The sequence below is a fragment of the Akebia trifoliata genome, chromosome 15, assembly GCF_017979445.1.
Source record: "Akebia trifoliata isolate Shusen 1 chromosome 15, ASM1797944v1, whole genome shotgun sequence".
Classification (NCBI taxonomy): domain Eukaryota; kingdom Viridiplantae; phylum Streptophyta; class Magnoliopsida; order Ranunculales; family Lardizabalaceae; genus Akebia; species Akebia trifoliata.
The window spans coordinates 25626963-25699051 of NC_141389.1; the positions used below are offsets into that span (position 1 = coordinate 25626963).

A 72089-nucleotide genomic window follows, 5' to 3' on the forward strand; every position below is an offset into this window, starting at 1 on the left:
GTGAAACTGATCTCCCTCATTAACAGAGATCATCCTCATAAAAAAAATAAAAAAATCAATCTGTTCAAAAGCTTTTTAATCATATAAGATAAAACTTTATCTAGAAAAATGTCTACGAATGCTATTCATATATAAATAATTGATTTAGTTATTGATCACTTAAAAGTCATTATGTTAGACGTCTTGAATACAGATAAGCTCGATTCACTTCCACCTTAACGGAGCCACGCCGCTCTTCCTTCGTACTTAAGTTTCAAAATACCCTTATTGGTCATATACTAGTCTACTATAAACATAGGGGCAATTTGGCCAAATAAAATGTCAACTTTGTCCAACTTAGTATGGACGGAGTTTGTCGGGTGGATCTGGGATCACTCGCTCTGATTTTCTCTTTGAATTATTTTTGTGTCAATTATTCATTATTTTATTTTGTTTTCTCGATTTATAATTAATTTTCTAATCCTATCTTCTTCTCTTTAATTCAACGATCCTTAATTGTTCTCACACAGAGCTTCTTCGTCTGCGTTTTCATGGCGATTCTTCAATTTCGTGTTTTCTAGGGTTTAATTGACTCGATTTCTGATAATTAAGCTTTTTTCTTCTTGGGTTCTAGGGTTTTTCTTTTATTTCGAATTTGTTTTGGTGGATTTGTTCCTAAAGTTGTACTAATGGAGGAATCGAAGGAGTTGGTAGTTCAACTATTAGAGATAGTCAGGGTTGGATTTAATTGACTCAATTTCTGATAATTAAGATTTTTTCTTGTTTGGAATTCTAGGGGTTTTCTTTTATTTCGATTTTTTTTTTTTTTTTTTGCTGGATTTGTTCCTAAAGTGGTACTAATGGAGGATTCAAAGGAGGTGATAGTTCAACTATTTGAGATTGTGAGGGAGATTTCTGGATTTCCCGAGTGTCGAAACACGTTGAAGAAACAGTACTGTAATCTTTCTAGAAGAGTGAAACTTTTGAGCCCTCTTTTTGAGGAATTAAAGGATGGTGAAGGGGTTCTCGAAGATGAAGAGATTCGGGCTTTGGTTTCATTGAAGGTTGCTCTAGAGTTGGCTAAAGAGCTTCTTTTATCGGTGAATCGAGGGAGCAAACTTTATCAGGTACTCTTTCTTCTTCTTGTTTTCTAAGAAAGTTCCAATTTTTATTTTAGTTTTTAAGATTCTATGTGAAATTGGATTGAATTATAATCTCTTGGTGGTGAAATTGTCATTTATATATGAATTAAATGGAAATACAAGATGGGTGGTTCTTGTTGTTTATTAAACTACCATATTAGAATTTGCAGCTCAATTTCTTACTTAGATGATCCAATTAGTTGATGTTCATCATCATCAAAGCCTTGTCCCAAAAATTTGTGGTCGGCTGAACGAATTTTGTTCCTCCATTCGATTCTATCTAATATCTTTGTCTTTTGTTAATTCAAGTGTGTTCATCGGAACTGATTACAAGAAGGAATTTTATAGAAATTTTTTGATCTTGGAGCAGCTTGGATACTTATATTGTAACTTTTAGGGTGTAGCACGGCACCTTGGTGAGGTGGTAAAGTCCGTGTGTGGTAATACCGCGGACCTTGGATCACAATCTCTCATTCACTTACCTATCATCTTTACTACTATAATGAGAGAAGGCGGAAAACAAGTGGTTACCAAAATTGGATCTCACAAATGCCCCCACCTTTACATTCAAAATTAAGATAATCAGGTCAATTTGGTCGAAATTCAAGAAAATTGCAATCTCACGACCCAATAACCACGTTGGTTAGTTTCACAATAAGCTAAAGTGACTTCCTACGACATTGGGTTCAACATAGTGCTGATGTGGAGGCATGCATGAACCATAAATGTGGTGTAAAGAATCTATGGTTCTGTGTATACCACACGACATCAGCTCAATGTCGAATGCAGTGTCACGCGCAGTCACTCTAGCAATGTTCGTTTTGCAAATACAAAAATATCTTTTTTCACTATGTAATCTTAAAAAAATACTTTAATTAATATTTTAAATTACAAATAAGTCCCTTTAATGCTCTTTTGATTGATAAAAACGGTTCAAGAATAATAAGCTCATTCTTTTGGATTGGGAAAGTTGACCTGGATATGAGCACTGCGTAAAACGATATTGAAGAATTATAGATGAGTATAGGAATGGGCTGAAGCAGCATAGTCACATTAAATGAATGCCTACAAATCAACTTCACCATGAATGGGAAGGAATGGATGGATTCCCTATTGTTCTAAAATGTTTATGAAAGTTTTAGGAATTTTTTTCTTTGATGGACTTTCCAATGTGTTCCATTTCAGATGCTTCAAATAAGTGACAATGAAGGTCCATTCCCGATCTTGCATCCCTGTTTCTCCTCATGTTTGTCTTACGCATCGCTTTCAATACAGCCAGCAATTTAGGTTTTGGAAAATTTTCTGGTGAGAGGTGAATATCGGTGATTCAAAGTTGAAGGTTTTGACCTTATAGTTTTGCATATAGGATTTGGATCTGCATTTTCAAAGAAGAGAGTACAGGCATCAAATGGCATTAGATTTAATTGAATGGAGGAACAAGATTCATTCAGCCACCCCACCCCAAAATTTTGATGTAGGGCTTTTGATGATGATGATAAGAAAAATAGGTTTTTTTTGGTCAGTATATGAGACAGAATACTGCTGCAGTGACCTCAAGATTGTACCTCATATCGCACATCCTGCCGTGAAAGTGTGTAGTAACCATAGATTCTTTCATCAAGATACGAGTCAAAAAGCATCTATGGTTCCTACACACTTTCACGTCAGGATGTGCGATATGAGGTACAATCTTGAGGTTACTCCAGCACAACTCAATGAGAAATATTTTCTTTCTTAGTTATCCTAATTAAGGGTGCAGATTTTGCATGAGCTTCAAATCTCAATTAAAACCCGTATTAAAAACTTGAAAAAGTACCAACTTTTAATGTTTTAAATTTTAAACTGTTTCATTGCATCTTTTCCCTTCACTGAGAAATGCCTGCATTGATTTTGAACCTGATTTAATAAATACTCTTTTCATGAAATATTCCTAGAATTTTAGTTTCATTTATTTTATCTAAACACAATTTCTCTTCAAATCCAAGTCAACATTTACATTTCCTCTTCAGTGTTGGTGTATGCATCTGCGAGGTTAACTTGAGTCCTGAAAAAAAAATCCTGTACAAGACTTTTAATTGGTGGTTTATTTTGCAGGCTTTACAGAAGGAGAGTGTCACACAAAAATTCCATGAGGTGACAGAACAAATTGAGAATGCATTGAGCAAGATTTCCTACGATAAGCTCGATATATCAGAAGAAGTTCAAGAACAGGTAGCCTTAACAACCAATTGATTACTTAAAAAATTATTTTAAGCAAAAAAGTGCAACAATCACTTTTGATGAAATATCTAGGACTCCTGCACATAGCTTTGTTAAAATCTGCTTTTTGTCCAACTGATTTTTCTTTTTTATCAACAATACATGAACTATGGAGTAATCGAAGGTTGAAACTTCAAAGTGCTGACCACCAGTTGACATTGTTTTGCCGATTCCCAGATTGAACTTGTGCATGCTCAGTTCAGGAGGGCAAAAGAAAGAATGGACTCACCCGATTTACAACTTTATGTAGATTTGTCCACGGCACAAAAAGAAAAAGATCCCGACGCTGCTACTCTAAGAAGACTTTCAGAAAATCTACAACTCACGACCATCAATGATCTTGTGAAAGAGTCGGTTGCACTGCACGAAATGGTAATATCCAGCAGTGGAGATCCTGGAGACTACTTCGAAGAAATGGCAGCCTTGCTTAAGAAGCTAAAAGATTCTGTACTCACTGAAAACCCAAACACAGAAACCTCTGAAAGTGAAAAGAGCTTCGTGAAACACAGATCACCTCTCATTCCAGATGATTTCCGGTGCCCAATATCTCTCGAACTGATGAAAGATCCCGTCATTGTCTCTACTGGGCAGGTTATTCTTTTTTTATTTTTTCTGATTGGTAAACACAATTGTATTAATAGTGTTTGAGATGACCAGCAAAGCACAATATGACTTTAAACAGATAAAACCCAACTTGACTCACGAGAATCTACAAACCCAATCCCATCTCCTCAAAAAATCATCAAAGAAACATCTTTGAACTCGTCAAAGGCTTTACCCCAATAAAATTATCTAGATAAAGGCTTTGTCGTGGGTCAAAGGCACTGTCACAAGTGATGGATAAGGTGTTCAACACATGTGATAGCTCCAATTTCCATTTAAATCACGATAATGGTCGTTTGATTGCCATCTAAAGAGAAAAGGAAACAAAATTAAACTCTTTGTCCGAGAGTGATATTTATAGAGACCCTGCCTGTCCTGTGAACATGGGGTGGGTATTCATAGAGCCCTTGAGTTCTTCACAACACAAGCAACCCATAAAATCATCAAAGAAAACACCTTTGAACTCATCAAAGGAGTTACACCGATAAAATAGAAAACCTTTTATAGACACTACAATTTCCCCTGCCACCAACTCTTTTCCTTGAGATATGTTTTAACGATGGGTTTCATTCTCCAATTACTACTTTTCTTCCTTTTGCAGACTTACGAACGGTCCTGCATTCAGAAATGGCTTGATGCTGGGCACAAAACCTGTCCCAAGACACAGCAGACTCTAGTCCACACAGCCCTCACACCGAACTATGTATTAAAGAGTCTAATTGCCCAATGGTGTGAAAGCAACGGTGTTGAGCTGCCAAGAAAGCAAGGGAGTTGTAGAAACAAGAAGTCGGGAACCTCTGTTTCAGATTGTGATCGCACAGTTATTATTTCCTTGTTACATAAATTAATTCACGGAAATTCAGAAGAGCAAAGAGCGGCTGCTGGTGAGCTCCGATTGCTAGCAAAGAGGAATGCTGATAACAGAGTATGCATTGCAGAGGCCGGAGCCATTCCTCTACTTGCAGATCTATTATCCTCCCCTGATCCTAGGACCCAAGAACACGCAGTTACGGCACTTCTCAACCTTTCAATACACGAAAGTAACAAAGGAAGTATAGTTAATGCAGGAGCAATACCCGATATAGTCGACGTACTTAAAAATGGAAGCATGGAAGCTAGGGAAAATGCAGCCGCCACCCTTTTCAGTCTCTCAGTTGTAGATGAAAACAAGGTGGCAATAGGGGCGGCAGGTGCGATTCCAGCTCTTATCAACCTTCTCTGCCATGGGAGTCCGAGAGGAAAAAAGGATGCGGCGACCGCAATTTTTAACCTTTCAATCTATCAGGGAAACAAAGTAAGGGCCGTGAGGGCCGGGATTGTGGCCCCATTGATGAGGCTACTGATGGATGCCGGGGGTGGTATGGTGGACGAAGCACTTGCGATACTCGCCATCCTTGCAAGCCATCCGGAAGGGAGGATGGCGATTGGTCAGGCTGAGCCCATACCTGTTTTGGTTGAGGTGATTAGAACGGGTTCGCCACGCAACCGAGAGAATGCTGCAGCCGTGATGTGGTCATTGTGCACGGGTGATGTGCAGCAATTGAAAACAGCAAAGGAGCTCGGAGCAGAAGAGGCATTGAAGGATTTGTCGGAGCATGGCACTGATCGGGCCAAGAGGAAAGCTGGAAATATTCTAGAGCTCTTGCGTCTTGCAGACGATGGGGTTGATGACCCATGAAATTATGAACTATGCCTTAGGTTTAGGACTCTGAAACATAGGAATGCCATCTGTGTTCAAAGAGAAAAAATTGAAGTAATGGGTTAAGCTGAAGTGTTGCCTTTAGGCAGGTAATCACTCCATGGAGAGAGGAGAGTCTTGGGGTTTCATATACTTATAATTGAGTGTATGTTTGGGTAGAGAGAGGAGGGTAATTATAAATCAGCATTCTCTCTGCAACCTGTCACACCCATTACAAGCAATCAGGTATGTGTGTTTGTTCAAGTTGATGCATATCTAATTCATGGTGTACAAGTTATAGCTTTGTATTTGGCAGCAGCCCACATTTGATTTCAACCTTAAAAGAACTTAAAAAGTCAGGAAACTATATGAAATTGGTGATTGGCGTGCTTGAGAAACAACTTAAAAAAAAAAAAAAAAAACCTTATTTGAGAAGAAAGAAGCAACAGTACAAAGTGCAACAATGGGGATGGGTGGTTGGCCCTACAATTTCTTCTTAGTTGAACCATCTCAGAGAGTATGAGTGCTGAATTCTAATATATGTCAGGAGAGAGAGTGCTAAATTCTATTAAATGTTAGGTGTAGAGTACCTTCCAAGCGTTATACACTGAACTGACATGTATTAGGGGTGCACATGATTTGGTTTGGTTCGGGTTGGGGGGCAATATTAGAATAGAATCGAACCGAACCGAACTTGAGTGGTTCTACAAATTCTGAACCAAAACCGAGTCACATGCACCTCAGAACCGAGTTAACTCAAATTAACCCTAGTTCGGTTCTCAGGGCACAAAAACATAGCCCTAGATGCTTTTAGATTTGTGGCAGCCCAACTCCTTTTGTAAACTTAATTGCTGCAAGTTTGCAGCGGTTGGTGATAGGAATTTTGTCGAATGGGTGGTAGTAATAAATAATAAAAAAATTTCTACCACAAATATATTAAGTTTGAGTTGGAAAATCTGAGACCATCGAGAAAGCATTCATATAAAATCTGCAACCATTGTCATATGTGGTAGTAATAATAATAATAAAATTCTAACACAAAAACATGAAATTTGAGTTGGAAAATCTGAAGTCATTGAGAAAGCATTTATATAATAAATTCTGAAATCATTGTCAAATAGGTGATAGTAATAAATAAATAAATAACAATTTTCTAACACATAGGTGAAATACCATTGAGAAAGCATTCATATAAAGATCCATTCTACTATTTTTTATAATTTTAAGAATTTGAAGATTCAAATTGATAAAAGAGGAAATTTCTCAACCTTATTCTTGAAGAGAGAGAGAGAGAGAACCTTTTTTCAACGACAACGATGGATGGGTTCTTTGGTGAGGGATGACGACATCGTTTCTTAAAAACTAAAGGGTTCTTGCGGTGGGAAAGAAGGGAACGAACCGAGAACCAAATCGAATCACTCAATTTTTCAAAATTTCAATTCGGGACTGGACCGATTCCCCTTAAAATCGAACCAAATCAACCTTAACTGCACAGGTTCATTTCAGATCTCGTTTAGCCCGATCTAATGTGCACACCTTTATCATGAGATTTCCGTACCTAGTAAAAATCGACTGGCTGTCTTTTCTATCTACATTTGCTTTAGTTAACTTTTATCACCACTTTCTTGTATTAAAACAATAAAACTCTTACATAATTTGAAATTTGGCAATATATCTAAGAAATTAAACTAATTTAACTAAATTAAGGGTATGTTTGAAAACCGAGTGTTCATGCTAGAGTTTGCAAGAATTGACGTCACATAAATATTGTAATTATGCTGAATCTCTTATTATAATGTTTATGTTGTTATATTGTAATTATTTAGATAATAAAAAACGAAGCTTTAGAACCATGGAGAAACATGAATCTTATATTGCCATCCAAATCTATTATATTCTACAAGAAAGTTTGGATCTTTGTAAAATGATATTGGAAGAGAGAGAGAGAGAGAGAGTTCAGGAAGTGGGCTTGCGATCGAAACCTTGACCAGGGTCATCGTTGGAAGGGAAAACCTGGAAAGAAGTAACAAGGGCATCAGGAGGACCTCGTCTACACCTCTGTTCCATCTCACTGACTGAGTCAGGATCTCCAGAGAAGAGAGCTTCCACCGAACCATCCCTCTTGTTACGTACCCAACCCTTTAGACCCAATCCTCTTGCGTTTTCAACCGTCCAATTTCTGTAGAACACTCCTTGAACTCTCCCCTTTATCAAAACCCTAACCTGCACCACCCACCCATCAACCAATCAATCAAACAATCAATAAATTCACAAAATCTCAAAAAGGGAATTGAATCTCTCACGGTTTTGGTGGGTTTGGGTGTTGATGGATTTGTTCCAGCAGCAGCAGCAGCAGCAGCGCTGCTGAATCCAGATTCTCCATTTGTTCTAGTTTTATTATTGCTCATGAGGAAGGAAGAAGAAGAAGAAGAAGAAGGGGAACGATGGAGATTTGGAAGAGTGAGAATGCGAGAGAAACTCTTATGTTGTCTCTCGAGAATTATTCCACCGATCAAATGCCTGAGTGGTGGGATGTTCGTTGCCATTCGTTTCCTTCTTCTTTTTTGTTCTAGAAAGTCCATCGTCAATTAAAAAGGAAGGCTACTATTGCCACACCAACTTTTACCAACTCCACTCCAACTGTGTGCAATTCTAACAAATTTTGATGTGCCAATAGCAACTCTCATTAAAAACTCCACTTCTCAATATATCCATATCTAAATCCAAATTTTTTATTCAGACCCTATTAGCTAAAATCATGTCTGAACCATTTGCTTTCCCTACATTCAGATCCAACCTAATCGAATTACTTGTTTAACATTTTTTTTTACTATATTTCTTTTTCAATTGCTATATCATTCTATTTTACTATTATAATTCATTCGTTCTATAAGAATTCATGTTATATTACAGTAATAGAAAAAAAACTTTTAAGAAAAAAATATAATTTTCAAAGTAATATAATTAGGATGTTAGTAGATATAGAGATGAATTTGTATCTTAATCGAATCCAACCCAGGTCAAGAGACTTAATTCAAGACTTCCCTCTTTTTAAGAAGGGCTTTGACTATTATGCTCAACACTTATAATTGATGAAGAGTAATTTAAAAAATATAACTTATAAAATATATTATTCATATAATCAGCTCATATCCAACTCATTTTAAGCCCTAGATCTGTGTCTTACCACTACAAGATCGCAACCAGCAGTTGATACCTCTGACGGGCCTTGGTCTCAACTATTGTTTGCTTGATGAGGTGTACTCGAGTCAGCATACAATCAAATGTTTGTAGCGTGTCATATCCTAAACACAAAACTTTCAGATCTGTGTATTACAGCTTCTTTCCTGAACTCACTCACTAAAGCAAATTACTGAATTTCACATTGTTGGCATAAATTCATATTTCAAACCAAAAGAACTTTCAGATTCCAACATCAGATAAAGACTAGAATGGATAATCTGGAATCAACTTCTGATTTCAAGTCAAATGGTCTCCACTCAGCTAGCTGTTAAGAAAGACAATACTATAATGCATTTTCTTCTCAACTTCAAAATCAAATAGAACGTATGTTGGTTGTACCAGGAATCAGAATTACACTTGTTCCTAACAATAATAATAAAAGTTGCATCAAATATATCTTCCTAGAGCCACATATATGATTATATCAAAATAGAAAGGGATTATATCAGTAACCGAACCCAACTCACCGCTCATCCACACTCACATTCACCAGAAAACAGCGAGTGAAGATCAGATCCAGATCCTATGTTTCTTCAAATAATATAACCGTAAACTTGAATATAATGTATGAAATTAAATTAAATACCCAAATGGTTCCCATATTCTCCTACCTACCTGTTGTCTCATCAATCTGATAAACCGGCCTTGTTTTTGAGATGCTTCTTGAAATCCATAATGTCGCCTTCCCATCGTGTTACAGCCTGATTCTCACACACCCATATCTCTTGGGCCACCTGGTTGATAAGCCTGAAGTCGTGGCTAACTAGAACCAAACCACCATCCCACTCCTTGAGTGCCTCCGCCAAGGAGTCGATTGTCTCAATGTCCAAATGGTTTGTAGGCTCATCAAGTAGCAACATCTGTGGCTGCCTCCAAGCCAACCATGCAAAAATCACCCGACTCTTTTGACCGTCCGATAGATTCTTCATCGGCATCACCTGCGCTTTACCTGTAAGCCCGAACTTCCCAATCGCTGCCCTCATCTTTTCTTCCTCGTGTCCAGGATACTCCCGCATCATGTACTGGAGAGCAGGCATGTCCAGGTCCAGCTTCTCGGTCAAGTGCTGATGAAATTGAGCGATCCTAAGATGGTTGTGCCGCCGAACCATGCCATCCTGAGGAACCAACTCCCCTGTCATCAGCTTAAGTAGTGTGCTCTTCCCGGCTCCATTAGGCCCCACAAGTGCTACCCTCGAGTCCAAGTCTACCCCAAAGTCAAGATTCTTGTAAATGAGATTGTCGGGCGTGTAGCCAAATTTGACCTCCACAAACTGGAGTACAGGTGGTGGAAGCTTCCCAACATCCGTGAAACGGAAGACAAGAACCTTGTCGCGCACCACTTTCTCCGTGAGCCCACCTCGCTCCATCTTCGCCAGTGTCTTCTCTTTGCTCTGGGCTTGACGGGCCAGCTTTGCAGAACCATGACCAAACCGAGCAATGTACTCCTTCATATTTGAGATCTGCTCTTGCTCCCACTTGTACTGTTTCATCTGATTTTCTTCAAGTTCAGAGCGGGTCTGCACGTATTGATCGTAATTACCTGTGTAGAACTTCAGCATTTTGTTCTGCATGTGTATGATGTTGGTACATACACCATTCAAGAAGTCCTGGGAGTGTGACACCACAACCAGGATGCGGTCAAATTTCTTCAGCATCTCCTCCAACCAGACACAAGCTTCCAAATCTGTTACAAGAGCAGATGGTCATACCACAAAATGATTCAGCAATTAATAAAGATATATAAATCAATACTCAATTAGACAGGACAAAAAAAGGTAGGCATGCGGCAACAATGACATCTAAATTAGGTCCAAAATTTCTATCTAATAAGATGGGGAACTATCTTAGACACTCCGACAATGATACATCTTGAATAGATGAGATACCGCAGTGACAGTTCAGAATATTTAAGTCATAACGACCTTAAACACCATGTTTTATCGCACAAAGGTAAGTCTTAGGTCCATGCAAAGCTCACTTTCCTTGTGTTACTTAATAACCATTAAAATGGTTAGTTTTGTTCAATTTTGAGTTTGCACATAATTAGGCGAATACCAGGATTTGCTTAAAAAGAATTGACGGAACAAAAGAACTCGATTCTAAAGACTGGTAAATTTCTTGAAACACAATGTTTCAAATCAGATAGTAAAATTGTGATGAATAGGACCCAATTTGAATCGTTGGTTTGTCAAATTCATGGAGAGATCTAGTTATGAGTTCAAAATATGAAATAAAAAAATAATAATAAGAAAAAATATATTCTATGCCTAATTACTCAAGAACTCATCATAATGGCAACCTCAATATATATATATATATATATTATATATATATATATATATATATATATAGTATGCTTACATTGTACTGAACTCATAGCTGTACAAAATTACAAACCAGAGATATTTTTTCAGAAAAAAAAATCATATATCATCACTTGAGCAAACTAGTAAGAGAAAGGAAAAAAATCAATTATGATGATCATCGTCCTCAGATGCATACTTCATCATCAGATAAAACATGCTTCCATATCTCATCAATAGTCTTAATTCTCATTTTCTTCGAGTGATGTATATATACATGCATTTCCATTTCTTGTCATAATAATATGTGATATCAAGTAATTAGTACAAACATACGACAATTTTTTTCTTCGAAGATTTATAGTTTAAAAAAAATGAGTCAGCTGTTTTCACCTAGAAAATGTGCCTCAGTTTTTAATCAAAACATATGATTCAAATAAAGATTCATACATGCATAGAAAGATAACAGAGAAATCATACGATTTTTATCATGGAATAATTGTCACCGCTACTATCCCTAATTAAAAAAATGTCATCAAGAGATGAAACTCCAAATGTCCCCACCATCTAAAGAAATTCAAACATAAAACTTTTTTGGTTAAATTTAACTTGAATCAAAATATTCAACTCGTAAATCTTGCAACAATAATAGATATCATTAAACTTCACCATTACTATCCCTAACTAAAAAAGTGTCATCAGAGAAGAAATTCCAAATGGCCCCACCACCTAAAGGAATTCTCACATACAAATGTTTTGGTTAAGATTTGATTTTAATCACAATATTCAACTTGTAAATCTTACAACACTAATTGTGATCATTAAACCTTACCGAGATGGTTTGTGGGCTCATCAAGCAAAAGGATAGTTGGGTTCATGAACAAGGCTCGTGCCAATGCAATCCTCATTCGCCAGCCACCAGAGAAATCCCGAGTTTTCTTTGCTTGCATATGCTTCTCAAAACCAAGACCAAACAAGATCTCAGCTGCACGCTTCTCAGCAGTTGCTGCATCCAAGGCATCCAAGCGCTCGTAAATCCGCTCCAAGGCCTCTCCACCACCACCATCCTGAAACAACATGAACAATATAAAGCCCATTGAGAATTCCTGAATTTACTAATTCTTGAGGTATTAAAAACGTGGGGTTACTTAAAACAGACCTCTGCTGCTAACGCTTCTGCTTCTTTCTCCAATTTAAGCCTTTCTTCATCACAGTTTATAACAGCTTCCAGTGCAGACATGTCAGAAGCTTCAATCTCTCTGGTGAGGTGATAGATGTCCATGTGGTCTGGGATGGGGAGCTCTCGACAACCTATTGAAGTAAGGAGCGTAGATTTCCCACAACCATTCAAACCAAGTAAACCATAACGCCTGGGGGAGAAGAAAAAAATAAATAGAGAGCAAACAAACACATCGCACTATCTAAAGAACAACAAATTAATTTATTAAACACATTTAACAAGAACGAACCTGCCATAGTTAAGCTCCAGTTCAGAATCCACTATGAGATCATGCCCATGGAAGGTAACAGATAAAGACTCTATCTGCGATATCCACATTAAAAATTTGGCATCAATAACAGATGATGTTGAAAAAGCTTGAGGGAGCAAATCAACTCAGAACAAACATGTAAATTGATTCTTAAAACAGAATGAGAAGCTAGCTTTTGACAACATCGGAATGCCAAAACATGTAAACATGGAGATTGCTTCACAATTAACATGAGACGAGTAAAATAATTAAGATCATACCTAATCATTGTAGAAAACTTCAAAAAGTGAGTTTAGATTATATTCCAAGGAAAAGTTGAACAAAAAAAGGTAGGAAAAAAAAGCCATTAAGGATACACTCCAAAGAACAAACCATGAACGAGTGACCCGCATTTTAGAATTCCAAGTTAGCAAGAAAATCTAATGTTGTAACAAAGGCCTACAAGAAACTGATTACATGAAATAAATGACCGTTCAATTTATTTTCTATTTTCTTTTTCTTTTGTAGGATTGCCAAGTATCGATAGCGGGTGAAGGGAGATGAAGTGGTAGAAACACCTCCGCCTCCCCCCCCCCCTCCCTCGGGCACACACGCACGCACACACACAAAAAGAATGGCAGCTTAATGTCGTTCAATCCAATGTAAGGAGGTGGGCCGACATAAAATACCCAACTTTCCACAAAACTCGAGTGGTAGGATGGTTAATTCCCCTTAAACCACAAAAGAAGTCCAAATGAACATGTAAGAGAATAGAACTCAATGTTGAACACATGGCTTACAATCAAGATATGAAATGACCCATTTACAATACTCCCACACAGAAACTAGGATCTAAAGAATGCAGAGTTTATCTCTGATTTTCAGTGGCTATTATCAAAATCTTTCATATAAAATCCATTTAACCCCTAAGAGCATCAAACAAATATAAAACATGAACAAGTTCACAACTATTAACTTACATGTCTATTTAAACCCTAATTATCTTTCACTGCAAACTTTTTTCTGAGAATTAAACCATAATAAGTATCGATCCAAGACTTCTATAGATACCTCATGAGAGCAGAGGAGTTACATAATGCCGAACGCAAATCAAGTCAACGGCCAAGGATTCCGATGCAAAATTTGTAATTATTTAGATATTTACTTAATCGAATCTAGATTTATCGTTTTATCATTCAAGATTATTTCAAATTAATTATTTTTTAGTTTTGAGTTGTTTTAGGACTTATTTTTATGTTTTTGTCTTATTTTCATGTTTTATTAGCCCGTGGTCGAAGTATAATATTTAAGGGCAATTTCGTAACTTTAGTTTGTCTTTTATTTAAGTTTAATAGGGTTGAAAAATTAAGAGTGAAAAAGTTCCAAAAATTGGATTATTTTATTTGGAATTTTAGTTTTTATTAGGACTCTTGTTGATTTTCCTTCTTTATAGATTGTATTAGGGTTTATTGATAGAAAATGATGGAATAAACAAAATGTTTTCTTTTGAATGTTGGCTGTTGGCGCATTCAATGTGATTGATGCCATGGAAATCATTTGGGTGATTCCAAGGTAAATATAATCTTTTTTCTTTTTCTTTAATCGTCTTCTTATCCTCTATCTTCTTCTTCAATCTAACTTTTCTACATTTTTTTCTTTACTTTTTGAGAGATCAAGAGACCATCAAGAACCCTTAAATCCTTTCAAGAACTCAACCCATAAACTTTGTTTTATTGATTTTTTAAGAAATATTGATTCTTGGATTCTTGAAATCCCTTTCTTGATTATTTTACCCTTAATCCTTCTACACTTTCTTTAATCCCTTACTTCATTATTCTCTTTTCTAAATCTAATCCAAATACCCAAAATGTGAAAAATCCAAATACCCTGAACCTTCTCATAATTGTAATTTCAAAATGTTGTAATTGAAAAATTTTGTGCTTCACATCTCAACATATAGCCATTTTGTATTTTGGAAACCATTTTCCTATTGTCGCCCATGTCCTTACACAAATCCTAATCTAGATTTCCCTAAATTACATATTTTCTTTTCTCCCCTCATCGTGCTTCAGTACAAGTTCACCAATAATAACTTACAGATCTAATCAGCCCTAATGAGTATGGATCTGGAACTTACATGGATATCTCTTGAGAGAGGATGAGAGCAGAGAACACCAGTACATGTCCGATCCGATATATGAAGAGAATCGACTCCATTAGCCAACTTATCAACACCGCTTCCGTTCTGCAAATCGGTAGATGCAGACTTTGACGATGCTGCGGCAGATGACTTCCCTCCCCTCTTCGCGGCTGCTGCAGCCTTCTTCTGTGCCGCCTTCTTCTTGCTTGCGTCGGAAACCATGTTTCTGCTTTAAAAAAGTAAAAAAATAAAAAATAAATTACAAATCGATCCGTTCAAAACCCTAACAAAATAACAAATTAAAGATCTTACGTCCAACAAAGATGCAGTAATTCCAAAAAAAATCAAACTTAGGCATTAAATCTAAAAAATAAACTCAAATTTCGATCAGAACAGTAAAACATATTAAGATCTTAAGTCCAACATAGATGCTGTAATCCAACAAAAATGAAAACTTAGGCATCAAATCTTTAAAACATAAAAAATAAAATATTCGAGAAGAAATCAAATAGAGATTCAGATTTCAGAATCGGATCTTCAATGTTAACTTACCAAAAGATTTACTACTTTGAAAGATCTGGGGTTGGAGATGAACGAATTTTCTCTGATCGAAGAACTAGAGTCTGGTTCCGCAAATCTCCCTCTCTCTCTCTCTCTCTCTCTCTCTCTCTCTCTCTGCGCTTTCGTCTGTAAGCTTTCCCTTTTTATCAGAGGAGAAACAGGACCCGATATCAAGGGTTCGAGGGTTTGGGAAAGAGTTTGGGCTTCGATATTTGTAGGTGAGGGATGTTCAACTGTACACGTGTCGAAAAAAATTGTATATGGTCGGTCTACTTTTCGAGCTTTTCTATGTCTACATACTCGATACACGTGTAAGCACACAATAGGTCAGTCGTTTATTTTCTCAATTACTGAGATAAGATTCTCTCCATCCACGTGTAATTGTTGGGAAAATAACTTCACTCATTAGTCATCCCCTACCAAACAAACCAGCGAACTTTTCTAAATGGGCCCTTTGACAAGCATCCAACCCTCCTTTCGGCCTACCTATTTTGATTGTTGGGCCCATAATAAAAATAATTGTTAAATCCAAGGGCTAGAAATTACCAATCAAGCTATTTTTGTCATCTTTAGAGTGAATTTTGATGATCGATTTGTAAATATGTAGATTGATCCAAGCTTGAATAAAGGAGGAGGGGTACATCATGTCGTCGACGAGGTTAAAACGTGGCCTTTGCGAAGTTTTTCCCATATAGTTGGAGGCCAAATTTATACTTTTTTTATAAAAAAAATTTACTAAAAAAGAATTAAAGGGTTGGACAGTCCAACGCTTTATATTGTATTTTGCACTAAAACATCGTAAATGTCCTTCTACCATTAAGGTCTTTAATGGGCATTTTCATCATCAATAAGCCATCGTAGGGTGAGATTGGCCAAACGGCTGCTTTAGTGTTCATCTCACACGTTTTTAAATGTTAATTAAAAGAAAAATACTGAAATGACACGAACGGAGACGCAAAGGTAACAAAAATGATGTGGTGGCACGTACATAATCGTAGAAGCTTTTTACTCATATCTCACAGAAAAGCATCTACGATAATGTGTGCAACAACACATCATTTTTGTCACCTTTATGTCTCCATTTGTGTCACCCCAGCACTATTCTAATTAAAATTGTGTATCCCACATGAGGTTTGTGTAATAATAAATTTGAGTTAAGTGAAATTCCACGAAACACACGGATTCCACTTTCTAACATAGCATCTCTTTTTACCAAACTAGTTTCATTTAAGAAATAATTTCCTCACTAACTTACGAAGATTTCAAATCTTACTAAAGATAGTTGGGTTGACATGGATTACCTCATTGACAATCCAACACCATAGCCTTCTAGATTTAATAAAAAAAACTTATATTTAAAAAAAAATCAACAAGAAAAACTTGTTTTGAGCTTCATCAAGGTGTTGAAATTGTATGGTTAACGAGCTCCCAAATTTAAATTTAAATTCAACGATGAAAATAACTTTTTTTTTTCAAACTTCTTAAAATGTTGTCCTCTACATCCCTATGACATCGTATCGTATGTTTTGGATGCTACAATGTGAAACTAAAAAAAAATAAAAATCTTCTTTCACCTTAGATCAAGCCATTTTTTTTAATTGTTTTTTTAAATTTGAAAGATGCCATGAACTCTAAAGGGATGACATAATATTTTTCCAACATGGTAGACCATTTGGACCCCCACAAACCTTAGTAATATTTGAAATCTTATCAAGACCTACGTGCCCCCCCCCCCCCCCCTCTCGATATTTAATTTATGAAGTTTAAAATTATAATTCAATGGTGAGAAATAACTCTATATATTTTTTTTAATTCTTAAAATTTTGTCTTCTAAGTCCTTGTAGCAACGAATCATGTTTTTTGGACACCATAATATGAACTCACGACGCCTATTAAGATTTGAAATCTTTCTAAGTTAATCAGAGTAACCTGACTCATCTCAATTTTCTCACACTAATCTATCCAAATTAAATCATTATTTTTAACATTAATGCTGATCCAATGAGATCCATCACTATTAGACAAAGAATATGCAAACAAAACCCACATCAAGATTAGTGTTAGACAAATGGCATGGAAGTTAATATAGCTAATTAAGGGTTTCCATCGCAAGATGAAGGAAAATTTTATTCAGGATATGTACAATAATTTTTATTGCAACCAAACAGGCCCAGAACGTTAGCCTATCGAACAAATTACTAAAACGTAGCCAATCCAGCAATTTAAATTGTTTTTAATAATTTTAAAAATAAATATTATTTATTTGATAATTAATTAAGACTGCCCCTTTTATCTTTATTTATTTGGCTGGCCAGTCCAAACATGATAGGCAAGTGGGACCGAGCTCTAGCCTCAACATGATCCTTCAGTCCATGCAATCCCATTTTAATGCTTTAAAGACTTATTTGTTTGCATTCAACTGATAGATAAACTATCCTAAAACGAGTAAGCTTAGCTTATCCACCAAAACGTGACATCTCGTTTGAATTAGCTGTTACGCTAAGAGTTTTGCGCGCTTTCGTATTTCTCGCTCACAGTCGATTGTAACAGGTAAGTCTTTCTCTCTCTCTCTGAAATCCAGAGATTCCAATTCGAGTATTAGGGATGCCAAGATTCTTGTAACAGTTTACTTGATCATGGTCTGCCTCACTCTTGCCAATCCATGTTATTTTTCTTACTTCATGAGAAAACGCACACTAACTGCTTGACAAAATACCTCAACCAACATCACATATTATAATCCACTTTAATTTTTTTACTTTCTTTCGTACTTCATGAGAAAATGCACACCAACTGTTTGATAACATACGTCAACCAACATCACCTCTTCTAAGTTCTAACCTAAACTTTTAAAATCTAATATTTCTCCTCTTTGCATTTTATTTTTCTAATATGCAACAAATATAACCAAATACTAATGGGTACCACTACATGTATGCAAGGGAGCCAAAGAGAGGAAGAAAGGAAGGAAGGATGACAGTAACGAAGAGATACGTGTTACGTCTCTTTATATCATTGAAGTACATAACAGCGAACGTGGTTGACAGGAACAACGGGCGCATCGTAGCAACAGCATCAACAGTGGAGCACGCACTGAAGGACGCACTTGAGTGCGGGCGCTCCTGCAATGCCAAGGCAGCGGGTGCAGTGGGTGAGGTGTTGGCAATGAGGCTGAAAGTTGAAGGTTTGGATCAAGGTCAAGGTCGAGGAATCCATGCTAATGTGAATAAGGAAATAGAGAAGAAAGGGTTTAAGAACCGTACTAAGGTGTGGGCCATTGTTAATTCTCTCAAGAACCAAGGTGTTAAACTCATACTTGATGATGATGACCCTTATGACTCACTGTGATTTCTCGTATTGAGGGTTATGTCCTCAATTCCCTCACCAAATGTGATTTCGTTTGTGGTTCATGTAATGTAATTAGATTGGATTTTATTGTGAATCAAGGCAGGATTATATCTTAAAGTTCTCAAATTGGGTAATTTAAAGACATTAAACTATGGTTTTTGGTGAATGTTGGCCCCAATTATTAATTAGGGCACCCCAACAAATTGTTTTGACGATCAGGATACCCCTGCTGATCAAAGCATCCCATTTCTTTTTTGTTGGCATATTCATGTCGTCATTTACTATGCAATGTCGACATAGGCCAAAAAATCTTTTGGAGGCATGTCGACATGCCGAAGTGTGGACATGGTGGGGTGCTCTCTAATCATGGTAAAACTTAAGTAAGAAAGTTGAGTTTTTAATTGTTTGTGGTGCCCTTGTTAATACCACGGATGCCTGTAACCGCAATCATTTGATATATTTGTAACATTATCACAAAAAAATTGAAAAAATTCCGGGGAATTTAGAAATGGTATATTCATAAACAAATTTCTCTAGAGATTGAAGACCGACAAATTTTAAGGAAAAACAACAAGGGTTCTTCTAAAAGAGATGGAAAATGAGGGCATTTAAGTCATTTCATGTTAATCTATTATAGAAGACTGCTGGCAAGAGTATGTCATCAATTTTAAAACTAACAGCGTATGTCAAATATTCATCAAAAACTTAAGAGGTTTATATCTAAATCACCTTTTTGAATTTTATAATCCAAATAATGCTAATTTCATTTTGAAAACAATTTTATAATATTTGATCAAAATAGGATACACAAATTTTAGAAGATGTAATTGATATTGATATTTATTTATTATTGTGATATTATTATTATTATTTAAAATAAATAATAAATAATAAAAAAACTCAAGGCTTCTCTAAGATTTTTCATAATGTGCCCTCAACAATTTAAGGGATCAGTATACTCCCTTTGCTAAGAAAACCAATTCTTGGAACATTAAAAAAATGAAAAAAAAAAAAAAAAAAAAAAAGTAGTAGAGGAAATAAACAAGTATAGCTAAGCAAGATATATTCAAAATCAAGGACATTTGACTTGTATCTACAATCACAACAAACCACCACCTTGATTTGCCCTCAAACACCGATTGCTTTGAGCCTAAAAGCATTGCCAATCAAAATCACTGGCAAGTTTGGAGCACGTAATGGGAATAAGCTTGACATGTTTGTCTTCACACCCTTAACCAAGGCTGTTGTCCATGAACGTTTCAATCAATGTGTGACCGCTCACCATTTTCGTCGTCCCAACAATCAAGTCATATGCCATTCCTTCCTGCAAAAGAAAGTAAGAATGTATTACAGGTTTAGTAGTCTTGCAAGCAAAAGATTTCAGGCTAATTTAGCAATACTATGTAGCAATATAAGCATTCCTTATAAGGGTAGCATTTGAGGAGTCGAGCTAGAGACCCACAAAGGGAAATAGTGAGATTTGAAGATTTAAGAATAAAACCATATCATGCGGCACTGTTCTAGAGTTATTGTCAACAATAATGGGGAAAGAGAGAATTCCCCATTTGTGTATTTATAGATAGCTCTCTGGGCAACATGGTTTTAAAACTCATTTTGACATTTCGTCTCATCTTGACCATGAACAAGATCGAGTCGTCTCGGACGAGTTTTCCGATACTTTGAGTTGTCTCGTTCAACAATGAGAAAAATGAACTATGATTTTAAATCTCATCCGATACGTTTGACTTGTCTGTACATCTCGTTGGTGGACAATACTGAGACGTATCGGACGAGTCATCTTGGTTTCGGATAAGATTTAAAACCATGCTGGGATTTAAGAATATTGTAGTGAAAGTCTCTTGGCATTCTGTATTGATAATTCTTTCGGTCCACTTTCTCACACATGGAAGAAGGCATAAGGTCCTCGTAGATTGCGAACATTTTAGACCATATCTTCAACAGTTCAAAGAGTTTTTTTTTTTTTTAATTTCAACATCTTGGCCAGCTACCATACGACTTGAACTTCTCTGTAGGAAATTTTTTAATGGTGCATGTCGATGTAAACATTGGGTCCAAGAGCTTACTCTACTGTCACAAATAATAGTTTATCTCGGCTGACACTGCAGGTGTTTCTCCAAAAATGGAACGTAGAGAGTATACCTGGGCACTGAGAAAACGAAGGGCAGAAATCTCCGCAAATGTTACTCCTCCAATAAAGACAACAAGTACAAGAGAGCGGCGCCCATCTGCTGCTACCCTGTGAAATATTAATAAGAAATATCATTAAACTCCAAGACTGGACAAGGAAACAACAGCTAAAAGAACTGAAAACTCTAAATCACATGGAAGCTAATGATTTAAGTTGATTCCTACACTCAATCGAGTCTTCATTGAGGGCCAAGTTTCATAATTAAGTAAATTGATGGGGAAACAAAGAACTAGAATAAAAGATAAACAATGAAAGCAAGGGGTGATGTCACGCCCGAAATTTGACCCTAAGTCGACTCAGCAACATGACGGGGGGGTGCTCAACCCCACCCCAAATCTTGAGACTTGAGCATAAACCTTGAGACATGTGGAGCATCACTCAACCTATCGACCTAGACTCCAGATACCACACCCTGGTACTTCATGATTCCCAACTCACGTGGTAGGAATCGAGAGTCAATGCGACTCAAAGACATTTTTTCTATATTACTCTATGTTAAGTAAATAGAATTCTTTGGGTAGAAAGACTACTTCGAGTCACATGGCCTCTCGATTCATACCTAGAGAATCAAGGGAATCCCAAGGCGTGGTATCCAGACTGATAGGTTTTGGGCGTTGGTGGATCTCTCGCCTGCATATCTTGAGGTTTATGCTCAAGTCTAGAGATTTAGGGCGGGGTCAATCAACCCCCGTCATGTTGCCGAGTCGACGCAGTGTCGGATTTCGGGGCATGACAGGTGAGCAATGGAATCATCAAAAATTGCTGTAATATGAATTAAACACATCTGTAAACTGTTGTTCATCTGATCAAGAGATTTCCCAATCTGATGATTTGACAGTTTAATTGATCCAATGGGATTAGAAACAGAGCACTTGGCTCAATTATGCGTGCAATATTACTTACGCCATTGACCATCATTCATGAAAAATTCAAAATTATGAACAACATGAAAGTGAACAATTCGTTTAACAATATAAGGCCTGAAGTAGTAATAATTTAAGACTACATGCTTAGGAATAGTTATTCAGGCATACCTATCAAGATTGGCTGGAGTGCCGGGAAGAGCATCATATGATGGACTGCTTGAATATCCACCCTATGTAAGAATATAATATTTTTTTAAAAGGTTATAAGTAACAAAAAAAAAAATGACAGTCCATCAGAACTAGGATTCACAGAATGGCAAATGTGAAATGAAAAATAGGTACTCACTCTCTTTGATTCCAAATGCGGTCCAGGCAACAGCTTCAAGATCTCTTCAATAGGACGCCTAAAGGAGTCAATTTTATTACATTAAAAGGAAATCAAATCAAATATAAAGGTCTTTGTTCCCCATAAATAAACAAAATGATTTTCTAATTTATGAAAATCAACAATATGCCAATAAATTCTCTAAACTTGTTGAACTTGAGAAGTACAATATCTAATACTCTTCTAATTATCTAAAGGTTAAATAAAACCTTTCTATGTTTATCTATTTTCTCTCACTTTTATTCAAGTCAAGTTTGCATATACAAATACTAATATGCTTCTCACAAATTTAACAGATTTTTGCAAGAAAATGCTAGTAAATAAACAAGCTGGTGAGAGGCACGTGCATTTTCATAGCTGAACTACACCAGCCCCTATAATATCAGTAATGCATAACTTGTTCTAGAAACATAAAATCACATATTTGTCACAAAGAATATAATACTATAACAATTTTAACAAAATTCACTCTAGAAAATAAAAATCTAGGGCCTCAGCTCTAGTAGATGATTGTGTATTCTCAACATAAGAAGATAGCATATAATAAAGATCTCTATGAGAAGATTATAATGGGATAAATTTCTCTGTACCTATTAGACATACAAGATTGTGGTTGGAAAAGAAGAACAAGAGCTAAATAAAATAGGTATGCAGCTTTGCTAAATACAACAATGAATATGGAGGTTAACATGGTAAAAAATAGACTAACACTTTCCTGACTTAGTAAGGCTAGTCGGACTCTAAAAAAATATTCTTACCATCCAGATCTAATTGCATGTTGAACAAGGCGAATGCTGAGAGGTGCATATCCCGAGAAGACATATGCAATATCGTTAGGGCTGTATTAGGTACAATCAATTCAAAAGTTAGTAATAAATTGATAGGTCCACCAACAAATGAACAAAAATAAATATACAGCATAATTTCAGGAAGTTAAGAATTGAATTTTATGGCCCAGATATAAAATTTAAACCTGGAAACATTATAAGGACAGTGGCTCTGAATTACATTGGTCCAAATGTGGCTTCAAATATTTCAAAACAAGTAACAATGTCATCAAAGAGATTTGTATGATTCATTTTGTTTGAGTACTGTCTTGAGTCCTGACAAACATTTTAAAAACAGGTTACGAGCGGCATTATTGTACATGTGTATATGTAGGGAGTTACATCTAACATTCATTGGTTATATTAGGAGAAAAGGAATGACCAAATTTGATGATCTTAACCGTATCTGCTATAGATGTTCAAATCATTTGTCATCTTTTTGGCATCAAGAGAATTCTATAGATAAGATGGTCTGGTCATCCGCTCTAGTCAGTGTCTTGCATAGATCTCTGCTCTAGTCATTGTGTTGCATAGATCTCCTATGTTGAATTTAACAAAGTTGATGAAATATGGTACAGTTTGCCTAGATCAGTTTTATGCAAGGTATAATATCTCATTTTGATGCAATGTTCCGGTCAAAAGAGAAAAACCGAAACAGTCTGGACCAAAACATTCCAAGACAAACCAAACATTCCCAAAACATTGGTCAAGGTATAGTTTTGGTCTCGGTAGAAACTAGAATATTCTACTAAAAAAAATCCCAAATGGAATGAAACTTCGAATCATGGTTTTATGTATATGTACTACCGTTTCCATAACGATGATCTAGTATTAACAGAAAAACTTTGAACCATTAGTTAATGAGATTAGAGAGGGAATCAACATAAAGTTAGAATTATGGAGAGAGGTGTGAGTAAATTTAGCATTAACATCCTGGAAGAGGAATGCCTTAGTTAAAATCAATGGTCTAGAAATACCTCAAAATGACCAATTTCATTATTTGGGTATATTATACATAAGGATAGAGATGTTGAGGAAGTTGTTGTCATGGAATCAGAGTTAGATGGATAAAGTGGAGGTGCGGCTTGTAGAGTATGATGAGATAGATGCAATCAAACAAAAAGGAAATTTTTTTTATAAAAAGGTAATTAGACCAGCTATTCTTTATGGAGCTGAATGTCCGCTAGTCAAGAAGTATCATGTTAATAAATTGAGCATTGCAGAGATGAGGACGTTGAGATGGATGAGTAGAAAGACTGGAAAAAATAAAATTAGAAACAGACGCATTGGAAAAATGTAGGAGTAGCTCCGATAGAACTAAGAGGAAGTTGGTCGAGATGGTTTGAGCATATATTCAAGCAAGGCCTATTAAAGCCCCAATTAGAAGAAGTGTCCAACTTGAAGATCCAAAGAGAGAGACAGAGAGACTAGAAAAAATAAAATCAGAAACAGATGCATCGGAAAAATGTAGGTGTAGCTCCAATGAAACTAAGAGGACGTAGGCCGAGATGGTTTGAGCATATACTCAGGCAAGGCCTATTAAAGCCCCAATTAGAAGAAATGTCCAAGTTGAAGGTCCAGAGAGAGAGAGAGAGACCCAACAAAAATAGGTGGACGGAGATGGTGAAAGCAAATACAAACTCACTCTCAACAACAAAAGACTTGGCTTTGGACAAAGTGGAAAGGAGAACAAGATTCATTTAGCCGAACCCAAATCTTTGGGATAAGACTTTGTTGATGTTATTTATGTCACAATGGGGTTTATATTGAAGAAATTTAAAGATAAGTAGAAAATGGTTAAAGGGCCCTTCAAAGAGCTAAGCAATTTTAAAACACAATCTCATGCAGTAACACATGCATGCACCACAGTATAACTATGCCATTGGTAATTTGTCCTTATGGTCTATCCAACCAATACCTTATATTTCCTCCCCATAATGAAAGTAGCACGCTACAATGATTAAAACAAAGAAGAAGATTAATGAATGAATGCATACTTGGCAGTGTCAGTATCTTCAACTACAAGTTGCAGTGCACGTTTGACTGTCTGCCAGTTGCCTTTCGACTCCTGCAAGAGTTACAGTTGATTGTATGTATCATAAAGAAATAACCATAAGACTGTTACACACTTACACTACACAAGTAAAACAAGAGAAACATGTACAGATGAAAGCCAAATGGACAACCATACTAAACTACATTGAAAGTAATGTTGGTGCACCTGTTTCTTAAACAATCCAGCCTTTTCTAAATTATTCAGAGTAGCCATGTGCTCAAACCCATAGCTGTGAAGTAGCTCTCTCCTGAAATGGAGATTCTATGAAAATCATTAGCCAACAATACCAAATGAAGAAAATAGGATCTATAAATTTTGAGAAAATCTTACCTAAAATAGTCAAAGTGTTTCTTAGACAACCCTGAATTTGTAATAGAAAATAACACAAGAAGACGTAGGACATTGACAATAGGGTCCTGCTTATGGATCATTTCTTCAATGTACTCAAAGCATCTGCATCCATGAACCATCTTATTTCACAAAGTTAAAAAATATATTTCACTAGAAATATGAATTAGAAGAAGTTAATTAGTGATTGAGAATTAGCTTCAGACATTTACAAAATAAGGGATATGCAACAATGGGTGACTCAAACCAAAAATGTTGAAATTTTCTTTTTTTAAATAGATTAAATGCCATAGATGCCAATATGAGGACCCCATCATTTAGCTCCCCCCATCCCCACCACGGTGGAGGTCTCATTTTTCTAAAGTTGACCTAATTAGAGATCATGGTCATGATATATGTATCATTCCTTCAGACAGTCGAATGGATTTGCAGGATCAAACTTCCTATCTGCTGCAATATGTTTAATTGCAGATTTTAAAATTTACCAATAAAGTTATATAAAAATCCCCATCCTCTCAATACATTTAAAAGAAGGTTAAGATATTCTGATGTGAGAAACATGAAATCCATATTACAAGCTAAAAAGTTCTCAAAACTGAAAGTTAAAAGTATAGATTCAGCTCACATGTCGTAACTCTGACCATCCACAATTGTCTGCTCTATGTCAAGTCGTCCAAGGAATGATGGCTTTGATGTAAATGTAGACAAATGCTGAGCAAGATTTATGTGCCTCTGAAACAACAATTAGCAGAACCATAGAACCTAAGACTCATGAGGGCACTACTTGAAAGAAAAGCACTGACCAAAAAACTGAAGAAGAGGAAGAGAAAGCACAGAAAATATCAAAGCACACACTTACAGTTATTTCTGGTAGTGAATTAAGTCTTTTGACAAAGTCTTTTAATTCAGAGACTGTTTGCGTCTGTATTCATGAAATAGAACTCTATTAAAGTTCTTCCCATAACTATTCTATCCCAAATTCAAAGCACCCAAAATACTGCAGGTCAGAAGAATACAAAGCAAAATGCTTACATTTACAATTTAATATGAGAACATTTGAAATTTTACAAATGGCTCTCCTTTGACATTACAAGCAGCACGTAATAAATTTGAATGCAACAAAGCTCCAATTTATGGTTAGAAACGATACATGTTAAATCAATTGGGTACAGCAAAACTGAAGGAACTTGAGTTTCATCAGAGGAAAAGCTCATGGTGATAGCAGCTCCATTAACTGGTAATTGTAGCTCCACATGTATAGCATCTCACAGAAGTTTGAAAGGGGTTTTGTTTACATGTGCCCTGAGGGCACACGTTAAAGGTGCATTAAATACACCTTGGGTATTGATTTGTGTACCAAAACTGCCCTCAATTTTTTTTACCAAAAATACCCCCAAATGCTTATTTTCAAGGTGTATTTAATGCACCTTAACATTAACAAAACCTGTTTGAAAGATAATGCTAGCAAAAATGGGGTTTCAAGTGCTGTCCTACTGACTTACAGCATTTGAAATTTCAGTATAATCCTGCTTCATGGATGTTGCTTTTTGACGCAGAACCTGCAATCATACGGAAGATAACAGTTAAAAATATTATATTCCATGGGAGAGAATGAAATCTATTCCAATCAAATATGAATAAACAGAATCATTCATTTAGTTTAGAAGGAATAATGAACATTAGAGAATAAGTGAACTGGTAAAAATAGATCAACCTGAACAACAACTTCGAAGTTGAGATCCCTAATCTCCTTGAATAGCTTATCGCTGAAATAAGGTTAGCAAGAAAGGCATTGCAAAGTAAATACATACTTCAACTAAATAAGAAAATGATTCCCATATATGTATGGGGAATGCTAGCATCCAAGACTTCATGGGGATGTTAGCATTCTCCAACACTTTTTTTTTCAATAATACCCCTTCCCATTTTGTCATTTAGTGAAAAAGACAATGATATATTAGTCTTTTTACATAATAAATGCTTCTTTATTTAATTAATACTTGTCTCTCTCATAATAAATGCAAAGGGCATTTAATCTTTAGAATTAAATGTCTTGTTGCATTAAATGATTTGGTTATCAATACAAATAAGCATTTATTGTGTAAAAGACCACCATACCCCTATTTGTGTTCACTAAAAGACAAAATGAATAGGGGTACTATTGGAAAAATAAAGTGTTGGAGAATGCTAACGTCCCCATAAGGTCTTGGACGTTAGCATTCCCCATATATATATATAGATAAAGTTTTCCAACTAAGTGCCATGCTAAAATGCCACGGTTCTTCCATCACATTCATTCTCAAAAGTGATAGAGAAAAAACAAAGATCTGACATCGCAGTTACAGAATAAACTTGATAACAGTTATCCATACTAATATATAAAGCCAAGCAACCTTTCAAATGGTTTTGAAACTAGAAGTTTTTCTCCAAATAATTCATTCCTCTAAATCTAACTTGCCTTCAGATCTCAGGGGCATAAAAGTACACATAGCAAAAATCTAGAGAAAAACTTGGAGAATTTGAAAACCATTCAAACCCTTTAAATTATATGTGAAACTATAAAGCCTTAAACAAAGATATTAGTTTACCTAGAATTAAGTGGAAGCCTGTGTTTTTTTCCCTCTTTTGGGAGACCCATGATAGATGGATCGAGCTCCACAGAACCATTACTAATACGCAAAAACTGCACCAGAACCATCAGAGAAACCCATGAGTCCATGTCAAAAGCACGACCTATATAATTAAGTTTCCCTTGTCCACTGAATAAGAGATAATCAGTGAGTTAATCTTGTTGAGAACATAGGGAAATTAAATTACACTTTGTCAAGGAAACTTCCATTAACAGACAATGTAAACTATAAGAGGTACATTTCCCCTTTCCCCAACTTTATCGTGCTAATCAAACTAGTACAAGAACATGGATGAAACAGCTAGGACTCAAACATTTTTTACACTTACAAAATGCGCAACAGAGTTGAATCTCATTTTTAGTCTTACTGTTAGAACCTATTGTGATGCAAACAAAATGACAGTCCTCTATTTGACAATCATACCTCATCCAGTAGTCCTTCATATGTTAATTGAGAACACATAGGTGTAACCATGTCCACCTGCACTCAATGATTAGAAAGTCACAAAAATCTTCTATGAGAACAATACCTATGATGATCAACAGTAAGTAAAGACATGTTTACATTATAAAATATAAATGCATAGATCATTAGACATGGTTTTCAGGAAACAGGAGCTCTCTCTTCAAAATAAGAAGAATTGTATACATTCTGGTACGTAGATTCATTCACAAGAGTTTCTCCTCGATGTAAGATGCCCTTAGATGTACTCCAAACTATTTACAATTTCTGTTTTTTAAGCTGGGCCTACTCTGAACCATTAACTCCGAGTTTTAGTTGTTTGACAATAATGAAGCACATGGCTTTCAGACAATTTTCTACCCACAATTGCCTTGATTTTCCCAATAGAAATTAAAGTGTAAATACCTTTGTTTAAGTCCACTTCTTTAGAGCATCAAAGGACAAGGACTCTCCTGAATCCAATTTAGCTTTTCAGAAATGGTAATTAGATACAAGTTAAGATTCTTGATGCATTCCACTAAGAAAAAGTATTTATGAAGTTACACTTCAAAACTCTTCTCTGTAGTTATAGGATTTTCTTTACACTTGGATGACAATCATGCCAATCAAAACTGCCCATCTGACAGCCAATCCTCCGGACTGGACAATTGGATAGCGCTCTGGTCCACTTCATTGTCTAAAACCTACTTTTTATTTGTACTTTCCCCCTACTACTGGTATTCATTGAGTTTTAAAAATGTTTTCAAATATAGTAGGATTTTTTTTTTGTTTTGTTGAAAAGACGCTTCCTTTCTTTCTTTCCATTTTTTCTTCGCCACATGGCAGGTACCTATAAGGTGAAAATTTTCCACATGGGTGATGCTACAGTGATGAAGTAAATGGACCCCTTTGGGCCCACCATCTCAGATGCACATTCAAAGATAAACCAGCAATCCTTAGTAGAATTATGAAGTGTAAGTCCAGAATCTTTAATCCAAAATGATCAATTCAGTTCCATCGGCTATAGCTAGAAAATAGTTACCTCTCTATCTAGCAAGATGAGGGTATTTATCTCCGGGGTGCCCATCTGAAGCAACATAAAGCAGTAATTAATGAGTGTAAAATTCATGCCAATAAATTAAAGCATGTAATCTGCCAAGACACATTCTATGGAAGACAGTGTTAAAGATAATGCATTATTACATCTACCGAGTTAACTGGCTCTTCCCCTTGCATCCGGTTTAAAATCTCAGTAACCCGTGCCGCTGCTTTGCCTTTGGCCCTCACATTTGGTATAACTCCAAACGAAAACTAAAATAAATACATAAACAAATAAATATAAGAAAAAAACATTTATGAGTCAAATAACTTCAAGTAGGTGGACTAAACCACCAACCCACGTTTGGTAACTCAATATAATGACACGAATGACAGAGTAAAAACCTCAAGTTTATGAATGGCTTTTGCAACGTGCCAAAGAGAGCTTGTGTCACCATCAACCTGACATTCCTATCAAGTATAATGGAAACAAGGTTGGACAGTAGAAGTTCAAAGAAAAAATATTCATGGTGGGCCAAGAAGCACAATATTTTGCCTACTCTATAAGCTTGGTCACGTTCAAATGATATCACATCCTCGTCCAATGGAATTAAGAATAAAGGGTACTCCCCAATAGTAAGCAAGTGATGAACCTTTTCCTCCTCAAAGATCTGCAAAACAATGAAGCGCTTTGTGTTAAAAGCTAACCACTCTCTAGAGAGTTAATCCATTAACTCATTAACATGTAAATTTGTTTTTCATTGTCAATTAATTGATTTTTTTTTCCTAGTGGCACTCAACCCCAAACATATGTATCATGTGCAACGCTACTAAAGAGACAGTGGAGCACTTACTTATTCACGTACACTCATATTAGGCATTTATGGGCATGGTTTTTCACTTTGGGATTTGTTGGGAGACTCATTTCCCGGCCTACAAATTCTTTGGAAGGATGGCATAACATTGTATGAACTTGTATCCTCTTTTGAGTTTACTTGTCTACTTGGAAGGAAAGAAACATATGAATGTTTGATAATAAGAGAAATTATAAGCAATCATCTTAAAGACAAAAGCCCTTTTATTTGGACGTTCATAATGATGGAATTCAGTGGTTTCCAATTTGATGATTCCATTATCAAATGGGCTGTAGCTTGAACAGGACGCCTTAGCCCCTAGTATTTTTTTTTTTTGGTTTATAATAGGCAAGCGGATTAGTGATCGGTAATTAGTGTGCAAAGGCGGGTTCTAAACTCAAATCAGTAATTGTGGGGAAAAGATTGAAAGTGAAACTATAGAGTTAAAAGAACAATAGGATTGCGTTAGAATCGTATCTAAGAAAATTATCATAACCATTCAACATTGCAATAATATATTTTTTTCCCAGTTATTAAAAATTCATCAAATTCGTGGTTTAAAATATCGGAATTTATTGGCTTATATGTATCGGTATACAGATTGAAAACATTGACCCTGAAACATTGAATATTTCGGTAATTTAACGGAATGTTTCTATTTGTATCGAATGTATCAGCCGATACCATATTGGTCTTTTCATTAACAAAAACATTCAATAGATAAGACATTTTAAACCTTGTTCCAATTTAAGAATTTGGATTCAGTTAACATGTACAACCATTTAAAAGTAACTAATTGATCAAAAAAGCATTTCTTCAAGAAATTGGTTCCACTTCCAACATATCAAAACGTCAATGAAGCTCACCTTCTCGCAAACAACTGTGCGACGAGGAACAAAATAAACAGAGTACTCCCTCTGAATTCCTTTGGATAGATCTTGCTGAATATGTGAAGAAATAATTTTCATCAAATCAAGCTGTGAGCGAACAAGGTACACTACTTTGGTGCAGTCGGTTTGAATTGGTTCTGTAGATAAGTGTCGTAATTCCACACCATATTCCTATTCAACAAGCAAAAAAAAATCAATTTTTCAGAAAAAAAACAAACCTAATTTAAAAAAAAAAAACAGGAGGGATTCGAAACACATACCTTGAGTAATGATGTTTGGAGGATCAATCCGAGTGGGCCACTGAGTTTCTGATCGAGAACTAGACATTTTTTTCCACGAATCTGAAAAGGAGAACAAAAAATTGAAAATAGGGCGAAATCAGATCAAGAGATGAGAGCTATTTGGGAAAATTTGAGTTTAAGTTAGATTGAAACTTACGTTTTTAAGAATGTTTAGAAGATCTTTCTGAGATTGATCTCTGGTTTCAGAGGAAGAAATTTGTTGTTAAAGAATCAAATTCATGGATGTAAGTGGGAAGAAATGGATGGACTTTACGTACCTGAGAGATGTGAGATTGATTGGGGAATTATCCAAGTTGGGAATCTGCGCCATTAAAGACAGAAATCTAAGAATTTCTCCTCCCTCAGCTCTGTTTTCTTGTCTGTGCGAAGAACACTTCTCTATGAAAAGAGATCTTCTATTGGCACCTCAACTTTTATTTATTACAACCCAAATTCTTAAATTACTCATCACAGCCCCCATTAAAGATTAAAAGACACCATTCCCACAATACAAAAGTTTTGTCCAAGTTATTACCTCAACATTACAAATCATTATCACATTCGAACAATATCAATAGTTGTTTACAATTAGGATTATGCTCATATAAACCCTTAGTCCAAAAAAGGGATTTTTCCCAAAAACATGAGCTACTTATGTCCAAACACCGATTTTAATGCACTGTTCATTTTAATTTCCAAAACATGCATTTCAAGAGAATTTGTTATTTTTTTAATCAATAAATTCATCGGTATATCTACAAATTTGTAGATATTAAAAGTAACAAACTCACAAGCTTGTAAGTTATAAAAATGATGAATAAATGTTTTGGGAATTAAAATGAACAGTGTACCAAACTCGAAATTTCATCATATTTAACGTGCGAAATGGAGATTCACTCTCCAGAAAATATAATTCTATCAAAAGAAAAGGAGAAAAAGAGTTTTTATTGGCACCCAACTTTTACTTATTCTCAATCATTGATCTATTTTATTTGAGTGAATCCTCATTTTGCGTTGGTGCGTTGTTCATTTTAATTCTCAAAACATGTTTTTCCAGTGAATTCGTCATAATCAAACGAAATTGCTAATAAAATACCAGCAATCTCACTGATATAACATGTGAAAAAACATGTTTTGGGAATTAAAATGAACAATGTACTGAAATCGGAATTTTGACATTAGTTGTACATGTTTTGGGAAATATCTCTATTTGTTTTATATTTCAATTGGGGTGTAACAAGTAATAGTTGGGATGCCAATAGCACTTTTTATAAACATTTAAGAAAAATTACTAAAATAGGGTTGACTAAATAGTTTAACATTTACAAAAAAAAAAATGATTCCATTTTTACAAAAATAACCAAAAAATGAATTAAGTCGCTAGAACACCGGATTATCCAACATTTTAATGTGTTAAAGTACAATGTTCCAAAAATTTCCTCTAAATTGCCCATATTTTAACAGCTTGCTTTAACACCTTAACAATTTAGCCTCCATTTAAAATGATAGATAGTCCAACGAATTATTAAAAACGTTGGACTGTCCAATGATTTATTTCGTTTATGGTAATTTTTGAAAAAATAGATTTTTTTTTTTTATAAATATTAGAATAATTAATTCTCTTTTAGTAATTTTCCTAAAAAATTAAAAAACAAATATTTAAAAAAAAAAAAAAATTCTACATTCTACAAAAATGAAAAAGTAGAAGTGATACATGAAAAAAATCAAACAAATATGAGAAAGAAACCTAATTAGAATGGTACCATAAGTTTTAGCCTCATCTTATATACTAGCTATTTAAGTATTTATTATTTTTTATCTCTGATTGGTAACTATTTATTTTATTATTATAAAATGGTTACTTTCTTGATTACTCTCATTGTAACAAAAATAGGCGATTTTTTGAAAAAGTCACTCTTAAAACACGACTTGCATCCTTGATGATTAAAATGATTAAAAAAAAAAACACTACTTTTTCATTTATAACAAAAGTCGTCGTTTTTCCGACTTTTTCCAATTTTCCCGACTTTTTTCCGTATTTTTTTCCATAGGGACACAAATTTTAAAAAAAATTTCTATTTTTTAAAATATAGGATTTTATGATAATAACTTGATTTTAAGAATTTTAATTATATATATTAAAAAAAAAATTAAAATTTTGATCAGGTAAGGGGATCAGGTTTGGTCCTTATTTCGATTTGGTTCCTGCTTTGCATACTCAAGACTGAAACCGAACCAACCAATTCGGTTTGGGTATGAATTGGGTTCAGTTCGATTTTAATCCATAATTTCAGTTCAATTTTTGGGTTTCGGTTTTTGTACACCCCCTAACTTAGTGTTGTCAATGGATCGGACATGACCCAAAATCCAATCTAATAACTTCAAATACTGATTGAGAATTTTGGTTGCAATTGGGATCCGTTTGGATCAACTATATTCTCATCCAATAAGACCCCAATCCGATTAAATGTGAGAAGGCATGTTTGTAATATTATGTTTTCATATTGCATATATGAAGTTATTTTGTTTTATATATCAAATTGGATTTAATCCAATTTGAATCGGATCTAATTGTTATTAGATCAAATTTGGATCATAAGTCTTGATATTGGGATCCGTTAAAAATTGATACAATAAGGTGTTGTTTGATAAACTGAAAAAAATAAGTGATGAATAGCATTAAGCGCTGAATTTAAGTGCTGAAAAAGTTGTTTGTTTAGATGTTGAATCATATATGTTATACATTGCTGAAGCTGGTAAATTGTCTTTGTTACCCTTACAATTATATTATACATTGTTTGCATATTTCAAATGCCTATTTCTTATCAAACATAATAAAATATATTATTTCTTATAAAATTAAAATATAATTCATTTTCAAATAATAAATAATACTCAAATCTTAAATTTATAAATAATAATTTCTATTTATAAAAGCCCACAAATTTCAAATTAAAAATAATAATGTCATACAAGTCACCAAAATTTGAAATCAACATTAAAATAACATAATTTTGGATGAATAATTTTCGATAGAAATAAAGGATGTGTAATTATAAAAGCACTTTATGAATTAATAAGGGCAACCCACACCATAGCCAATTTTTTATTTTTTGTTTTATATGGGTTAAAGTTTTTGGAATGAGCACATTTTTAATGAGGATGGTCTAGAGATCATCCTGACAAAAAATCAGTCCATTTTAAAACTTCTAACTCGTCAAAAATAAAAAAAATTTAAATGACGATTTACGGTTCTTGAACTTGTTTTGATAGGGTTAGAAGTTTCAGGATGTGCTAATTTTTGGTGAGGATGATCTCCTCATTGTAGAGATCATCCTCATCAAAAATGAACTTATTCCAAAAATTTTAACTCATATAAGACAAAATAATTTAGCCATGGTGTGGGTTTATTCATTTGTGGGGTGCTTATATACTAATGAGGAGATCATCCTCACCAAAAATCAACTCATTCCAAAACTTTTAAGTCATATAAGACAAAATAATTCAGCCATGATGTGGGTTTATTAATTTGTGGGGTGCTTATATACTTATCCATGGGATATAAGAGGTAATATCCTTTTAAGAATAAGGGCATACTTGTCCATGCTCAAAAAACGAAGGGCATACTTGTCCGTGTCGAAAAAAGCAAAGTGCTCATCGCTTCAGCACTTTTTTTCAGCATCAAAATAGTGCTAAATTTTTTTCACTTATTTTCAACAATAAGCGCTGAAAATATAGAGTAAACAAACGCACTATTTTGACAAAAAGTGTTGAATTTAATTTTTTTCAACAATAAGCACTGAAAAATAGCAAACAAACACTGCCTAAGAGTCTTATCCGATCATTGTTGGATTGGTGCTAGATTGACTTTGATCTCATCCAAGCTCGATCCATTTACTCTAGATTAATCGAAATTGAAAAATCTGATTTCGATTTCCTTTTTATTGAAACCGATTAGAGTTGGGTCTAAAATGGAACCGAACCGATAGGAATCGGAACCGTTAGATTTTATCCTATGGGTACTTGGAAATAATTTATTTTATCATTTTTTTAATATTATAGATAATTTAATATTTTCTTTCATTTTAAAACTAATACATGTTATATAAAACACTTCAAATTTTCATATAAATTGTGCATTAGAGTTTAATATGGGCCATTTCTTCTAAAAATTTATTTCTTAGATAACTTTTAATTTTTGGAAAAAAAAATTAATTTATGTATTTAGTATAGAAAAAATTATAATTAAGTTAATATTTGATAGATAATACGTTAATTTTTTGAAAGAAAAAAAAGATTATTTAGTGTTTTGAAATAATTTTTTTCATTATATTCTTTCAAAGTGAAACCGATCGGTACACATGTTTTTCGGTGGTTCTAGTTCATCTATGTTAGAATCGGAACTAGAAAAAAATAAGGCGGTTATGGTTCTAAGTACCCTAGGAACCAATACATTGACACCCCTACTCTAGATTTGGGCTAGCAATGATCCGAATTATACCCGATGTCCAAATCGGTATGAACTGATTAGATCCAAAAAACATGAAAAATCAGATTCAGATCTACCCCAAGTTGTTATGAAAAAATCAGATTGGAATATATTTTAACATTTTTTATTTATTCTTAATTTCATATAAATAAATATAGATAAAATATATGTCTTTTGGGTTTTCCTCTATATTTGTATTTTGTAGTTGGAAAATAGATTTTTTAAATTTTCATATGATTTTATATTTTTTAATTTTTTGAAAATAAGGCATGTGTTCAGATCGGTTTCGGATTAAGGACAAAATGAAACGGATCGGATTCGGTTCATATATTCATTGATCTGTTCTGTCCGGATTGGGTACATGTTTTAAAAAATTCAGATTGGTATTGGAGTGTTACAGATCCGATACCGAACCAATCCGATCCGTTGCCAGCCCTACTCTCTAGGTAGTATAGAATTGTCTCATGGGTTAGATTGTTAATGGGTTTTCTTAAAGCCCATTATGTTTGGCAGACGAAGAAAAACATTGGCTTAATAATGCCATGGACTGAGCCCATAAAGATTGAATTATACTTCATAGAAAGGCCCATAATGTCCTTGAGCTATGAATGTCAATTTCTTTCTAAAGGTTCATTGGATGGCCAAGATGATTTGATTTAATATTGTATTAGTGATTGGTGAGGTTATTGTGGCTGACGTGGGGTTGCACTAATGCAACCTAAGTCGTGAAAGCTTGAAGTGGTTAGCCTTGGCGATGAAGTTTGGTTGTAAGATTAAGAGTCCGTTTGGGTAGAAAGTAGAAGGTAGTTATGAAGAAAGTAATTTTTAAAAAGTTGAAAGTAATTTTTTTTTAAGTTAAAGGTTGTTTACTTTTGAAAGTAATTTTTCAAAGCTTTTTAACTTTCAAAAGTTAAAATGTTACTTTTTTATGTGAATCCAAATGGGCTTCAAGAGTGGCCTCCAACTCAAAAGTTACTATACTTTTTCCTTTCCTCGACAAGTTAAACTTCTAACAACAATTAAGATCTTTATTCATTTTTCTTCATCTATGAAAAATTACAAACTTCTTTTGAACAAAGATAAAAAAACGGAGTAACAAATCAAATTCTTGATCTCTTAATTTCTTTGTCCTCTTGGTAGGAAGTTGATTTACTTCGGCCCTAGTGAGCTTATTTGCATGGTTAGGGGGGATGCAAGTGGTTGGTCCTATCTTAGATTATGATCTTCTCCTTTGTGTTTTATATAATTGGTACTGGTCTCTTGAAAACCCTCCCTCCTCAGGAGGGTAGGTCCAAGTGTTTAAAACCCCACGAAGCAATGAATTCCTTGGAATCACCCTCTAGGGTTCGATTGACTCTGGCTTCCACCAACTGCATGATAGGACTTTCTGAGGGGGCGGTGTGTGTGATCGCGGGATTTGTCTTGCCTGAAGGTTGGGGATACTTTAGATAGCCCTAAAAAATATATATACTCAAAATATTCAAACCTCGCATTACTAAAAAATATTTAAAAAAGAAAAGTGATAAATCACGTAATATTCAGAATCCAAGAAAGTTGAATCAATGAGATGATGATATGTTTAGCTTGATCGATCTTTTTAAAAAATGATTTCTATTGCCACTTAAACTCATGGGTCTAGTTCCTTTGACTCATAAAGAATGACCCATGGGAAAAAAACAAACAAACGAGAAAAACATGATCCCAATCTTATTCTCACGAGAAGTATCTCCGAGATATGTGTTATGAAGATAAGCATAAATCTCAATTGTTGGATTTTGCATCTAAATGTGTTTTTACATGAGCCTTTCTTCCCGATTCACCGGAACCCAATCCTAAGTTTATTAATGACTCAAATTAGGATGTAAGGAGTGAGGATTGTGATCACTTGATGCCTTACACCTTGCTTACATTTTTCATAGTTATTTATTAATTAGAAAAACCTTTTAAGTAAATATTGCAAAAGAATGTTTCATGGTGGGTGTTTTAAATGTACCCCATGTTTTGGTGAATATTTGAGATACCTCATGTTTTCACACAAATGACATACCCCTTGACCTAGGTCTACTCTGTAAAACTTACAAAATGTCACCTAAAAATGACCTGTTCCTCTACCTCTATCCAAAGAAAACCTTAATTTGTCTCATTACATCCCTCATCTTCAAGCTTTTGAACCTCTTAAGGTAAATTATTTTTAATCAATTTTCTTGTTGGAAATTCTTTATATATTTATCAAAATATCATTCTATTTTTTCAAAATTTGTATTCTTGAGTTTTTTTTTTTTGAAAAATCATTAAAAGAGGGTTAAATATTTTAATATTTACAAAATAGAGAATCTATTCTTTTTCTAAAAAAAGTACCGAAAAGGAATTAAGTCATTGGAAAATAGGGTTGTAACTTGGGCAGGTTGGAGAGTGAACCCAGGCTTAACTTAAGTGGCAGGATCCTTAACCCGAGCTCAACTCAATTTGACCATCGGGCCCGAGCTCACTAACCCAAGTGGGTTGTCCAACGACTTAATCCATTTTTGATAATTTTTTGAAAAAGTAGAATTTTTTTCTGTAAATATTAAAACGAGTGCTAATAATATGACAAACTTTTAGTGAACAGACTTGACGCTCGTTGACATGGAAGTACATAACTTATTTTTTTTTTTAAACAGAGAGTTTTTCTCTATTGCCCGTTTTCTACCCACATATTTATTTTTTTAGATTTCAAATCTTAAAAAGATCGTTGAGTCCACATTAATTGTCACATTAACAATCCAAGAACACAGACATCTAGATTTCATGAAAATATTCATATTAAAAAAAATTAATTATTTTTTGTGCTTTATTCATAATATATAAAACGGACAGCTCCCAAGCATCCACATTTAAAAATAAAATTCAACGATGAAAAATAACTATTTTTTTTTTTAAACTTCATATAATTTTATCCTCTATAACCTCATGTCATTAGATCATAATTTTGAATAAGACAAGGTGTAATCAGATCTGATTTTTTATTTATTTATTATGGGCAGAAGAGAAAAACTATCTTTTTATTTTATTTTATTTTTTAAAATAAATTATGTACTTTCACGTCATCATGCGTAAATCCGTCGTTTCTAACTTGGATATTGAGATGAGGGCATTTAGGTCATTTTACGTCAATATGTTAGCGGAAGAGCACTGGAGGTTACCCAGATCAGGTGAGTTATTGCAATTCAACATGGGTTGTCCCTCAAGGACATTTTGGTCATTCCGCAACATCTTGAAATATGACATACACACGTACTCGTTACGACAAAGCCGTACCAAGAGAAAATTTTCGCTCTCTAATTTATTTACTGTACATTTTTCCTGTCAAATAAAAAAGTGACACGTGTGAAAGAAGAAAAAGTTGTTTTTTCTCTGATTTTTTGTAAACGTGTCATTTTTTTGTTGGTCACAAAACAGTAACAGCAAATAGAATGTTGAGCAGAAATTTTCCTCAATGGGCTGACGTGACACTAGGCCCATTAGTTCTCATCAGGCCTGGTGGGTAACGGCCTCCAAGTCAGTCAAATATTCCATCCACTCTAAATACGACAAATCGTTTATCAGACTCATGTCCCACATGTCACATATATGTATGGTCATGAAAAAGACCATCCATGCATGGCATGTATGATACATCCCGGCCATCTCATTTACAAGCTATTGCTGATGTGTCCTGTTGTTAATTAAGTTTATTATAATCATTTGTACTAAAAAAATGGGTGATTAGGACAAACCCCTTGAAGTTTAATTGAAATATCAGAGACACCCCTAATGTTTTGAACTGTCTCCATTGATCTCGGTCTTCTCTAATCAACTAATAAATGACCAAAATACCCTCACCTTCAAATTTTCTTCCTTAAAACAATTATGTTCATTCACTTGGGGTAATTTTGGTTGATCATATTCCCAAACTAAGATATAATGGTCACACATCATATTAATTTTAGATCACACAATAATTTAAATTATTCTTTTTAAATACTTCATAACTACACCATTAATCTAAGGTTGGATAATTTTGAAGAACTCCTCAGATTCCGATGGAAATTAGAGATAACTCATGTGTTTTCAAGCAAATGACATACCAGACTTTGGTCTTCCATGAAATATTACTATAGAATGACTGGAATACTTATCTCAACCTTTTTAAAAAATTCTTAGTTTTTCTTCAATAGCCATGATCTTTGATTTGTACTGTAAAAATATTTTACTCACACCTCCATCTACCTAAATAATCTCTCTCCCCAGATATCAAAGAAGATAAAATTTTGGGCAAAATATTTCTAGAAAGGAAAATCGTGGATTTTTGCAAAGAAGTTGAAGTTCGTGGATTTAACACAATTGTGAAGTAGTTCAATTGGCCAAAACAAAATTATCTTAAAACTTGAAGACAATGGTATTTTGGGAAAAATAAAAGATTTTATCACTAGATCTAATATAGGCATTTTGGTCATTATATGTGCTAGTCATTCATTCAAAACTAAAGTCAAGGGATATGTCATCAGTTTAAAAACCTAGGAAAGTTTCTCCAATTTTCACCAAAGTCTGGAGAGGTACTTCAAATTACCCTATTCTAGAGGTTAGTGGTTTTGGACACGTGGGCTAGCAATGGATTGGGTGTGGGTCAGATGAAGCTATTTCCATATCCTTATCCAACTCTATATCGGATTGTCTATATCCGACTATTAATCCACTCTTTTAAAGGACATTTTATACGTACGTTTTACTGTGAGTTTATTGTATTAAGTTCAGATAAACATATTCGGATAAAAATAATTATGGATAAATTTATTCGAATTCTTAAACGGATAAAAAATTTGTACCCATACCCAAATAACTCGGGTAAACAAATATCATCCGACCCATTGCCAACCCTACATGTCATTAGTTATTTGTAAATTAATATTCTTTTTTTTTTCTTTTTTAAATTTCTAGTATTTAGCAGGGGAAAAAAATACTAAATAGATTTTTTTTTTCACGTAAGGGCCTAAAGGTAAATTCTTCATTTTGTTCATATAACAACCATATATCACAATATTGTTTTCATAAAAAATTACAAAAAGTATATGAACTGTTTCTTAAATATTAAAAACTAATAGCTGTTTTAGTATTTTTTTTTTTTTCGGTTTTCAAAATTTGACTGATGGACACTTATTTATAGTATAATATTACATTCCAAAATAAGAATAATGCTGAAGTGATCTCAAGATTATACCTCATATCGTACATCTTGATGTGAAAGTGTATAGAAACTATTCGATTAAAAGTATCTATAGTTCCTACACACTTTCACATCAAGATGTGAGATATGAAGTACAACCTTGAGGTCACTGCAGCACGAATTGTTAAATAATGGGTTTTGTTAACGTGTGCCCTTAAAGTATAATAACTACACCTTGGGATTACTCGCATGAAGGTATTTTGGTAATAATTTTAAGGTTATTTTCAACACAAATATCCCTTTAACGTGTGCCCTAACAAGACCCTTAAATAATAAAGAGCTTATAATCGATAAAAATGAAAAAAAACGTATATTTCGATTGGTCAAGAGTTTGGACATTAAAATGATTCACATAGTTTACAAATATGTCCCTGTCATAATTTCCTTAAGAAAAAGAAAATTTAATAAATAATGCCAACCATAACATTTGAATAATAGAAATATTTATTTTAATACTTATATTCTATTAATATATAAACGAAAATTAGTTTAGATTTATTTGGTAACTTAGAATATTTAAAACTATGACCTCAATGTTATTGTAAATTAGGTATGAGCCAATGGTATGACTTTGTGAGTTGTCATCAATGTGTCTCGTCAGCATCACCAATCCTACTTTACACATCAATGGTCAGGCCACATGATTTGACACCCTCAGATATGTGTGAACTATGCAAGGTTATTATGGGCAGATTCATGCCGGACTTGACTAAGGTCTTACAAGGTGGGTGGGGGCAATGGTGACAGTTGCCCCCACAAGAATTTTTAAAATTTATAAGATTTATATCGACTATAGTAATAAAACTTGATGAATTTAAAAAAAAAAAAGATGTGATTTTTTCATTTATAATAAAAATCATCATTTTTTTTTTTACAGAGATAAAAAATTTGAACATTTTCTTTTTTATTTATTTTATTTTACTTTTTTAAAATGGCATTGGATAAATAATAGAATTTGATAATTCATAAATATAAAAATATGAGATTTGATGATAATAACTTGATTTTATGAATTTTCATTAAATATATATTTTTTTCATAAATTTTAATATATTTTAATATTTTATTTTTATTTTTTTTCTCGTTTTTAATGTTTTTTTGAAGTTTTTCCTTGCCAGTTTATACCTTTACCCAACTTTTGTGATTATGATATCGACGAATAATGACGACGAAAAATAAAATTGGTCGCTATTGTTGCCACAAGAAATTTCAAATGTTCAAGAGTGTTTTAATTGGCCCCACAAAGACAAAATCTTGACTTCGCCCATAAAATGGAATTGTACCTTAGACCAATTCTAAACTCCTTCGATAGGTCCGCTTAACTTGACTAAGTCCAAACTCGACCCCAATAACCCCATTGTAAATCCGCCCTTGAGGCCGACCGATTTATATTCATTGAATCTGTTATATAATTAGTATGGAGTGAAGTGTGTGTGTAGGAAATTTTGTAAAATAATATGAAAAATACAACGAGATAGTCTGAGGCACAAGAAATATTGTTATTTTTAAATCACAATTAACATGTAACTAAAAGGGTTGTTTTTAGAATACCTCAATTATGTAATCTTGGGATAGATTTATTAAGTCCATTCAGGTTCACCAAACGCCAAGAACATAGGTAAACAACTTTTATTAGTAATAAATTAAAAGAAGTTAGAAAAAATAATAATTAAATATAAGTTAAATGACCCCATTTAAATAAAGTTGAAGAGGTGTTTATAAATGATGATCTTTCGAAGCATCGATTGGATGAAAATGATTCTAATATTTGGCTTTTAAAATGTCAAAAATCTATTTAAATGATTTTTTGAACCCCCCCCCCCCCCCGACAAACTCTCCTGACGTGGCATGAGCTAGAATCATAGATTATTTTTCTCGGGATACACAATTTCCCATTTTATCATACTGGATCTTGAGAGGGGGGGGGGTTTCAGAAAATCACGACTCAATTTAATTAGCTAGATAAAAGATTTTCAATGATTAATTTGATCAACCAATCAGATGAGATGTGTTGTTTTAAGAGTTAAAAGTCCCCCCTCTTTATCTCTACACCGATGGATGTTCCCTTAATTCATCCCAAGAATTATCCAGCAGTCTCCTCTGGCTCATGTCATTTTATTATCAATCATAATCATAGTACCAAAGTTCAGATTGGGTAATTATTTGTGGGGTTCAATTCGGTTAATTTGAATAAATTCGAAAAAAAATCAACAAATTTTTGAAGATTATACAAAATATTTTTTTGGGTTTCTTATAAAAGCATATCAACCTCAACCTCTCTCTAAACCCTGTCTTTTTTTTTTTTTTGATGTTTGAATGTTGAAACTAAATTATTGGAGTTAGAAGGATAAAAATGTTACCATATTACATGATTAACTAAGGAATCATCAATTAATTCATCAATTTGTTGATTTAATCCGCTAACCCCTAAGTCAGAGAATTTTACATTTTTTTTAATAATTCGTAGGATTTTGTGAGTTGATCAGAATGAGAGCTACTATTAGCACACCAACTTTTATTTACAACACATCAATCCATAAATAAACAAGTGCTTAATTTCAAGAGATTTTCCTCAAAAAGTGTAACTTATGTCCATATTCCGATTTTGGTACACTGTTCATTTTAATTCCCAAAATATGTTTTTACATTGAATTCGTCACTTTTATAATCTATAAATTCGTTGATAAATTATCAACAAGATTACTGATAAGGCAAAATCGTTGGTATTTTATCAATAAATTTTTTTTTTAAAACATTATATCTTCGTTGGTAGAGGACCAGGACCCAATCCATCAGACAGTCTATAAGACAAGACCAACCCAAGTTTCAACAAATTTGTAAATTAAAAAAGTGACTAATTCAACATAAAAACATGTTTTGAGAAATAAAATGAACAGTGTACCGAAATCGAAATTTTATCATATTTAGAGTACAAAATAGAGATTCACCCTAATTGCATTAGGATTGGTGGGTTACAAGTAAAAGTTGGCATGGCAATATAATTTCGCATCATATAAATAAAATGGTAAAAGTGACCTATAGCTTGCATGCCATGTGCACCAAATATTTGGATTGCAATCTGACTTGACCTATAGCTTGCATGCCATGTGGCACACTTTAGCTTTTATTAACATCAACTCCACCATCCCTTGCGTTGACGTGGCATACTATTTTTTTCCCACTCACCTATTAAATTATTGGCCCTCCCATTTTTAGAAATATATGATCTCATCCCCGTCAATTATTCGGATTCTCCAACAAAAGATTATTATTATTAGTAGTAGTAGTGGTAGTAGTAGGCTTAGTTTTAAAATTTGGTTTCGTGTCTCGTCTCGTTCAAGCCCGATACCAAATTGTCTCGGACAAGTTTTTCAATACATTTGAGATGTCTAGTTAAAAAAATCAAAAATTAAATGTGAGGTATTAAATCTCGGTCAAAAAAGTGACTTGTGCGTTTGTATCGTTCAGTCCTGATATCAAATTAACTCGGACGATACATCTCGGTCTCAGACGAGTTTTGAAACCATGGTAATAGGTGATTCAATCATATGATCACAAATCTAGAGCTGACAATGGGTTGGATAATACCCATCTACCATGCTTATCCGACCCGAATAAATCGAATATGGACAAGATTTTTCTACCCGATTAAGAATTCGAATAATATTACATGATACCCGTTTACCCAAAAGTTTTGTAGTGTTGGATATGGATATATGTCATATCCTACACCCGAGGATAAAATTATGCTTTCATGTTCTATATATAAATATATGTAAATAATTAAGATTTTTATTATAATTTTTTTTTATTAAAGTAAAAGAATTTAAATTCAAGCGAGAGGGTAAAAATTTTGGTGACCCAAGAATCAAGTATAGTTATCCACCTAAAACTTGGGTAAAAATTTGGGGTTGGGTGCGTGTGTTTCAATTCAGGTATAGAGTCAGTAGAAGCATAATCCAACATACATTTGACCCATTGCTAGACCAACAAATCACATTCATAAGGAGATTCAAGGCTTGTCATTTGTTAATGGAATTATTCATCAAATTGGATATATGATCATTTTATTTAATAGTAAAAAAAAATGTGGTTCAATATTTTTTTCAAAATAAAATACTCATTTTTTAAGCTAGGTGGCTTGGCTAAATAAATCAAGAGTCGTGATAATATGACGCCCCCTCCCCTCCCCTCCCCTCTGACATATGCCCCATCACATAACCGTAAATCATTTGCCTCGAGTTATACAAGAAAATGATTTATGATTTTGTGCATCCCGAGGCAAATAATCTGCAGTTCTGTGATGGGGACGTAAATCAGAGGGGGCGTCAGAAAATCATTACACATAAATTAAGGGGTGAAGATAATAAGTTTTAAAATAAGAATTTGTAAGAAAACAATGAAGAGTTATCAGATAAACCAAAGTTTTCACCCAAAAAATTGAAAAGGTTCGATACCACTAATTTTCAGGGAAAATTAAAGAGCTTTGATTAGAGATTGAAAAATGGGGGTCTTTCTATAATTTTCTTTTCTTTTCAGGGGTGTTTACCATCAGTTTGAAACTACAAAGGGTATATCAAATATTTACTAAAACTTGGAGGGATGTATATAAATTACTCTATTTTCTTGTGTTTTAAGAAGAGTTAAAACCTAGATAATTAGGTAGAATATTCTCCCATCACACTTCACTCCCTCACATGTTTTGTCTCATAGGAACATGTGGATGGCGTAACAATTTGCACCTAATATCAAATTTGTCCTCGAAATTTAGTTTAAGTTTAGGACCATCGTACAGTTGACATATTGGGAGCACACAGCTATGATAGCCCACTATAGGATGGAATCATTTTTACAAACAAAGATACCAACTCACGTCCCATCCTAGACACGTCCATGATGACGTGGCTAAATTACAGGTATTAGTGCACTGTACACGTCAGCTACAACTTTAAGGTTTAAGTGTTGAACTACCAAAGTGGGTACGAGAAAGGCAGGTCAGGTGACAGGTGTAACTACTGTAAACTAATTGGTTGTATTTCTAAACAGAAAGTGTTTGATGTTCATTGGTCTTGTGCTAACCAAATAGTCAACTTGATTGGTGATTTTTAATGATTTGATTTGAAAATTTATCATGTTTGATTCCTAATCATAGATTTTTTTATTCAAATAGTATGTTTATACAATTTTATTTATATGTTGCATAGATGTTCATGGCAAGGAATTTTCAAGAAAAATAAGATCAATTTTTTTTTTTAATCTATCAAACACATTAACAATTTTGAATTATAAGCCGAGTTAGCAGAGAAAATTTATAAAATAAAAAAAAAGTTGCAAAATTATATTTCGTTTAAGAATAAAACTTAACAAGTGTTGAGTTCCCTGAAAATAGGGAGAGGTCTTGAGTTCAAGTCTTCTCGTTAAACACTCTTAGAGATTTATCCCGACTTACCTGATATGGAGGGGGGGGGGAATTACGAGGAAATATGATGCGTGCTCTTGTTTGTTTTAGGAGGTCAATTGTCTCGTCCTTATTAGTCAGGCCTACGAGATCAAACACCCCTGTCATCAAGGAAAAAAAAGAGGGAAAAGAAGAAGAAAACTTAAAACTGAGATGATATGGAAGAAGAGACTTCTTGATTATTATTTGAAAAAGAAAAAAAGTTTTTCACCCTTTATTTGATTAGTTCGGGAAGGAGCTCTTGGTTCCCATGGAGAATTAGAAGCTCACATTGAATATTTAGATATAGATGTCACTACCGTACGTTAAAGTCAAAAGTAAGAAATTTATGATAATATTTGTTAAATCCCAAATTAAGTTAAATTCTTTATAAAAAAATACTATCCTTACTAACTTAGTAAGATTTTAATTCTTACTAAAGGTTCTTGAACTAAAATGAATTATCACATTAACAATCCAACACCACAGCACTTTAGATTTCATGGAAAACTCATATCCCAAGAAAAAAAAAACACACACACCAATTTTTTTTGGGGATTCATCTAAGGTTTTGAAAAAAAAAATTTCCTCTACAATCCAGTGGCATAAGATCATGTTTTTGGCTGCTACAAGGTGAGCTCAACGACACTTAGTAAGAGTTGAAATCTTAGTAAGGCTAGTCAGACTATTTTTATATAACTAACAATGATAGATACATTATTTTTTAAAGTAAGTTAGCCCGACGTTAATGGGTTCACGACCCTTAGAATGATTCAAAACAATTTTTTAAAAACAATTTAAAAGATATATGCCCAACACCCTTATTAAGATTCCAAGTTAGTAAAGATAGTATTTTTCTAATTTTTTTTTCAGGATGATCTATATGATTTTAAAACTCGTCTGAGACTGAGATGTATCATTCGAGTCGTCTAGATATCAGGCATGGACGAGATGGACAAGTTAATTTTTTGAACGAGATTTAAGACTTCACGTTCATTTTCCAAATTTTAGAATGAGACATATCGAAATACTCATCTGAGACGACTTGATGTTTGGCATGGATGAGATGAGATACGAAACTGAGTTAAAACCATGAGATGATCTCCATATATATATATATATTAAGAATGACTCAGTGTTTAGTTAGATAGAGAACAAAACCCCAATAAACAAAGGTTTCCTTCTATCTTTCCTAAGAAATGGAAGAACAGAGCAAGTAACGAAACAAGAAAATCAACTCTAGATTCCACTAACATAACATGCCCATGATCCACTAATGGAAAAAAAACTAAAATTAATCATCCACGTGGCAACATAGATACCACTAATGCCCATTAACTCTAATTTTTTAAACACAAAAGCCAAAATTGAATTAACCAACAAAAAATAAACGAAAGACAAAACCAAACACAACTAAGCATCCACCAGATTCGTCCGGCCCAACCGGCTAGACCGCTCATCTAAACCGAAACCCTCATTTTCTATAATATTTCTTCATTATTTACATTTCCCACCTCATTTTTTTTTTCATTTTTTATTCTTACATTATAGAACATGCGTTCGGATTCTCGTCACTAAACATTTGGGGTGCGTGTACGTATTCCACTACGTATCCGTGTCCGTACCCGTACCCATGTCCGTACCCGGGCCCAGGTCCATAATAGTCCATTTTGTTTCCTTCAGCCTTGTTTGATTCCTCTTTCTTTCCTCCATCACCACCACCTCCTTCTTTCTTCTCTCCTCCATCACTCTTCTTCTTCTCTCCTCCACTCTCTTTGTCCTTCTCTTTCTCTTTCTCTTTCTCTTTCTTCTCTCCTTCATCTTTCTTAGCTGGAACTATTTCAACTGTTCTCTTTAGCTTCTCTTTCAAGTAAACTGGAAGGGTTTTAACGTCCATTGTTCCCTTCACCGTTACTAGATCCTTCTGTGCGTCTACACTCACGTTCTGAACTCCTGTAACATCGTTAAGTTTCCGTTAAATCAGTTGGTAATACAGAAAAGAAAAGTCAAAAGTACCCTCAAAATAGTTTCTAAAACTAATACTTAATTGGGTATTTCGAGAACACTAAAAAGTATCTCAGCTTTTTTGAGAGCTTCCATTGCCACACCAACTTTTGCCAAGAGCACTCATGCATCAATTCCTTGTTGACTGGGCTGCTTTTAGTAAACGTTCATGTGGAAATATAACTTCTCTCTTCTCAAAGAAAAAAGTAGTCTAGAAAGGTTGAAAAAATCAATTTCGTGGAAATATAATTTCTCTTTTTTCAAGGAAAAAATAAGTCTAGAAAGGTCGAAAAAATCAATTTCGTTGACTATAAATTGGGAAAAAAAATCGAAGTGAAGGGCGGGCGAGGGAACGAAGTCCACTTTGTAATTAAATGCAGGAATTTTCAATGATATTTAAAATTAAAGTTTAAATTCCTTATATTAAGAAATAAATAACTAAATTAATTAAGATTGATTAATTAAACTCACCTTTAATCTTGTAAATAATTTTGCGTATCTTTTGGATGCATCCCTCGCAATGCAATCGAATCTTGAGAACCACTGTAGTTGCTGTTGGCTTTAATATAATCAAAATAAAATCAGAATTAATTCAAAAATCAAAATTACAATCGTTAAAATACGCCTAAAAAATTGGTTTATGCTAAAATGCGCCTCAACATGTCTCTTTGATTCAAGTCCAACAGAGAACAATGAGATAGAGACATGTGAGAAGAATATACAGATTACCTAGAGAACCTATTTCCCCTTTTCATAAACAGAGATCAAAAAAGCATAAAAGGAAACCGGTTGTTTAGGTAATTTGAATTTCTTATCCAACTTTTAATATTTCTTTGCTTGGTTCGTTGGAGAAGAGTGGAGACTAGAATTTTTCTATGGCGCATGATAGTAAGACATATATATTAGACGGCGCACGTTAATTATACCTCTTTGTTTTTCTTCTCGTCTGTCTTTTTGTCTGATTTCTCTTCAGGTTTCTTCTTATCGTCTCCTTCTTTGTCCTTCTTGGGTAGAGGAGAGATGAGTTCAACCTTCTTCTTCGTCTTCTCTTGAACTCTGTCTCGAAGCTTCATTGGATCTACTTTCCCTTTCACCGTTAATTTGTTTGTAGTACTGTCTCCTTGCACATCTTCAACTCCTTCACCATCATCATCAACAACAACACAGAACCAAAAACAAATCAGAAAAAAGAATTATGCTAACGTGCGCCATGGAATCGCACACGAAGAACAATGGTGATGGCGATTTCTTCTAATGTGCGCACTTCAGATCATCAAACACACGAAATTATCAGAAAATGAAGATCGAAACAAAATCCTAAAAATCATTTAGATCTCCATTAAAAAAAATGAAAAACATTGAGAAAGTGAGAATCAGATTAGATTACGGAAGTTTTTATTGGATTAATTTTAGAAATTAAAATAAAAAATACCTTTGAAACCTTTGACAGATCGTTTGACTTTCTTGGCGCAGCCTTCGCAATGCATATCGACCTTCAAAACAACTGTAACGATTCCATCATCTTTCTTCCCTCCATCGCCTCCTTTCTTCTCCTCGTTCTTCTTCTCGCCTTCCTTCTGCAACAAAAAAAAAAACAAAGAATGAAAAAATCGCCGATTATTTCGAGAGTCTTAACAGGTTAAAGAGAAGAATCAATCGCGATTAATCAGGAAACTACGAGCTCACCTCGCCCATGCCTTTTGGTTTTTTCCAATCTGAAATCAGAAAATGGAGTTAACAAGGCAAACTTGGGGAATAAATAGGCGAGTGAGTTATGGAGATGATGTATGTATGTATGGTTGGTTGATGTGGTTATGGTGACATATATAGATGGATGATGGTGATGACTGATGTCATGATATGGTTCTGCCGCCTGGCTGTACTAAGGGCTGTTTGAACCCACGGTGTCGTTTCGCTCACGTGGTTTTACTTTGAATATGACACGCGCATGTGCCTTATATTCGTCGAATGACCGATTTACCCTCTCTTCTAAGTTCCTGGGAAGGTTGAAAGGTTAAAATAGAGAGCTACTATTTCCACACCAACTTTTACTAATACCATACCACTTCTTATATAAATCATCCAAAAATTGCACGCAATGTGCGCGGCGTTAGTAAACATTGGTGTGGTAATAGCAAATCTCTTAAAATAACATCTTCAAAGTTCAAACTTCATAAGTCTCGTATTTTGAAGTAAACCAAAGTAAACAAATAGATATAAAATCATACCAAAACTGAAGGAGTCTCTATTTATTAAAAAAAAAGGCTTTTTTATTTTTATTTTTATTGACGATTAAAAAACACGATTTTTTTATTTGTAACAAAAAAAACCTCATTTTATTTCTTCTTTTTTTTTTTTCTAAGAAAAATAAATAAATTAAACACTTTTCTTCTTTTTAAATGTGGGATTTGATACATAATATAATTTATTGATTCATAAATGAAAAAATATGGGATTTTATGATAATAAATTTTCATTAGATATATATTTTCATAATTTTCATATATATATATATATATATATATAATCTTTTATGTTCATCATTTTTTCTTGTCTTTTTTTTTTAATATCATTTTCAATGTTTTTTTCTGAAGTTTTTTCTTGTTGTTTTAAACCCGCTCCCCGACTTTGTGTTTTTATCAAAAAAAGTTGATTTTTTTTGGGATATTATTATTGGATTATTAAAATTTCTATTTTCACAATAACTTTTACTAATACACCCCGAGATATGTGTTAGATCTTTATTGGTCTTGTAGGCATGGGGGTGTTATAACTAAAAATTGGTGTGGCCTTTTTTCTTCTTAGCAAAAATATTTAGTTAAATATTCAATTTCATAATTATTTATCTTTACCAAAAATAATTATATAAATGATGAGTCTTGATGAATGCATGTGGTCATGATATGCGGTTGATATGGCAAGGTCACAGAACCATGGATCATTTTCATCGAGATACACAAGAAAAGATGTGTGGTTCTGTGCTCTTGGCATGTCAACCGTGTACCAAGACTGCGTGCATTCATCATTATTCATAAATCATATGTTGGCAATTTAATTTATTTACCCTTGTGAACCTCTTTTTAAATCAAGGGCATAAATCTAAAATCATTAAATAGTCTGTACAGGTAGACACCAACAGTACATCAGCTTAGATTACCATTTATATATATATATATATTATATATATATATAGGGAGGGGTTCGACGGACGTTTTGGAAAACGTCTTGGAAAACGTCTTGGAAAACCACGTTTTGGAGACGTTAGATGCTGTGAAACGGACGCTTCAGATGCTGTGAAACGTCACTTCAACGAAAAAAACAAATTTTCGTTATTTTCCAACGGACTCCCTCTAGTTTTCAAACATTTGTCTTTGTCCCCTCTCTTTCATTTAAACTCGACAGAAGTGATGCAAACACATCTCTTTCGTTGGAAAATAACGAAAATTTGTTTCTTTCGTTGAAGTGAAGTTTCACAGCATTTGAAGCGTCCGTTTCACAGTATCTAACGTCTCCAAAACGTGATTTTCCAAGACGTTTTCCAACACGTCTGTCGAACCCCTCCCATATATATATATATAATTGAAAAATGTATTTCCTTTGATAAATATTTTAAAAGAATAATTGATTCGGTAATAAGGTCAAAATATATAATTATTTAAGTAATAGGTGGGGATCATGGTTTTAAATCTGATACATCTTGGTATCATCCATCAACGAGACGGATAGATGATTCAAATGTATCTGACGAGATTTAAAATCATGGTTCAGTTGTATCATTGTTGAATGAGACAACTCAAATGTATCGGAAAACTTATTCGAGAGACGGGACAAGATGTGAAAATGAGTTTTAAAACCATGGTTGGGATCCTTAGACTCATAAAAACATGCTATCAATTGTTAAAACAAGAAATCCAATGGCCTAGATTCAATATTAGGATGCTTGATGTATCCTTGGCACGGGTAATTCATCCCAGTCAAGGGATTTCCAGTTTTAATTCTTGGGATTGCATATTTTTATAGAGAGATTCTATTGTCGCACCAAAGTTTACTAACACCACCCCATTCATATGTAAATCATCAAAGAATTAGATAACATTGGGGTGGCATTAGAAAAAGTTGGTGTGGCAATAAAAGCTCTCATTTTTTTTATTAATCATTTTTCCTCCATGGATGGGCATTATTGTGATTAGGGAAAGTTTTACAAGCATTGATAATCATTTATTCTCATTATTAATATTATTATTTTTTATTGAAAAATATAAATTATTTTAAAATAATAATATTTTTTTATGGGTAAGCTAGACTTGAACCCATGTACTCAAAGCTGCTTTGGAATGTGTCAAACCAACTAAGCTATAGGTCTAAGGCTAATAATAACATATTTATAGGACTAATAATTTTCTGACGCCCCTCTCCAACCCACGCCCCTATGCCCTCATCAAAGAACCGTAGATCATTTGCTTTGGTATATACACCTAATCATAAATCTTTTCTTGTATATCTTCAGGCAAATGATCTATGATTCTGTAACGGGGGCGTGTGTCAGAGGGTGTGTCGTATTATCACAATTGCACTTATAATGATGATAAATGACATAAAAAAAATCTTGACAATGTCATTGAGAAGATGACCATCTGGTTGACCATGACACAATGCCAATATGTGGCTTCAATGATGATTGATAATGTTTCGTACTCGAAACATCTCCCATAGCATTGTGACTATGGCCCAATGTGATAAAATAAGGGATTTGAAAATCCATAAGAGTCGTGCTGGAGTAACCTCAAGATTTTATCTCATATTGCACATCCTGACGTGAAAGTGTGTAGGAACCATAGATGCTTTTTGACTTGTATCTGGATGAAAAGCATCTATGGTTCTTATCGACTTTCAAGTCAGGATGTGCAATATGAGGTCTAATCTTGAGGTCAAAAGAGTTGTATTGGAAGGACCTCAAGATTGCAGTAAAAAAGCATCTATGGTTCTTACACACTTTCACGTCAGGATGTACGATATGAGAGACAATCTTAAGGTCACTTCATCATTATTCAATTCATAAATAACTTACTAGATTAGACAAAGATACAAAATCTCAAAGAGAATAAACTATCATGGAGAGGTCTCTGAAGTATATAAAATGGCTTGTATATGACTATTTTAAATTAAGAAGGCAAAGATGACTGGTTTAGGAAAGACAAACATGGTCCTTTGGGCTTTTGGCTTGAAGTTGGAGAAGAGGCCATTTATGTCATTTTTCATGTGCCCTTAAGAGAAGACCAGTCCTACAAAGTCATATATAAAAATATTTATATTAGAAAATATTGTAAATAATCGAACAGCCCAATGGACCAAGATCCCAAACCCATCCCAAAATATTAATTGAGTCTGGCCCAGCCCAATACCCAAACAGGGCTAATAACACGATCCAGGCATGGTCCATACTAGGCTAGGCCAAAACCCAACCCATTGACAACCCTACTTAATCGAGAAAGGTGGGGAAGGTGCATTTGATATGCTAAAATTACAAGATCAGTGCTAGAGTGACCTGAGGATTGTACATCACATCGCACTTTCCTTGTGTGGAAGTGTGTAGAAACCATAGATTCTTTTTCACTCGTATCTCGATGAAAAACATCTATGGCTTTTAGATACTTTCATGTTAGGAAAGTGCGATGTGAGGTATTATTTTGAGGTCACTTCAGCATTATTCTTTAACAATATGGCGGCATGGATTAGTGGTTCTAAAGCTTTGCATTAATAGTTTGGGGAGCGAAAATGACCGAGAAAAAATGTATCAAAATATTAGATGGTGAAAAGTAAAGAAAGAAATTTATTATTGCGTATGAAAAATGTGATTTTCAGTTGTATATTGGGCATTTTCCCTAGAATTCATTTTGTCATAATTTTAACTATTTTAAGTATTTTCAAATACAAAGTGGTTTTAACTGTTTCAAATACAAAGTAATTTTTTACCTTTTAACCATTTTGACTATATCTAACAAATAAGTGATGAGTGTTTAACTTATTCTCTAAAATATTTAGTCACACATCGACTATGAGAAAGACTAGTTATGTCTTTATATAGTATCTTACTTTACTTGTGTGGTAAGGTTAGAAAGGATAAGTGGAAACCCACGTGCGTACGAGGACTCAAGAGGAAAATCCAAGGTTTCAATTGAAATTTGAATCTACTGATCCAAAAACCTTAATGCGTGCATATAGGTATGACATGAGAGCAGGGGGGTGGTGCAAATCCTTGTTCTCTAGTCTCTTGGCAGTTAAACCCTTAGTCTATAAAATCAAGTTTCCTCTAATACAATACATACACATAACTTTCTGTTCTTAAATTGTCTTAAAATTACTTCATCTTCTTCAATAAAGAGCAATCTGAGCTATCTTAGGTGCACTCACTCCTAATGAGTTGAGATAATTTCTAGGTTTATGACACCATTGCACCCTTACACATAAGCCCCATCATTCAAGGACATCAATGCAAGAGCCAACTAGTTTAAAATAAAATAAAAATTTACTTAACTCATTAAGAACAAACATGATACCAGAGACCTCAGTTCAACTCCTGCTAGCACCAAGTTACTTAACTCATTAAAAACAAGCTTACTGATAAAAAATAAAATAAAAAGATGAAGAATTGTTCCTCGTTGTGATACATAAATGGAAAGTCCAACATCTGACTCCTGAATGTCCAAGCGACGCGAAAAATTGTGATTTCATCGCCTACTACCATATATAGTTTCTTTAATAACTAAAGAAATAAAATGAATACTTGTATAATCTTGATAACATTTTTCTTTTATTCGATAAAACTTCCTAGGCAAACAAATTATAACCTTAAAAACAAAGATAATTTCATTTCCCACCAAAACTTCAACCTTAAGAAGCAACAAAAATGTAAACAACACTTTCAAGTTTTATAAAAATAAAATCACACATTTACCTTCATTGATTTTACAAATTCCAAAATATAACTAACGGGTCTCTAAGAAAATTTTCTTTTTCCTCTTATCTCAACCGTCTATTTAATATAGTTGCAACAATTGCAATTATATTAATGCCTTCTTTATATGTTTCTCCACTCATCGTTTTCATGTCTTCTTCATCTTCTTGGTACCACTATCATCAAAGATCTAGAGTTAGGTAGGACATCAATTTATTGTATTCTTGTGACTTATACGTGAACACGTCTTAACTTCACATATCAATCCTACTCTTATTAGCCAAGTTGTTTAGAAGAATCTATGCCCTGCCCTTTTCTCTTCATTTAAGCCATATTGATTGAAGTGAGAGCCTTTCCCTCCATCCTTTTCTTACCTATATAATGGTCCATTGAATTCAATTTTTTTAAAATAAAATAGTTTTTTATTTTCTTATAAAGTGATCAATAGATGCTAAGTTACAAAATCATATTTTCTTAGAAGACCATAAACATTTTATATCAAAATACTTCAGACCCTATTGTTTCGATCAAATTTTCATAAATGTGGCTGAGATTTTCAAATATTTGACGAAACTGAGGTTTGATAAGCTCCTTAGGAAGGGTAGGTCAAGTGTTTGAAACCCCACAAAGCAATGAATTCCTTAGGACCACCCTCCAAGATTCGGTTGACTCTCGACTCAACCATTTGGACGTGGACAGTGCATGTGACCGTGGGATTAGTCTTACCCAAAGGATGAGGATACCCATGATAAACTCTAAAAAAAAAAAAAAAAACTGCTCGATCATTCCCATTTGACTATTTTGCCTTATTAGTGCACTTGCCAGAGTCAACTCGATCTTTGATGAATTTTAATTTTAAAAGAGAGTTATTATTGTCACACCAACTTTTACTAACTCCACACCAACCGTGTGCAATTCTCTATTGATTTAACATATTAAAAAATTTGGTGATTTCTTACTGTTGGCTTGAGTATTTCTTGTATATTTCACAAGATTATTCCGATGAATTTGGCCCATGGTCCATTTTTAAATCCACAAAGAGCCAACTAATTGAAATTATCAAGGCCCTCAAGATTATGTTTCAAGGAAAATCCCGAATTAGTGAGAGCTAATCCATGTCGTTATGCAATCTTTTAAAGAGAGCTGCTATTGGCCCTCCAACTTTTACTTATTACACCCCAACTAAAAAAAAAAAAAAAGTCAATGGTTGAGAATAAGTAAAAATTGGTCTCTCCCTCCTCCTCCTCCTCTTCTTCTTCTTCTTCTTTTTTATTTTTTATTTTTTATTTTTAATATTTTTATTTGTTGGATTTAATATTTTATATGGGCCTAATCTTAGTTGTAAATGCTGAAGTGGTTTCAATGTGTTATAACACTTTGTAATGTTGAAATAATAACTTGAACCAAACTTTTGTAAAATTTGACTGGTGTGTTTTAATTTAATTAGGGTGTGAAATCATTTAAGAAATTGGAGAGTAATAAGTAAAAGTTGGGGTGTCAATAGAAGCTCTCTTTTTTAATAATAATATATTTTTCGAAAAATTCTGATTTTCATACTTTAATGGATTATTTGTCGATGGCTCGAGAAGCAAAGCATCTGAACACAATTGTCATGCTAACTTCCCATGCACTTATAGTCTGGTTCGTAATTTTAAATTTAAAAATTATATTAAGCCACCATTTTTTTTATTTTGTTTATAACACCAATTAATGGAATTACATGTTAAACACCAAATAAGTTATAGGAGCCCCAAAAAATTGCTTAAGACAAAAGAAAAGGAATAATAGAGCAGCTACAATGATAGTTCAACAAACTCTATGATCTTTATAATTAGTTGTTTTTAAGGAAAATTACTTAAAAGGACTCTGACGAATGAATTTTTTTTTCTAATTAGTCCCTAAGTTTTAGGGCTTCTCTTAATAGTCTATTTAGTAAAACTTTTATTTTTAATCAATCCCTGAACCTCACAATTATCGTCCCAAAAAATTTGGATTTCTGGCATCCTAATTGAGTTTTAGAGACTCGATTCCAATGAAAATGATTTGAAAAGGAAGACGAAGTCATTTTCGAGCATTTTAAAGATATATGCAAGAAATTAGATTTTTTTTTTTCAAATTTTGTTGTACTTTCTTTTTGGATGAAAATCAATCAAGGATAATTCTTTTGATTTGAAATCATCTACACAAGTCATTATGTCAAGTTTTTAGTCGATCTTTCCATGTATTTTAGTCATAAAAACTCGAAAAATAAAAACAAGCGGGTTTTTTCCAATGTCGAGTTCACCACTTTTTATTTTTGGGTTCAACATTTTTATTATTGAGTTTGATAATTTTTTTTTTTTAAAATTGTCAAACTCAACAATAAAAATTGGTGAGCTCGACAATAAAAAACTGTGAGCTCGATAATAAATAAAATTGGCCAATTTGAGAATAAATAAAAATTGGTGAGTTCAACAATAAAAAGTTGTGAGCTTAACATTGTAATTTTTTTTGAATCTCGATTTTATTTTTTATTTTTTTTTAAAACATCAAAATAGATAATAAAAAAATACATCTAAATATTCAAAATTAAAAATATCATTTTTATTCGTCATTCATTATAAAGAATCGTCGAAAATGATTGAAATTGCGGATGAAAAACCTAAGTATGTGAAGAAGATGAAAAAATGGTAGTTTAGATATTTCAAAAAATATTATAACTTGAGATGGGGTTGATGGTTGTTAAGCAAGCGCTCAAAGTTCAGGGACTAATTAAAAGGAAATCCCTCCGCCAAGATCCTTTAAGTAATTTTCCCTTCTTTTTACCCTTAAAGAACTTTTGTTGATCATAAACCAAATGAAAAAGGCCAAGAAGGTAATAAAATGAAATGGAAAGAGGTGCCATCTTTAGAAAAAAAATAAAAAAGAATAGAATATCTATCAAATTTTACAAATATCTTTGTAAAAGATCTTAAAGACTCACCATACAAATAGGAAGTATCCAAGCTAGAGTCCCCACAAATTTCTTGCTCACAATCCATTAGATAGGATGAGCCTTTCCTTTAGGACAATCTTCTGGAATATTCCTTACCACAAACACTTTCCTTACTTAATAAGACCTTAAGTCTTATTAAGGACCGTTTTGCTCAAATGGATTATTACCACATTGGCAATCCACCACCACAACCCACTAGATATCATGGAAAAATTCAAAAATATATATATATATATATATATATATAATATATATATATATATATATATATATATGGGTCCCACCAAACATTTTGGCCAATCATTTTTGTCCTACATGAGTTAGAAGTTTTGGAATGGGCTGATTTTTGGTGAGGATGATCTCTACGGTGAGGAGATCATCCTCACAAAAAATCAGCCAATTCCAAAACTTCTAACCCATGTTTTGAAAAATGTTTTGCCAAAATGTTTGGTGCTGAACATTTCCTTATATATATATAATCCATTTTTTTTGGGTTTCATCCAAGGTTTTGAAAATGGACAGCTACTGAACTTTTACAAAACTTTCAAATTTTAAATTAAAATACAATAGTGAATTTTTTTATTTTTTATTTTTAAATTCATAGAATTTTGTCATATACAAAATTGTGGCATAGGATCATATTTTTGGATTCCACAATGTGCGGTTAACCACTCTGAGTAAGAATTAAAATCTTACTAAGTTAGTAAGACTAGTTGGCCTGTATTCGAAACCTTCTATCTAGAGTTCCACTTGGAGAGTATCCTAGAGAGGAGTTAATTGGGTTTCTAAGTAGAAATATCTTGGCCTAGCTTAATGTCCCTATATAAGTATAATAGATAATGAGTGATAATCTGACTTGAAAATTTTCACACGGTCTACATGGAAAGTGCACAGAACCATAGATCTTTTCCTTATGTATCTTGAAGAAAAAGATATACGGCTCTGTGCACTTGCCACGTTAATTGAGTACAAATCGAGTGAAAATTTTCAAGTTAGAATATCGTGACTCGTCATAAATCTAAGATAGCAAATAAAATAATGGCAAAAAAAAAATAAAATTAGGAGGTATTTGATTTGGAATGTCATAATCAAATCATGAAAACCGATTTCTAGAATCCTAAATACAATGTTTTTAAAACCTTGTTTCTACAAATGCGATCGTAATTATTGCATGACTTAGCACAAAAAACACAATAAACATATTTTAAAATTGTAGAAAATGGGTCTTGTAATGTTTCTGACTTTGATTATGAAAGTATTACTTTTATAATCAATAATCAAAACAAGGGGTTGTTTAGTAACCATTCTAATTAGAATTAATTATGTTTTTTAATTGATTTTTCCAAAAACCATTGTTAAATAAGTCATTTTGAAAGAAATATATATTTCTTTTGACAGGTAAGCTGAACTTAAACCCACGATCTCAAAGTTGCTTTGTAATATTTTGAAAGAAATATTACCAAGCAGTTAAAAATGTTTCCTACGAAAGTTGTTTATTTGGAAAAACATTTATGGTAATGTTTCTATAATTTTTTTTTGTTAATCCTTTATTTTTAATTTCTACCATATAACGAAATTTGGATTAAAATTTTCAAGTAACTAGAAAATCATCTAGTAATTCTAATCTCCTAAAAAATAAAATAGAATTACTAACTTATCAATTTTATTAAATTAATTCATACCCTAGTGTTCATCACAAAGATCAAAAAACAACACTTAACTCATGGTCTAGTACCCCAATATCTTTTTATTAAACTCTAGGATGATTTACATGCGGACCCTCTTTATGATTTTTATGTAGATTCATTTTAAGATACTACAATTAAATAATCACATATATAAAACCCCAAAAATATTGTGATTATAATGTTTTAAAATGATTTGTAGGCATACGAGTAGGGTCCAAGACTTATATTTTTTTGAATACCCCCTTTGACATACGTTCCCACATTCCCCCTAACGTGGTATGTGCCAGAATCATAAATCTTTTTTCCTTTGTGCAATTGTGTATTCCGAGAAAAAAGATTTGTGGTTCTAACTCATGCCATGTCAGGGAGCACATGGCAGAGGGGGTGTTAAAAAATCACGACTCAATTTATTTTCTAATTTTTCACTCTAAAATAATTCCCCATGAAATAATTTATCAAATATCATTATCACCTCACTTAAATCAATTTAAGGTTGATAATTGAACATAGCCTCATAATCCATTATTAGAAAACAAAAACCGACATTAGATCATCTCCACAAGACTTGTTAGGTGTCAAACTCTTTTTATAATAAAGAATGAAACTCACTTTTTCACATCCAACAGACTTACTAGATGTCAAAATTAAAGTAATGAGCTCAAAAATTGAGGAGATGACTCGTTACATGTAGCGAAGGCCTTTGACTCGGTATAAATAAAAATATAATTTCAAAAATTAGGAAGTGTTGTTGAGCCCACATAAATTATCACATTGACAATCGAATACAAAATCCTTCTAGATTTTATGGAAAAAAAACTCATATTCACATAAATAATTTTAAATATTTTTAAAGTTTGATCCAAGTTGTTGAAATGGATGGCTATCGAACTACGAAAACTTAAAATTAAAATTTAACAATGATAAATAATTGTTTTTTTCAAAATTTTTAGAATTTTGTTCTCTAGAAATCTGTGGCATTAAATCATGTTTTTGGATTTTAAAATGTGAGGTCATGACTTTTATTAAGATTTGAGTAAATTTTTAACAAATAAAAAATTTGTTGTGTCTCTTGACAAGAAATTTTAAGATAATTAAAATAATATTTATCAAATTTTGATAAAATATATTTTTTATTTCAATAAGCATTGTTTTTTTTTACTTTGAAGATTAAGGTGTGTGTGTGTGTGTTTAGGCAGACTCTCAATCATAAAAAAGTGAAATAATGAGAGATGTACAACACGAGGATTTCCTAAGAGATCATCTATGTTAGTACTAGTCTTCCCTAAACATGTTTAAGTGTGAAGTTCCGATGAAATTCGAGGTCTGGTCCAAAGGTAAGGTCACGTGTCAACTAACCATTAAGGCACGCGCGTGGGTGGATTGCCGAATCCAGTGTACTCCGAAATCTAAAAAATAGACACGTGGCGCATGGTTATTTGATGAGATGTCAATTCCCACGTGCTTAAGAGTCTGTGTCACGTGGGCAACATGTACGGAGGGATAAGGGAGCAAAGCCACCCCCACAATGAGAATGATATCTTTGACGGATCTATCTATTTAAAGGGTTTCAGCTTATTTTTCTTTCTACTCTCGTCCTCCTCAGTTCAGGGAGTTGTTGACTTAGAGAGCGTTCTCTACGCTGACAGCCAAGATATGTTGCGTACGTCTGCATTTGCACCTGCACCTCATCAGAGAGTGGGCTCTCTCTACTCCAAACTCCAAACCAAGCAAAACCCATAACCCCAAAGAGAGAAACATCTCTGGTGCAGGTGTTTCTGCAGATGAATGCCATCTTAGCTCTTTAAACACACCTCTCTCTCTCTCTTCAAGAACAATATAACCATTTGTTTCTGCAGGTGATGATACTATGTGTGAGTGACTCATCAATCTACATAGATCATCTATGTTTCTATTAGTGGTCAATGGGAGAAGGTGTGTTTGAACTCATCAATGTCTGCATTGGTGCCTTTATTTGGGGTTTGTTAGGTATGTTTGTATTTGTTTTTTTGGTAAAAGTTATGTTTTTTGTTTGGTAACCTTAGATGCTTCTTGAGATACACTTTTGTTCTTTGGTTGGGTTGGTCTTCTACTTGGTAAGACAGTCTTCTAATGGATTTTGTTTTCTGTTTGTTAATAATTTGTTCTCTCAACTGTGTGCCTAGATCCACCACACACACACGTGAAATATGATTGTTTCCTAATCATCTTTAGTTATCTTGCCTTGCTATTTGGTTCTATTTTTTTATTTTAATTTAAGTGTTTTAGGTTGAAATAGCCACAAAAAAAAAAAAAAAAATGTGATGGGTGCAAGGTGAAATATAGGAAGTTGTAGAGGGATGTAATTGAGGACATGGTTTTTAAACTCGTCCGAGACCGAGACGTATCACCCGAGTTAACTCGGTATCAGAGCTGAAGGAGACCAACTCACAAAGTGATTTTTTTGACCGAGTTTTACAAATCATGTACAAATTTTCAAGTTATCTCGTGAGACGTCTCAAACGTATCGGAAAACTCGTCCGAGATAACTCGGTATCGGAGCTGAACGAGACGAGACGCGATACTGAGTTTAAAAACCATGATTGAGGATCATAGCTTTTTTTTCTTGATTATAATATTATAAGCATCATAATAGGATTTGTATATATATATATATAGAAAATAATAGAAAGAAATCCTGACCATAAGTAAACTCGAGGTCTAACCATGGTTTTTAATCTCATTGGAGACTCTCATCCACCAACGAGATGAGTTGACAAGTCTCAAAGGCATGGGTTGTTCTAATTGTAAGGCCTTTCTTTTAATCTCGTCCCAGAGGACTCAAACAAATTGGATATCTCGTCCGAGACAACTCGGTCTCGTTTATGGACAAGATGTGACGTCAAAACGACTTTTAAAACCATGGGGCCAACTTTTTTTTTTTTTTGCTAATAATTATTACGTTTTCTTTTGAAATAATAAATAATTATTTAAAAATTAATTTTATTATAAAAAGAACCCCGGAACTTAAAGTGCGGAAATTTTGGATTAAAAAACAAAAAAGTCTTTGGCAGTTTTAAGTGCAGAAAATTTGGATTAAAAAAATAAAAAAATAATTGACGGTTTAAATGTCGAAATAGGTTTCTTTCGATAAATTTACAAAAATTATTACTTTTTTGATAAATAATATTTAAATTAGGTTTTTTTATTTATAATTACCCTTAAAAACAATTAGCAAGAAGAATTAGAAAGGGAAGACTTATGAACTCACACATGAAGGTTATTCGAGCCAGGAATGTCAGGTCCTCGATAGAATTAAATTGGGCATAATGAAATGTACTTAAAGCTTGGTTAGCTTAGGCATCTGCAACAAAATTCTCCTCCCTAGACAAATGATATATATCTCAACTAATCTGATTGTAATATAATAAGACATTTTTCATTATCTTTATGAGAAGATTGTCTGAAGTATCAATATGCATTTTGGGACTTGTTTCCCATTTGAACACAAAACACAAAAAAATTTACTTTTAAAATCATCAAACACACCTTACACCAATAAAACAATAGTCTTAATATGCTAATTAATTGATGATCGTCTCTTAGCGTTTGCTTATTTCCTTCAAATATTTTCTTTTTCTTTTCCTTCCAAATCATCCAACAAATTGCAAAGGATGTTAGTGCATTACGTGAAGACTGGAAATTTTGACAAGAAAATTCAATGGACCAAAGCTCACAAATTTTACTGAATTTCGATAGCCTATGTGTCACGGCCCTATTCTTTCGAAGCGAGGTCGTGCGGCGCAAGGGGGTCAAATCCACTTGCAAGCCTGTAAAATGATCGTACACCACACACACGTAACTAGCAAAGAAGTAAACGAGGCAACATGAGGCAAAGCCCGGAGGCAATTTTGTTGATATAATAGTAATTACACGGGGTAACGCGTTACAAAAACAATAGATGCGTTACAAGCAATCGATGATCCTATGACACGCGGGACTTCTACGGAGCTGGGCTTCAAGGGCTTCAACAACGTGGGTGTAGGCCGGTGATTGGGATAGCACTGACACCCTTCCTACAAAGTGTATGCTAAGTCTTTACTACGTTTCCAGAAGGAAACATCAAAAGTAGAGGTCGGTCATACTCCCTTATTACGAAAATGCCACTAAGCTAACAAGTGTGCCCTGGCACGGGGCTGACACGTACCCTAAGCTAACATATATGCCCTGGTATGGGGGCTGACATGGCTTCATAACGAGCCTTACATGATATTACATGAGTGCTCCCGGGTAGCTCCGGGGCGAGCTTACACCTAACTCTAGGTGACAGATGAGATGGCTGTTACACTATGGCTATTCAAATTTTTGATGTTCCCCAATTTGACGGCTTAAAGCCATCAAATTTCTCCCATCCTTGTTAATTTGACAGTTTCGATCTGTTGAAAAACATTTTGACGCCTTGGTCCATCAAATTCATAAAATTTGACAGCCTTAGGCCATCAAAAATAGGCTTTTTTCTCGTTGTGGTGCTCATATGATTTCCTCTCTAGGAAAGAAAGTCTTTATTTCCTAGCTTTCAAATAGTGATAGGGTGGACTTGGTAAACAATACATCTATGAGTGTATCCATATACTTTATTACAATGAGTCCTTGTCTAATATCATATCTCTTACCATGTTAGATTTGATTTTTTCGATTTCTTTCCTTGACATTTACTCTAGTTCCTTACAAAGTGAAAATTTTCCTAATAATCACCTTTATTCTTTTGGATTGATAATTTTCCTTTTTTGAAAATTTTCTTGAATGGTTTCCTCTCAATAAAATGTTTGTTGTCTTTTTTCTTCTTTTGATTTACAACCTCAACTATATATTTGCCTTATTAGACTTAGATCGATTATCCCTTTAGTTTACAATCTTATTTTCTTCTTCTATTTTCAAACTCTTAAATATTCCATCTAGAGTTTGCAAGATTTTGTTGTGAGATAGAATTTTCCTATAGTCTTTCCAATTGGTTGGTTATTTGGTTAAGATTGCACCCATGTGGAAACTTTTAAGAAGTTTAATATTTTTTTCCTCAATCTCATTAGTTGTAAAATGCAATTCTTGAACTTGTTCAAGGAATGGCATATTTTTGTTATTTTAAAATAAAAATACTTAGTGATTAGAAAAGCTTGCATGCCCACTCCTCATTTAGGTACTTCTACAGAGAATTTTATAGCTCTTAGGTGGTAGTGCACTTACGGAATAAATTGATCAACCTATCAATCATTCAAGTAAGTGGTCTTGGCAATCCAAATCATCCTCTGGCACTTTTCATCTAATGTGATCATTTCTTCTAAAGTATCATAAGATGTTTCATCTATTGAAATTGGTGGACATGGTGTTATGAGGATATATGCAACCTTGACCTAACGAAGCATGAAATTTACATTCTATTTACATCTTTTAAAATTTGATTCATCAAACCAATCAAGCTTCACAACGTCTTGATTCATGAACTTGATGCTTTATGCTATTAGAACAATAGTCTATTGATGAAGTATAAAATGTACCTTCTATTTCCATCTTCTAAAATTTGTTTCATCAAACCAATCAAGCTTCACAACGTCTTGATTCATGAACTTAATGCTTTGTGCTATTAGAACAATAGTATATTGTCTATAAATTATAGAAACAATTAAGAATAATAGAAGACGATTAGAATACAATTTTTTTCTCTAAGGCACGTAGTTTACTACATTGTCTCACGAACAATAGACACCCACTTGAAAGAACGAAGATGCAATCAGATTTTTTTTGCATTTACCTTCAGGATACAACATAATCCAATTTAGCCACAAACCATACATTTGTTCTTTCAATGTTTGCACTAAGTTTAGAAAGAACTTGTCACACAAGATCTCTAATTCACCAATGCCTATTTCAAAAATCAAATTAATTTAAATGAAAGATAAGAAAAAAATTAGGAAGAGAGAGAGAGAATAATTTTTCTAATGTAAAATGCTTAATCGGATTTTCCTATTTTTTATATCGAAATGCTCTCAAAAGACTCATCCCTTCCGGAATGGATGAAGCATCCATTGGGGGAAAAAAAATCCTTTGGAGCAATCACCGAGATCATTGTTTAAAAATAGCATACGCAATGATATGCATTCAATGTAGATTTAGGATTTAAAGTCGCCACCATTCATAAAATTTTAAGGTGTGAATGCTCACCAAAACAGTTTTTCTCTTAATCATTTTTAAGGAAAATGATGAATCTAAACTAATCCTAACCATGAGATTGGGTAAGGAGGTTTAGCTGAAGGATGGGAAGGGTTTAGACACCCCATCTGACCCACTAAGTTGGTGGTTATCTAGGTCTTGGCCATTGTGAGCAAATTAGGCTTGTTTTAGATAATTTTTTGGGTTAGAAATAAAGGAGTTCCAAAGTTTGGAAACCTTCAATGTTGGGCCATGGTTTAGGCTAACCCAAAGGATTTGAGCAACATTTTCCAATATCTCTTCTTACTTGCAAGATGATGAGAGAGTGATGCATATTTCTTATGTTCTAAATGATTAGAGAGCTAAGTGAATGCTTGTGTGCGAGAAGTGTTGGAAATAACTAGAATGTTCCCATTCATTGAGATACTTGAATGTTTACTTAGAATTTGGGATAACAACCCATGAGGGAAGCATTCTTTTAACTTTAGCATTTCTTGGGTAACGATGCATGCTTAATGAATTTGCCCAAGGTTGGGCTTAATTTTGTTGGCAAGGGATTTGGGAACTATTACATGGATGAGAGTATCCCTTTTATGACTAGCCTGAAAGTACAATGAAGTACAAGCAAAAAAACAAAAAACTAACTGACAATGCCCAACATGAAACTAACTAGCCTCTAAGTAGAAGAATTTAAGAAGAGAAAAGTCAAGTTTCATGATGAGAGCTTGGCATATATTTATAACCAATAATAAGTGAATGGACATATATGCCCTTACAGAGAAATAATAGACATAAACTCATATTAGTCAAACTAGAACTAACTATTCTAATATTTTCAATACTCCCCCTTAAGCTGGGACAAATATATCAACTAGGCCCAGCTTGGTAAGATGAGAGTTAGTGATAGAAGATCCAACAGACTTCATAAGCATATCGACTAGTTGATCTGAAAAAGAAACAAAGACTGTCTTAAGTGCACTAGATCGAACTTTCTCCTTGAGAAAGTGAACATCAACCTCGATGTGCTTAGTCCTTTCGTGAAGAACCGAGTCAGATGCAAGCATGATAGCAGACTTATTGTCATAGAACAGCGATGAGGAACCAACAGTAGGTAATCCCAACTCTGTCAGCAAAGATCTAGGTCAAAGAAGCTCACATGTGTCAAGAGCCATAGCACGATACTCAACTTTAGCAGAAGAACGAGAAATCACATTTTTTTTCTTACTTTTCCACGAGATAAGGTTACCATCATAAAAAATTACATAAACCAGCTCTTACCTGTAAGAGAACCCGCATAATCAACATCAGTGAAACAGAATAAATGTGACTGAGCAGTAGACGAATAGAATAGATCTACACTAGGATGAGACTTCAAGTAGCGAAGGATACGATACACGGCATCAAGATGAGAGGTACGCGGAGCATGCATAAATTGACTGACAACACTAACCACGAAGGTGAAATCCGGTCTAGTGTTAGTTAGATAAATCAAACGGCCTACGAGTCTCTGGTAAGATGAAGGATCAGATAAAAGTTCCCCAAATTTGACATCAAGATGATAATTTTGATCTATTGGAGAAAAGGTAGGACGACAACCAAGCATACCAATGTCCTGAAGAAAATCCAATGTGTATTTGCGTTGGGATAACGAAATACCACGGCGTGAGCGGGCTACCTCTATCCCCAAAAAGTACTTGAGAGGACCTAAATCCTTAATCTCAATGACACGACCCAATATCATCTTTACCCTGTCAATCCACTGTGCATCATTTTCTGTCAAGATAATATTATCTACATACACTAGAACAATGGTACAACGACCATCAAGTCTTCGATGAACAAAGTAAGTATGATCTGAGTGGCATCTAGTGAATCTCATAAACAAAATAACTTCTGAAAAACGTTGAAAACCAAGCTCGCGGAGACTATTTCAAGCCATACAGAGATTTGAAAAGGCAGAAGGGAGGAGGAGGAGAAATGAAGAGGAAGGGCCAAAGAGGGTGGCATTAGATTTTTTCTTTGGCTCTGATATCAAGAAGAATTTTAGAAGAGAAAAGTCAAATCTAATAATGAGAGCTTGGCATATATTTATAACCAATAATAAGTGAATGGACATATATGTCCTTACAGAGAAATAATAGACATAAACTAATATTAGTCAAATTAGAACTAACTATTCTAATATTTCCAATATAAGTTACACTCCTCCCATCTTACAAGAAAATCTTCAAAAAAGAACCCCTAAAATCCTTGAAAAGCTTACACCCAAAATACAACAAAGCCAACGAAGATACAATGAAATCTTGCAAAGAAGACTCATTTCCTTCAAAAATACACTTGTTTCTCTCCTTCTAGATGCCCCAAAAAATCACAAAAGGCACCAAACACCACATGCTCACTTAGACTTGGAGGAATACTATTTGCCCTTATACAATCAGCACCCAAAGAGGTCGCTAATAGAAGTAGGCATACAACTTTTCTCCAAGTCTGACTAGTGAACGCACAATGAATGGGGACATGATCTGTCGATTCTCCACTTTGTTTGCACGTACAATAATAATTGGGATAAGCAAAACCTTGTCTTATAAGTTGATCCATGGTTAAGATTTTACCCAAAGCTGCATATCAAACAGAGAAAGAGACTTTTGAGGGGACCTTTCTGTTCTAGATAAATGCATGGGAAAAGCCACTCTTTGTCGATGACACCATCGTATAATATAGAGAACTCACCGTAAAGCAACCACTCTTGGTGCCTTCCTATACTCACCTATCCTCAATATCTGTTTTAATTGCAATAGGCTCCATCACCTCCGTCAATCTTTCCAACCTTTCTGTCTCCCAACCATTAAAAGCTCTTCTAAATCTGAAATCCCAAGGCGTCACCCCTCCATCCCTATGCAAAAAACCAAAAAAATGAGACGGGCTGCTCCTTCAACAAGGACAACTCAAATAACTCAGGGAATTGACCTTTTAAATGGTGCTCCCCCAATCACCAATCTTCCAAAAGTGGACCCTACTACCCCTTTCCCACTTTGAACTTCACCTTCTCCTAAACCAAGAAAGTCTCCTGAAAATGCCTTTTCACACCACACAGCCATAAGACCCCTTTGGTTCCCCATTTTCCCACCCTCTATCCTTCACCCCATCCTTGCCTGCAATTACCCTTCTCCACAGACTGCCATCCTCCTCAGCAAATCTCAAGTGTCATTTCCCAAGCAAGGCTAAATTCATCACACTAAAGTTTTTGAACCCCAAACCTCCACAACTTTTGGGGCCATAAGTCTTTTTTCAATTCACAAGATGATATCTCTTTTTGCCATCCCTATCATGCCAGAAAAATCCCATCAAACTTTCATAAGGTTGGCCTCAACACTATTTGGTAAAGAGAACAAAGAAAGAAAGAAATTAGGAATATTTGTCAATTTACTCTTCACCAAGACAACCTTTCCACATTTAGATAAATACCTGGCCCTCCACGCAATAAGTCTCTTTTCTACCCTCTCAATGATAGGATCCCAAACCTCTTTGTTATAGTAAGCGTCTCTTAATGACACCCAAATAGAGAGCAGGCAAGGCAAGACAGCGATCTGAAAACCAATGATATTGCTAACAACTCTAACCCAAGAATATCTCCAATCCCAAACAATTTGCTCTTAAGCAGATTAATCAGAATCTCCGACATCACTTCAAAACACCCCATGTTGCCGCTAAGAGAGCCCACCTGAGAAGCAGAGTTCAAGTAAATCAGGGTGTCGTCGGTAAACTAAAGATGCAAAATCATCGGACTACTTGACACATGCTGAACCCCAAGAGATCTCCATTCTGCACTGTCTTCGCGACCATTCACACCAATGCTTCCATCACAACAATGAAAAGAAAAGGAGATAGAGGTTCATCTTGTCTCAAACCCCTCAAACACTGGAAAAGCCAGAAGGAGAACCATCGATCAGAACTGAGAATGTGGCCATGGATACACATTTCAACGTCCATCTAATCCATCTTGCCCCAAAAACTCTTTCCATGTTAACTAATTAACATAACAAGCGTAACATATTTTCAATATAATCAAGAGAAGAAACAAGGAGGTATAAGCTGGTCTTTAAGGGCTTACATGTAATCATCCATACATGCTTGAATTATAAACTTCTTTCTTTTCTTCTTCATCTAGTCCTTTGAAAAAGAAGTTTGAAAGAAAAGAAAAAAAAAAAAGACTAAATTCTTCATTATTGCATGACCAAACATTTCTTTTACAACAAAAATGTATAACCAAGTTTTTTCTCCTTTTCCTTTACAACATAAATGCATAACCTGGTCCCTGTCCCCCCTCCCCTCTTTTGACAGTTATTCTGGTGAAAACAATTTTTGATCCTAAGTATGTGGTTTACCATTCATAGACTTTACTTATATATATATGTATGGGTTGGGATCCGTTGACTGTAGTGTCTCTCTCAACACTTCTGTAATTTTTTCAAATTTTGTTGATACCCCCACTAAAGCTCTTGCTTTCTGGGAGATAAGATGGGTTTGCCATCAATTTGGATTGTAAACTATGGGGTTTTTCTTTGTACATTCTCCCTCTTCTAATACAATTTCTATTACTTAGCCAAAAAAAATGAAAAAAATCTAATGGCCAAGATTTATATGTATCTCCATTACACACATCTCGGAGATACTGATCTTGAGGATAATTCTCAACTGTTGGATTTAGTATTTAAACGGTTGGGATCATTTACTTTTTCCATGAGTCATTCTTCATGAGTCACTGTATTCTGACACTATATATATATTGTCAAGATCTGTTTTTATGTTCTGTTCAGCTTCAAAATAGTTGCTTTCATGCCTTTATTATATATATAATCCTGCATTTATTGATGATTTTATATCATAATTAAATGCAATTGGTGAATGACATGAAGTATGGGCTAACAGTTGGTCAAGGCATTTGGGTGGTAAAGAATTCACTCAATAAGTATTAGGCAACCGACTGTATGTATGGATTGATGAATGGGGTTTTTAAATTGCATTTTGTAGGTTCTCTTAACAGGAAAAAATTTAATATCCAAGCTGCCGAATTTTGATAGATTCATTAGATAATGGCGTAACAACTTCACTAACAACAACTAACTATCCAAATTAAAGATCCAACCCCACCTTCCCATAAAATCATTGAAAAAAAAACTCCTCTAAACACTTTAAACACCTCACTGCAGAAAAAACAAGAGAAAAGATATTCAAGAATAGCTCTGTTCGAACACACGTAAATTCTGCTCCTTCCAAAGACCCTTCAGACTGCAAACAGGAAGATATTCCATGACAGCTTCTTGGAAACTTTAAAGCCTTTTTCCCACTCACTCCAAGAACAGAACAACAAGGGAATTGTATTCGGCATGCATCCTTCTACCTCAAACAAATCTAGAACCTTACTCCACACATCTTCTTCACACATACAGCACATGCCAGGTCTCAAGAACCCATGTGCCATAAACTGATCTGTGGTAAGGATTCTCTCCTGATTAGTGGTACACCAAATAAAGAAAGCAACCTTTGAAGGCACTTTAGGACCCCCAAAT

The 72089-nt window shown here is 34.1% G+C and overlaps 6 protein-coding genes across 10 annotated transcripts; 2 read left to right on the forward strand and 4 right to left on the reverse strand.

Moving 5' to 3' along the window:
• The first annotated feature begins 339 nt into the window (after positions 1-339).
• On the forward strand, positions 340-5959 carry PUB14 (plant U-box 14). Its single transcript, XM_086425412.1, has 4 exons — positions 340-1106; positions 3216-3332; positions 3558-3971; positions 4585-5959. Exons 1-4 carry the CDS (start codon positions 840-842, stop codon positions 5659-5661), a joined length of 1875 nt encoding a protein of 624 aa, XP_086281538.1. The 5' UTR covers positions 340-839; the 3' UTR covers positions 5662-5959.
• Positions 5960-7421: 1462 nt separating this feature from the next.
• On the reverse strand, positions 7422-8396 carry LOC147384807 (acylphosphatase family). The gene is made up of 2 exons (XM_086425415.1): positions 7965-8396; positions 7422-7884 (listed from the first exon to the last, which is right to left on the reverse strand). The coding sequence occupies exons 1-2, from the start codon at positions 8241-8243 to the stop codon at positions 7618-7620; spliced, it is 546 nt and encodes a 181-aa protein (XP_086281541.1). The 5' UTR covers positions 8244-8396; the 3' UTR covers positions 7422-7617.
• A 776-nt stretch (positions 8397-9172) lies between these two features.
• LOC147384808 (ABC transporter F family member 1-like) lies at positions 9173-15564 on the reverse strand. Of its 2 annotated transcripts, none has more exons than XM_086425414.1 (6): positions 15369-15564; positions 14814-15042; positions 12677-12750; positions 12367-12577; positions 12040-12274; positions 9173-10588 (listed from the first exon to the last, which is right to left on the reverse strand). In XM_086425414.1, the coding sequence occupies exons 2-6, from the start codon at positions 15036-15038 to the stop codon at positions 9531-9533; spliced, it is 1803 nt and encodes a 600-aa protein (XP_086281540.1). In that variant the 5' UTR covers positions 15039-15042; positions 15369-15564; the 3' UTR covers positions 9173-9530. The 2 variants fall into 2 exon arrangements, with proteins under 2 accessions (XP_086281540.1, XP_086281539.1); XM_086425413.1 differs by having other exon boundaries at positions 14814-15045.
• Positions 15565-17688: 2124 nt separating this feature from the next.
• LOC147384809 (Ribosomal L18p/L5e family protein) lies at positions 17689-18874 on the forward strand. 3 transcript variants are annotated; one of them, XM_086425452.1, is made up of 2 exons: positions 17689-17927; positions 18330-18874. In XM_086425452.1, exon 2 carries the CDS (start codon positions 18351-18353, stop codon positions 18723-18725), a length of 375 nt encoding a protein of 124 aa, XP_086281578.1. In that variant the 5' UTR covers positions 17689-17927; positions 18330-18350; the 3' UTR covers positions 18726-18874. The 3 variants fall into 3 exon arrangements, with proteins under 3 accessions (XP_086281578.1, XP_086281577.1, XP_086281576.1); XM_086425451.1 differs by having other exon boundaries at positions 17690-17927; positions 18320-18874; XM_086425450.1 differs by lacking the exon at positions 17689-17927 and having other exon boundaries at positions 17934-18874.
• Positions 18875-19754: 880 nt separating this feature from the next.
• ATVPS33 (Sec1/munc18-like (SM) proteins superfamily) lies at positions 19755-31975 on the reverse strand. 2 transcript variants are annotated; one of them, XM_086425449.1, is made up of 22 exons: positions 31829-31975; positions 31708-31747; positions 31530-31610; positions 31246-31440; positions 30086-30196; positions 29931-29996; positions 29697-29798; positions 29530-29574; positions 28470-28526; positions 28005-28099; positions 27131-27182; positions 26919-26975; positions 26276-26338; positions 26042-26148; positions 25399-25521; positions 25234-25315; positions 25010-25080; positions 22944-23024; positions 22147-22204; positions 21969-22030; positions 20886-20982; positions 19755-20049 (listed from the first exon to the last, which is right to left on the reverse strand). In XM_086425449.1, exons 1-22 carry the CDS (start codon positions 31879-31881, stop codon positions 19957-19959), a joined length of 1791 nt encoding a protein of 596 aa, XP_086281575.1. In that variant the 5' UTR covers positions 31882-31975; the 3' UTR covers positions 19755-19956. The 2 variants fall into 2 exon arrangements, with proteins under 2 accessions (XP_086281575.1, XP_086281574.1); XM_086425448.1 differs by having other exon boundaries at positions 29691-29798; positions 31829-31974.
• Positions 31976-48207: 16232 nt separating this feature from the next.
• LOC147384811 (Heavy metal transport/detoxification superfamily protein) lies at positions 48208-50556 on the reverse strand. Its single transcript, XM_086426591.1, has 5 exons — positions 50409-50556; positions 50155-50299; positions 49649-49860; positions 49194-49281; positions 48208-48671 (listed from the first exon to the last, which is right to left on the reverse strand). The coding sequence occupies exons 1-5, from the start codon at positions 50415-50417 to the stop codon at positions 48259-48261; spliced, it is 867 nt and encodes a 288-aa protein (XP_086282717.1). The 5' UTR covers positions 50418-50556; the 3' UTR covers positions 48208-48258.
• Between the last annotated feature and the right edge of the window lie 21533 nt (positions 50557-72089).

Coding starts and splice junctions, on each gene's coding strand:
- LOC147384807 (XM_086425415.1), bottom strand. CDS start 8,243: ATGGACTTTCTAGAACAAAAAAGAAGAAGGAAACGAATGGCAACGAAC. Junction 7,885..7,964: donor CACCCAAACCCACCAAAACC/GTGAGAGATTCA, acceptor TGGGTGGTGCAG/GTTAGGGTTTTGATAAAGGG.
- LOC147384809 (XM_086425450.1), top strand. CDS start 18,309: ATGTATGCAAGGGAGCCAAAGAGAGGAAGAAAGGAAGGAAGGATGACA.
- LOC147384811 (XM_086426591.1), bottom strand. Junction 49,861..50,154: donor ATCTGTCAAAGGTTTCAAAG/GTATTTTTTATT, acceptor ATGATGGTGAAG/GAGTTGAAGATGTGCAAGGA. Junction 48,672..49,193: donor AATTATTTACAAGATTAAAG/GTGAGTTTAATT, acceptor ACGATGTTACAG/GAGTTCAGAACGTGAGTGTA.
- LOC147384808 (XM_086425414.1), bottom strand. CDS start 15,038: ATGGTTTCCGACGCAAGCAAGAAGAAGGCGGCACAGAAGAAGGCTGCA. Junction 12,751..14,813: donor CTCTCTCAAGAGATATCCAT/GTAAGTTCCAGA, acceptor TGGATATCGCAG/ATAGAGTCTTTATCTGTTAC. Junction 12,578..12,676: donor CTGGAGCTTAACTATGGCAG/GTTCGTTCTTGT, acceptor CTTCTCCCCCAG/GCGTTATGGTTTACTTGGTT.
- ATVPS33 (XM_086425448.1), bottom strand. CDS start 31,881: ATGGCGCAGATTCCCAACTTGGATAATTCCCCAATCAATCTCACATCT. Junction 23,025..25,009: donor GAAGATACTGACACTGCCAA/GTATGCATTCAT, acceptor TACCTAATACAG/CCCTAACGATATTGCATATG. Junction 20,983..21,968: donor ACTCCAGCCAATCTTGATAG/GTATGCCTGAAT, acceptor AATATTTCACAG/GGTAGCAGCAGATGGGCGCC.
- PUB14 (XM_086425412.1), top strand. CDS start 840: ATGGAGGATTCAAAGGAGGTGATAGTTCAACTATTTGAGATTGTGAGG. Junction 1,107..3,215: donor GAGGGAGCAAACTTTATCAG/GTACTCTTTCTT, acceptor TTTATTTTGCAG/GCTTTACAGAAGGAGAGTGT. Junction 3,333..3,557: donor CAGAAGAAGTTCAAGAACAG/GTAGCCTTAACA, acceptor GCCGATTCCCAG/ATTGAACTTGTGCATGCTCA.